Source organism: Anguilla rostrata, chromosome 8 (genome assembly GCF_018555375.3).
Source record: "Anguilla rostrata isolate EN2019 chromosome 8, ASM1855537v3, whole genome shotgun sequence".
Classification (NCBI taxonomy): Eukaryota; Metazoa; Chordata; class Actinopteri; order Anguilliformes; family Anguillidae; genus Anguilla; species Anguilla rostrata.
In genome coordinates, this window is record NC_057940.1 from 25,339,823 (window position 1) to 25,400,770 (window position 60,948).

Genomic DNA, 60,948 nt, shown 5'->3' on the forward strand with positions numbered 1-60,948 from the left:
AGAAATTCAGGAGCAGAAAATGTTGCTTTAATGTTGTGCATATTATTGTTTTATTATATATGTTTGTGCTGTTAACAGACTGTTAAACTGTTTTCTCTAAGTTACTTCCTTTCCCTCACATTCAGTCATTTATTCATTTCTGCCATCTTATGGAGGATCTTTATTCATTTATTGCCTTAATAAATATTATTGGTCTCAAAATTGTCAAATTTTCCTAGATAATTCATGCATTTGTGCATTGAATACATAAATATAGTTTTACACTGTATCTTTGCGCTCTTCGCCCATTGATTGGGCTCACATCCCAATACTGACATCACAATGTGGGACCTGAGACAGGTTGTTCTTGCCTCCGACATTGTGACTACCCATAGCTGCTTGCAGAAAAACAGACCTTGAAAAGCAGCATCCTCCTTTATGAATAAATACAGAAGGGAAAAAAATCCATCTGTCTTGCTTGCGTACTGCTTGCACATCACCATGCAGCGGACATCCTGGCAGACCAAATATGGTCAGTAGACAGAGAGGTGTGCAAAAAGTGACTCATCTGCCAGCCACCCACATACTCCTCTCCAACCATGTGCGAGAAAAAGGGAGAGGGGCCAGAGGAACCAGACAAAGAAAGGGAGAGGGAGAGAGAGAGAGAGATTGTTAGGTAGCTAGGATGCTAGACTGAGCCACAGGCAGATTTACTGTGCATGCAAGCTTGGGATGAATGTTGCTCGGCTTCTCACTGATGTTAGCATGCCCTTTTAGCCGGTATTTAGAGATCAGGCATCCATGTGCACACTCGTATTTTTGGTTCACATCAGAGCACTGAAAGAGCAGACTGTGACTGTTTCTGTGGCAATGTCTTTGCACGTGAGTTTGTGGTCAGACAGAGCAGAAAAGAATGATGTCAGCTTGCCGGCAAAGGGCTGCACTGTGCTGATTGGTCCAGTTATGAAACCAGGTTAAACCGTATAGCTCAGTGTGTGGAAAGCCACTCCAGCTAAACAAATGTAAGGTAAATAAATAATTACAATAAATGCAAGAAAGGAGAGTATCTCTTGTTGTATATAATATTGTAATCATAATTATGCATGATACACAATCACATTCAGTCTCTGCCCCATTTTCAATTGCTTATTTCTTAAGCAACACAAGGTTCAGAATAAGGGCCCTTCTCAAGTGTCCTTGACTGTCTGTGACCCTCTTTCCGCCCACCCAGATAACACGGTTGCTTTGTGCTAAAAACAATGGCTGGAAAATTCTGCACCTAGAGCCTGCTAGCCTAAGATCATGTAAAATCATCAAACCAACTAACCACAGTAACTATCACCTCAGCTTGACTGTTGTACAAATGATTGTAATCATCTGAAAAGAGAACTGGCACTAGAGGTGATTGATTATGTAGTACACTAATTCTTCGGTTTACATGTTGGGTTTACACTCACATTCACATTTTTCTGAAGTCCTTCTGGGAGGCTGAAGGCTACAGACAACTGCTGAGGGCAGTGTCAGCATTAACTAGGCAAATTAGAGGCTCTGCTTTTTTGAACCCCTCCCCTCATTAAGCTCAAGGAAAAGCTAGGCATGGTCTTCAAAAGCTCTGCGTCTCATGTTGTGTAATTGAGCTTCATAACCACAGGAGTATGAAGCCTTTGTTCCAGACCCCAGACCAAATAACCCCCCAAAATGAATTACTTAGCATGTGTACGTCTAGGACTGTGTGGTTGTGTGTGGGCCCCTGAGGTCATACAGGCCACCTTATCTCCCCTTTTGACCCCACCTCAGCTCCATTAAGCTCCATATAATTAGAGAAATGTCTGATCGCCTCGCATGTTAGAGTAAGCACACAATCAGAACAGTGCACCAGCACTTATGCTCTATTGACTCTCAATTTAGTTTTAATAGTCTTATTCTTTTCTACCCCTCAACATGCAATCTGTTATTGAGCTTAATTTACACTTTACAAAAAAAATTATAATTTAAAGTCAGATTATTGCCCGCTCTATTAAGTTTACATTGTACTTGTGTAATTGTTCAATTTCTTTAGGAGTGTGTATTTAACAACAGTATTATATTGCAACTACAAAACAAAGAGAAGTTGTGAGGAACATAGCTGTGTAATTTGTTAATGTTTTAAACAAACAGGGAACCATTCTTTGTTTACTACATGGTTGTTATGTAACAGTTCATGCATACACATTAACCCGTAGATGTTACAGGTACCATTATACGAATAGACGGCATACTTACAATCAAGTTTGACCAGCCCTGGTTTTCTGAACATTTTGGTCCGGGGGGCCTGTTTTGTGCAACAGTCCATTCATAGAAATTAATTTTCCAAATCACTTGCCTTTTATGATAAGCTCAACATTTGTCTAACTGTTATAAAACAATATATACGCTATATAAAACCAAGGACATTCCTTCACACACACAAACACTCCCGCTCACACGTGCACACGCACTAAACTGAAACAGGTGCTCAGGTTTCAGACATTTTAAAGGGCATACTCAGTAATGATGAACTCCGTGCAGCAACCAGGAATTATGGTTTTCACAATTGCCTTAGTCTCTTCATCTGTCTTTTGTTTTTCACATCAAAAAACAGTGCCCTCTTGAGGCCAGAAACCAGTACTTTCGGTTAGTCTGGAGAATGAACCGATTAGGCAGTGCTGCCAGGCCTGGCTATTACACTGGAATTAACATGGAAGCAACTAGCACTTGTTTATGGTCCCATTGTTAAAACAAAGCCTCACTCCAAAGTTGGACAGCTGGAAAGTTTTTTCACTCAGAAAAAACTGAGGATGTAATGCCATGAGATGAATGGCGGGTTCTTTGTGACCTTTAAAACACAGTTCTAATTTGGGCAGCTCTTCCTCTTGTCATGCTGAGTATTTACAAGCAGAACATAGCCATAGAAGTACAACATGAAAAATGAAAGCCTTCTGAAGGCTGCAATGCAGGCGCTGTATTGCATGGCTCTATTCATCTGTGCATCTAGAGCACAGTTAGTTTGGCAGTGGTGCGTATTTACGCTGTCGTGAGTGACGTCAATCCCTGAGACTTGAAAAGCAGTCCTTATAGTGCAGCATTGTGTGCAGGAAGATGGTTGTTTGATCCTTCTCACCAGGTCTTACATGAGCATCTCTCCCCGAACCGTCCTTCCAAAGCTCTGCATTAGTATGTTTCCTCCATTAGCTGTGGCATCTGTCGTGATACCATGAGGCTGAACATGGAACAGCTGGAAATCAGTGCACTGGAATGAAGCAGGGGGAGGACTGTGTGTTTACCAGGGCCAAGCTGTGGAGCACAGTCGAACCTGGAGGCTGTGATGCCACACCCCCGTCTGGGACCATGGTCAAACATCAAGCAATTGCCACTTAGTCAGTGCCCTGAACCTTGGAAAATAAAGTCCCCCACAGAGTTTAATGCTCTCAAATTCAATGTATCAGCTGAAAGAAAAACAACATTTCAGCCAGGGAAATATTACTTGTGGCATTGCAAACATGAACTGCAACACCAATATGCAGACACCTCATCCAATGGCATCAAATGTATGGAGAATTGATAATAAATAAAATCCTTCATATATGCATATTTCTGAGTGTGGCACAGTGTAGGTGCCACATATTCACTGGGTTGATTCCCCTCTTTTTCAGCATTGATGCTTTTTTTTGAATGTGCATATAATGTTACAGCATGCTACTGTTTCCTCTACATGTCCCTGCATGCCTAGACAAACTTCTGGAAACATTTACTTGCTTTACATAAACATTTGCCTGCTCATAAAAATGTCGGTGGTTTGAATATAGGCCTGGTCAATCAACATTTGTCTTTAACATTGACCTGATATATGTCAGTATTATTTTATTCTTCACTAAATTTTGGTGAGTTAGTTTTGCCAGTTGCAAAATTTTCTAAACTGCGTTCATGAAGAAAAAGAGCAATCGCAAAGTAATCTGTAGATACAGGTGCAGGACAATTTTTGTTTGCATCCAGGCTACAGTGTGGATTAATACAACCTTTCTTTCATAACTACTACTTTCTGACCAATGCACTTGTGAGTCTCCAGAGTGCAAATAGTTTTTACTATGATTGAAGGCCTTACTGTTGACTGGTTCACTCAATCAACCATGGCTTCCTTTATTATGACTGTCCCTATATGCAGAAGGGCAAACAGCTCCCGCAGGTGACACTGGAGTTCTGTGAACACAGTCCTCAGCATGGCAGCAGTGATTACAAGGAACGCTTGACATGATTAGAAAATGGAACACTTTTATTGATTACAAAAATAAATAAATAAATAAATAAATAAATCTGAGGAATTACAATTCACATGTTAGTAATAGATGGGACATTTTTTTTTTAATTAGGAACTTATGTCAGGCACCTGCAGAAGTATTTTAACAGCTGGGCAGGGAACAATCCTGGAGGCCCAAGAATAAAACTTATTAAAGTAATGACACTCTTTGGAAGTAGCCAGAAAAAAGTAAATCTCTCTTTCACAGGAAATATCCTCAGCACCACATAATCCAGACACAGGTTTTCCACCACCTTGCCCTGCTGCAGAACAAATTCTGTTGCCTGCCCCATGTACTGATGTCCATGCTTTCTTTTGGATTGTGTCCATTAAAAGCAGAGGAAAGTGGCACCAATTTGTCATACTATGTCGTTCTTGTGATCACAGCAGGATTATATGTATAATGATGCAAATGTTGGACATTATATGGGATTCCTCTTCAGTGTAACATCATTTTCATTAGAATGCCAGACCAAATTCACATTAGGGTGCTAAAAAAGCAATTTATAGGTAAGTGCCGTTCATCCATAAAAATCCTTGTTTCAAAATTGTTTTAAGTTCAATATTTTATGATGTCAACTAAGATTAATTTCAAACGTGCAATTCCTGTTTTACTTGTGCAACTAACACAGACTTAGTTGACACTGTTGTGATGACACTGTCCATAAATTAAAAATGGGTGTCTCTGCATGCACATTTTTAAATTTGAACAGTTGAACAGTAAGTGGCCAGCCATTAACTTTGATATTTAAATATATTCAAAGCTCTGTCTGTTAACTGCACAGAGAGAGAGAGAGAGAGAGAGAGAAATGTGTGTGCATGTGTGTAAACACTGTATTACACTGTAATCAAAGTGGCTGATGGTCCTAATTTTAATGAACAACACCAACCCATAACACATCTACTGTGTAGCACTCAATAGAGTATTGTCATCAGCTTCAAAACCTCCCAGTATAAAGACAACCTCTCTGTTCTGAGTCAGTTGCTCTCTCTTTCTCCCAGGATGGAGAGGGTACATAACGCTCCCTTCAGAATCTCTCCTGGCTTGACCATATGTAGAATTCATTCACTCTACAGATTCAGCACAACTTTCTGGACCCAGTGACCCTCAACTCTGTGGTCAAAGTCAACTCAAATCCATGTGATAGTGTGACAAGATGGGGAAATATGTAAAAAAAAGTCCAACAGCTGAATTAATCCAGATAACTGGGAAATCAACAGTGAATCAAAGAGTGAATGTGTTTAATGCTGTACATATATTAGCAAACTATTCACTGAACCATGGAATCAATATCTAGACTTGTCTTCATATTATAATACATATATTTTTCTCAGGTTGATGAGGTTGACATGTTACTTTATAGCAGGATACATAGCATACAGCATAGCCATAATTACCAGTAGGGTACCAACATTCATGTTTATCATATAATTACTGTCCTAATATTTAACCAGTAGTTGCTATGGCTACCATCATATAGTTATCAGCAGAATGTTTTTCAATAGAATACATATTTTTGTCAGTTAAGGTTATTGTTAAATCAACAGAAGTTCTGAAATAAATATACTTATAGTATTAAAGTGGATATGTGCTCATCAACACAACATCAACAGATTCACCCAAAACATAAACATGTATTTCAAGTTTTTAAAAAAAAATACCCCCACTCTCTACCCCCATCCCCGTCATATTTGTTCTCCCTTAACATAGAATACATGGCTACAGCCTTGCAACCTCTGCATCACTGAGCTACTGTACAAAAAAAAACTGCAAACTGCATCTGAATCCTGACGTAATGCATTCAGGAGCGTTTTGTTCGCTCGATTCTCTCCCTCCGATCGCGATGTGGATTTCCCTGTTTTTTTCCCTCACGTGATGTGGTGAGAGACCTCACAGAGGCGGCGAGTTGGTGGTACTTTTCTTGCAGAGAGAGATCTTCCTCTCTGAGAGATCTTCCGCTTACTGGTCTACCCGATTTGATTTTATCTGTATTGCTTATTGTTATTGCTAAACATCGGTCAGATTGTTTGCAGAACAGTAAATGTGCCTCAAACAAGCCGAAACATTTGAGCAGTAGTAGTTCTTTTAATGCCTTTGTTTTCTATGAGCTATTTAGATGCCAGGGATTTAGATGCCTGTTGGTAGGCCTACTCCCCCAAAAGTGGTGGAGTTTATGTGACTGGTTAACATCAGAGACTTTTTATATCATAGGCTAGCTATTTTTGGGGGAGTTTTAGAGAAAGATAATGGTGTTTATGAAACAAGGGAATACAAACTCGCTAAATACTCTTAAAATGAAAAATAAATTAAGTTTTAAAATACATTTAGCCAAACTGTAGCCTATATATGAACCAAAACGTTCACTTGCAGTAAACCAAGTGTGGGGACCTATGTCGACTAAAGTCATAGTGTGTTATTGGTGGATGCTCGGGCACGGGTCCTGCGATGTAAACTATGCCCACCGAATAATGTAGGCCCCTGCTTACAGTGAAAACCCCTTATCTTATATAATGTTGATTATTTTTGTCCGAGTCACAACGTCTCTCCCGTTGAGCTGCCTCCGCTACTCTGTACTTCTGCCAAGACATCCACCAACTCTCCGCCCCCACTGAAGCTCTCCCATCCAGCACACGGTGAGCGCACGCCGCAAGTTAAGGGCCACCCACGTTGGGAGAGGAGAGAGTGTGTAGAAGCTACGAGACGTTTCTTTCGTATCGATGAAAACAACCTGATGCATACGGCCTGTTCTCCAAAACTGCACCACATTCTCACCTTTTAAATGCGCAAATGCAGACGTTTGGTTGCAAACCAAAGCGCCCACCACACATCAACCCTTGTAAATGCCTTCGTAACGACAGCATACATAATATCACTTACTAATACAATTAAGACAGAGGATAAAATTTGCTATAGCTCAGCAGTGAAGACTGCTCCTCTGCTAAATCTCAGAAATGATTGTTTCACGTGTTCTGTTACAATCGCATACATTTTAAGGGAAAAAGCATTAGCTGACGGTAACCTTAATCGCATGAGTTAACGCGAATTTAATGCTTCGACCCAACCTGTTCCAATCACGCAAACCAGAAATAACTCATTTTCATTTTATTTTATCCATGGCATAGTTCCTTAAATCAATTCCACCCCTCTATCGTTCGGCATGATCTTCGGTATGCACTTATTGTACGTCGCTTTGGATAAAAGCGTCTGCTAACTAAATGTAATGTAACGTAAATATAATGCAAGTAGCCTACGGAAATAACGCGTTTGTCTATAATGACGAAGCATTTGTGAAGATCCGATAGCAACATCGTCTTTAATGAGTGTTGTGCAAGATATCAAATAGAAATATGAGGCAGAATAATGATCTATATAACTGAGAGATATACAAACTTTACGGAATAGACTTTTCGCTGTGTCTCATGAGATATAATTCCACGTTTCTGAATCACTATTCCATAGATCCCCTTTCCGGTCGTCTGCAACTGCGTCCATCTATGCGTAGTTCAGTACTTACATCGTCGTTCGCTCCCTCCCTCCCTCTCAGCCCTTCTCCGGTTTCTCTCTAGCTCTACACACGCACACGCACGCACGCACACACACACACTTCTCCTCCGCGCACCCCCTCTTTGATTTCTCATTCACTCCAATGTGTGATTCACGCAGTGCTCCGACTCAGTGTGGGAGGGGGGGGCTACTAGATATATGATTTTCTGAGGAGACCACTGCTCACAAAGACTGAATCCAGTTTCAGAGCAAAGACCTCAAGACTCGAAGCCGGGAGTAGAAGTACCAACAAGCGTTTAGAGGAAGAGATTTCTCGTCTGAACATTGGCGTCTTACAATATCACCAGAAGACGCATTTTGGTTATACCAGAAGAAAAGAATATAACACGCAACAAGTTGGTACAAAACTCTTTGGAGTTTGGGTCAGAGTCATTCATTGGCGAGCATTTGTGGATGTTGACGGACTGTTTCAGTTTGGGACTGGTCCGTTTCAACGGTCTTGACTTTGCCTGGTTTTTAAATGATTTTCCTTCTGCACATTATATTTAAAAAAAGTTAAAAAATATATGTTCTCTGCAGGCTATCGACTGCCACCGTTATTCCTTCAACCCTTTCTCGATGAAATTATGAAGACGGTGAACTTGAATCAAGTTTGAGGAGTCGATTCTCTTTCAACAACATTTGCAGGCAGCATATATGGACCTGAAAACGTTTTCAAGGTAAGTGCACGTGAATTATTTTATTAAGTTTCAGCTTTCGGTGAATGCATGCACTCTCAAGGCGTGTGGTATTATATGATAAGCTACTGCATAGAGAACAATGTTCACATAACGTTTGAATAACTAGCCTATAATGTATATCTAATTTAAAACTGAAGTGATAGTTGCAGGCACTTGCTAGGAGTTTACTTTCTCACAGCCACTTGGCACACAAGTGATCCAGTTCTGATGGCTGAGTTTAAGATTTGACAGATTAACTCACCACTCATGAAGATCATTGGTGTATGGCCTTTAATAGCCAAATACACACATTTAGTATTACATGGAAACATCTGATGTGCATGCATGCAAAATGATATTAACAACGTAAGCTTCACTTTAGATTGTTGTCGGAAAATGTTCAAATGCAAAAGAGAAGACTGTTCTACTCTTACAATGTTGACGCTATTAGGGCTGCTTTTATGGTAATGTGGTTGCTGTCCATGGTGCCACGCACAGGTCGAATATAGGCTACTAATATTGAAATGGAACACTAATGCAATTATTATGATTTTCACGTACAATGGGGACTCATAACTAGCCTACCTTAAAACTTTAAACTTTAACTAGCCTACTAACTTTAAAAATGAAACATTACTGTTTGTGAATCTCTGTAGGTAGGCTAACATACATTGAGTGCTGCGACTTCTGCCGCGCGCCACTCGCTACAAGCACTCACGTGTGGATCTACAACTGATTGCTTCTTATGGCTGCGGTGTTTGTTTTCATTATGTGTACTTGCGCTTGGGGTGGAAATGAGTGGGGCCAACATCGAAAGATGAATTTGGTCGTTCCCTAACGAACAATTTCAGCCGACCCTTTTTGTTTGGTTCTTTAAAGGTTCTCTTCGATTGTTCTCGAAAGTGCATCCACGACGACACTCTCCACACCGTTTCGATTGTGCAAGAATTCAGCCACACTTCAGCATCATTGCCGTTTCTTATATTCTCTTACATATTTCGTATGGTTTTTTTTAACACAAACGACCGAGATGAGGAACAAAAAATTCAAATAGCTAGCCTACCTCTAACTGAATACAACGCATGAGCCAATTTAAGCCTTCTACGGTAGTGTTTTTTAAAAAATATAAAAGTGGAAAATTATTGCATATAAAGTATTTGGGGCATATTTTACCTTGAACAGTTACATGTGCACAAAAACTGAAAATGTAGTCTTATTTTGTAACGGCTGAAATGCAAGACAAAAATGTATTATACGTATTATAATAATTAAAAAGTATTATAATTACGAGAACCTTTTGTGGAACAGGATTTTCCCTCCTAACGATGTCTTATGAATTCGCACCACACAGAACTGTTTTGGCGCAGCCGGTTAACTTTCCTCATCCCCTTAACGCTTCAACAGGTTGAGACAACAGCCTACGGTGCACTATTGCTTTAGACAGAACATTGTACCAAACAAAGCATATTAACATTTCACTTCACTGTTGTTTCTTGGATTCGTAACATATATTTCGACCTGCAACCAAGTCGGAATGCTAGATCACATCAATACCAAATCAATGCAAAATTACGTTTACCTTGCGTATGTACTCCCACACGGTGCAATTTCGTAGAAGAAGGCGTCTCTTTTGTTCACTGACGTCAGAGATTATGCACGAGTGTACACATTTAAAGGCACATACCTCAATATTGTCAACATTTATTTTAACGTTGGTTCGTAATATTTGCCTGTATTGTAATTTGGATTCAAAAACAGTTTGACGAATCAAATTTGGCGATTGCTAAACTGTGTTTATGACAGAAGAACCTAGGATTGCATCTAAGCCAAAGTTAAACAAAAATGATTGAAACCAAGACACGGGATCCATGCTGTGGGAACCTGATCGCCTCAGTGAGTAGCAAACAATTCTGGATTGCGAGATCATGACCGTGTTGGTACCCTCGGCTAATTGGGATCCACATGGGGCGTGCTGTTCTGTCAGTGTAATTAATGTAGGCTACTCAGTGCCGCACACAAGAACGATTGCTTCCAAAAAAAGGGGAAGGTTTGACGCAGAAAGTTTCCCATTTTGTCTCTGGTGAAATTAGCAATAGTTTTCATGCGTTTATTAGCCTACTGATTGTGATACACGTGTAAAGTATTCATATATATTTGCACATTTGCTCGATTTTCGGCAGAAGGTGCAACAATCTGGCACATGAAGCATATGGAGAAAGTTGGCTTGCTGATTGACGAGGTGACCGTGAAAGGGTGTCACTTGAGACTACAGTTTGAAATTAATTAACTGGCCTATTGTTGCACGGTGTAAAAACACTTTATTAGAACTCGAAACATATAGAATGGAATTAACCTACTCGTCGTTAATAGGATTCCCCTGGTGGGAAGAACAGGAGCATCAGGAGTTAATGGTAACACAAGTAATGTTAGAACTGTGTTGTTCACTCGGACTCTTCGGCTACTTTAGTCAGTCGGGCTTCTGCGTCGCCCGCCTTTGGTCAGTCAGCTCATTTGCTCCAAAAACAAGCACGAGCTAATATATGTGTTCTGCCTCGTGCTGTTTTATCGTTACGGCGGAGCACCGCAATCTCAGGATCAAACCTATCACATAGCTGCTCAGCATTTTCATTGCAGAGGTGTCTTCAGCACGTCTTTACCTCGGAGAAGTATCTCTTTAAAAACACGCAACGCAGCATAGAGGCTTGATATGGGAATTTTCCTTTTTCAGCAAAAAAAAATCTGTTTTCATAACTGCTGTCGCTCATTTTTAATCAGGCACTCTAAAAGTATCAACAAATTCTGAGGAAGTGAAGGTTTTCAATTCACAGAACACGTTGGATTCTTTTTATGCCGTTAGACACATGTAAAATAGGCAGAAAATGGTTTAATGTGCAGAGATGAAAGCTAAATGCTGCTATTTTCCCAGCACGTCCTAACGACGCTGTCTGTTCGAAGTAGGGAGAGAGACGAACCATTTCATAGATTTCAGGTCACAAAACCATATTTTTGGTTATGTCTGTATGTGGCTTGACCATCATCCAGAGAAGATTTACATGTAATACTTTGCAAACATACAGAGGGGTAGACATGCATTCATATGTCTCTGTTTCCCCTTTCATGCTTGGTGCAGCTGCCTGACTCGAAAGAGACCGGCCATTCACACTCGGGTGAATGAGTCTGTTGATAGTCTTGTTTTCTTACTGTTGTGCCAATGATGGGTGGGGAGGGGGGGGGGGGGGGGGGTGTCTTTTTAATGCCCTTTCCCTCTCCTCAACTCTCATCTTGCTCTCCTCTCTCTGGAAACATTGAGGGCAGTTTGAAGGATGACTCACACTGGTATTGGTGGCCAGTGTCATCAGTGATAAATCCCCCCACCTCACCCCCCGGTGATTTGGGCACTCATTCAGTTTGGCTTTCCCTCAATACCCCAAGCTCTACTTATGCTCACCAGGACATGGAAAGCATTTTGTCTTGGTGGATATCAATATACTCCATCATCATGCTGGACTCTCACTCAGTCAGTGTAACATGCTAAGCCTGCCGAGTGATCTGCCATGGCTTTCCACAGAGGGCGCTCAACCAGATTTTATCTTCCCAGTTAGCGTCTACATTTCTGGGGTCTTGACCAGCGAAGCTTTGGACTTGGTGACTCAGTGATGATAACTTATAAGGCATGCTTTCCTGAGGCACTGTGCGTCCTTGTAAACTAAATTAGAGATGTCTGTCAACGACACACACACACACACACACACACAGGCAAACACAAAGACATGGATACAGTCAGACACACGCACAGGCAAACACCATAATAACAATTTAATGATATGATTAATGATGTAATTATCAAACAAGGACCCAATCAAGCTTTTCACAGCATATGAAGTAATAAGAAATGTGGTTTATAATTTGAAGATGTGTGAGTTATGGAGAGTTATTCAATGCTGGACATACAGAGAGTTCCTGTGAGCAGCGGCCTTAACTGACTCATTATCTGGGATAGCCTGTGCATGCACCTGTGTCTGCTTTCCCTCAACTGTCCTTCAATTTTAGTCAGGTAGACTATTGCATAGAGGCTTCAGACAAATGCAATGAAGTGTGAACTACGTGAGCATTCATTTTGCACCCCATATAGGGTTTAATGAATCTCCATGGGAATCATGCAGCCTTCTAAGTCAAGCCAAGTGCATTAAGACAGAAAATTTACTATCACTGGAAGTTCCATGACATACCGAACTGCAAAATAATTTAACCGGGCACTTCCTCTTCAACTGAGATTTCAGACCAAGGGGCTGTGTTTTTGCAAGGAAATAATGCAACTGTTCAAGCTATAGCCTATTTGTTTGAATTCCATTTGTATGTTCAAGATATAACTCACACAAAACTTTTCTGGGCGTGCATTTATGATTATGGTTTTTGTTTTTTTCTCTGTTCTGTGTCCACAGAATCTTCTGAGTTTCAGAACTATCCTTCCAAGCAGCGCATAGAAAAGATCATTCTAATTAAGAAGAGGGAAAGGCAGAGAGAACCCAGTCTCACTGAGGAGCATCCCTCCTCCAGGCTTTCCACAATCTCTCTTAGGAGATTTCTCCTTCCAGGATCTCCAGTCATCTCTTATAGATCCCAGACCACCTCTCAAAATGACCACGAGTTCTCTTTTTGCGATGCCCTGGTTGGCCCTGCTCCTCGTGGGCCTGGCCACTAGCGACCCCTCCGGCCCGGCCTCCGACTCCTGCGCCACCCTGGTCCAGAACCGCTTCTTCGGCTCCTTCACCTCCACCTTGGTCTTCCCCTCCACGCCCTGCTCCTGGACCCTGCAGAACCCGGACCCGCGCCGCTACACCGTCTTCGTGAAGATCACCAAGCCCACCGAGGCCTGCCTGCCCCGCCAGCTCAAGACCTTCCAGTTCGACTCCTTCCTGGACACGTCCCGCACCTACCTGGGCATGGAGAGCTTCGACGAGGTGGTGAAGCTGTGCGACGCCTCCACCCAGGTGTCCTTCTTGCAGTCCAACAAGCAGTTCCTCCAGATGCGCATGGTCACCCCCCGGGAGGACCTGGAGGCCGAGGATGGAGACGGGGAGTTCAACACCGAGTACCTCGTGGTGGGAAACCGCAACCCCAGCATGCCTGCCTGCCAGATGCTGTGCCAGTGGCTCGAAGCCTGCCTGACCTCCAGCACCCACGGCCACCCATGCGGCATCATGCAGACCCCCTGCCAGTGCTGGGAGGCCCCCCAGCGCAAGCCTGGCGGCTGCTACAGAGCAGGAGTCTACCTGGAGAGATGCATTCCCAGCATCCCCCGGGACGCTGGCCGCGACGCTGAGATTGCAGGTGAGTCCTTCCTCTGACTGTCTCTAGTTGAGCCAAACTGTGTAGTGTCAAGGTGGGTCCCAGTTGGTGTCACTACCAAAAAAACTGATTGTCCAGTGTAAAGCACCACAACCTCATTCATTTTAAGCCATCACTGCACAAAGCACCATGACTTCATTAATCTAAAAAAATAAAAAATAAAAAAATCACAACACTGAGAACCACAATAGCCATCACAGTGCAAAGCACCACATCTTAATTAATCGGAAACTAGCACAACAGAAAACATCACAACATAAATAATCTTAAAGAAATGCAGAGCATCAGAGCTCTTTACACCACAGGCTCGCTGTGTATGCTTTCATAAGTATGTAAAGACATGATCTCATTCTTATCTCTGTGCAAAAAAGGTTTGAGTGTTCCAGTCAAGCATCTCTCTGCATCCAGTCTGATAAATTATTCATGCTTTTATCAAACCATTTAATTGCAGCCGTTTAATTGGGCATATCAAAAGACTACTTAGAGGCTGCTTGCGGAGGGATCTATTCATTTTGAGATCTAAAGACTTAGCAATAAAAAAACTACAATTTTTCTATTATTCTCCCTCTGCAGCTTGTCTCAGAATCTCAGTGCAGATGGTTTTTCAGATTTACTGGTAGCAATGACTGGTAATGCGTCGCTAGTACATTATGGTGCTCTGCTGCAACAGTGATTTGATGCAGCTATCTACAAAAGCTTGCTATTATGAATACAAGAACATGTGGTTCTTGTATTCATGTATCCAAAATTATTTTCTCCCTGGAGTGCAATAACACTAATACAACCATAGAAATGGGCACCATTTTACATAAAAGTAATAATTATGCAACATTTATATTATATACATAGTTATGCATATGACGCATTTATAAACACGTGTTATGTAAGTGGGTATTATACTGTACCAGAAGGGTGCTGGAGACGTTGGTGACCCTTGGTTGGGATTGTGTGGGCGTGGGTGAGTGGGATGGAAAGGGGCTGGTGTGGGAGGCAGGCACAGCCCTTACAATGCTGTCTCACAGCAGGCAGGGACCACAGATTGTATTAGAAAACGGAGCAGGGCTCTTGTGGTTACCATAGCAACTGTCTGAGTTTGCACACAGTCCCCACTGAACTCAGAAAAACAGGCAGCATAAAAATCTCCAGTCTTACAGACAGCAGGAACATAAGCTCTTTTATTGTGTGTGTGGGCGAGTGCATGTGTGTGTGTTTGGTGTTTATATGCATGCTTTAATTGTGAATTTATAATCAGCTAGTTAGAGCCCAGGGTGTGTCTATAACTATGATAATGAAAACGTTTATGAGCAATTTATTTTGACAATGATTAAACATGCATTAGAGAGGAACAATAGAATACTCCGTCTCAAATTGATGCAAAGGTCCTTTTTGTAAACAGTAGCACAAAAAATCTGTGCAGACAGAACTTGGTTTGGTTGTATACAACAATGCAGTTAATAGATTTGTCCTCTAGGTGCCAGCACTGATACATTATGGTGTATGTTTTGCACACTATAACTGCTGGAAGAATGCTCCTCAGCACAATTCTCCTTGTAATTGATTTCACGTACATGTTGTTCAGGACACAAAGGATCATGCAATGCTATTTGTTACAGTGTAATAATTGAACTCCTACTCCTGATGTCCCTCCAGTTTAAATAGCCTTATGTGAGCGGCTGCTTATTATACTGTGAATCCATTCTCGGCCTGCAGGGGGCTGGAGTGGGTGGGGCCGCTGGACGGAGTGCAGCAGTGACTGTGGCGGTGGAGTTCAGACGCGCAGCAGGACCTGTCTGCCTGACGAGAGCTTTCTGTGCGAGGGCGTGGTCGAGGAGGGGCGGCCCTGCAACCCCCAGCCATGCATCGGTGAGCCTGTCTGCCTGCAGTCAAAACTCCAAAACTTTATTGCACACAAACAAAACAGTTTCAATGTTTTCGGCGCCAATTGATTTGAGCACAAAAGAACACTAGTTTTGCATGCTAATCAGCGAAGTCAGTTTTTCTTTTTGAATGTCAGATCCACACAAAATGAGGGCCCATGTTTCCTGCCATGCTACTCGGCATCTAGGAGAGACCTGTGCATGAGCATGAGTCTTACCTCATGGCCACTCTAGATTACTGCGATCAGATCTCCCCCACTGTCTCACACAACCTCATGTAGCCTCAGGCTTGTCTGCCTTACGTTCAGTTACGGAGGCGTGGGAGAAAACACCCCAGTGCGCGCTGGAGCGTGATAGCTGATATCTGACTTTGACACCGCAGGCAAAGTGCGCTCCCGAAGCCAGGCTCTGCGTTCAATCAAGAGAGACAACGGTGAGGAACCTCGCTATGGAAACCTTGCACCCCAAACAGGTAAGTGGACAGCACAAAAAAATAGTAATAAAGCCGTTTTCACAATTTTCTTGAACTCTCCACTTTGCCGCAGCCATTTGCACATCTCTTTTCCACGCCCAGTAAGCTGGGTTTTTGGATGCAGCAGAGAATCCTGTGTTAAGGATTAAGAGATGAAAGTTTACACAGCATGCGGACAATGACTGGCTTTTAGAGCAAGCTATCTAACCCTCAAGTGCTGGTATGAGTAGCACACTGACTTTCATAGGCTTTTAAAGCAAAGCCTTTCATCTGCCATCACTGGTCCAGACCTCACATGGACACTAAATGGCTTTTGAGACAAAAGCTCTATTGGCACATACACTATCAGTCTGAAGAGCAGCAAGAAGAGGGACTTTAAGAACATGTTTTTTGAATTCCCTCTGCTGCACTGAGGACAGGGCGTTAGAAGTGGTCTGAAGTCCCATCTGCTCCTGTCTATAAAATTGGGACGCTCAAGTTCCACTAGAGCCGAGTATTGAAGATATCTGAACCAGTGTGCTAACCGCTAACCGCCCTCCCTGCAGTGGATGCCGGGTCAAACGACTGGTCCCCCTGGAGCGTGTGCTCGGCCACCTGCGGAGAGGGCTGGCAGAGCCGCAGCCGCTTCTGCGTGTCCTCCTCCCACAGCACCCAGTGCACCGGCCCGCTGCGCGAGCACCGCCCCTGCAACAACACGGCCGTCTGTCCGGGTGAGCTCCCCGTCCCGGCCCCGCGCCCTTTTAGGGCTCCTGTCTTACTGTAACTCTCAGCCACCACAGCTCTCCCAAAAATCTCTCTATCCTCCTCCACCCCTCATGTCTCCGTCTTGCCCAGCCCCGCCCCATTTTCCACCTCTACACTCTCAAAAGAAAGGGTTCTAAAAAGCTCCTCTGTCCCTCCATAGAGGAACCCTATCTAGTTCAAGGGTTGTTTGTTGGCCAAAGGGTTCGATCTGGGAGCTTTCACACTTTTAACATCTACCAGAGAGGGATCCAAAAAGAACTAAAAAAGGTTCCCTTTGAAGACAAGCCAAAGAACCCTTTTTTTCTGAGAGTGGAAATCCTCCCTTACTTGCTCCCCTTTCCTCTCTCCCTCTTCTCTCTATTTGCTGCCATACTCTGCATCCTGCTCCACTTTTCATTATTAGTTTTGAAGGCTATGGTTTCAAAAGCAACAGGGTGAGACATAGAAACCACCCGATTCAGTGACTAATTGCTGTAATTTGCCCAATTATCTACTTCTTCCTGTTTTGAAAGCCTGTGTATGGTGAAAGGCCCTCTGGATTATGTCTAGAACAAGGCTATTCTGATGGATACAAAAGCTGAAACCATGCACTGATTAGATTGAATTGAAAGCAAAAACTTGATAAGCATATTGCAATAAATGACATGCCTATTTGCAATTTGGCAGTCAAATTGCAGGCTATATATGCAGCGTGGGGCAGGTTGCAGAATGCGGACTCAGCATGTGTGGTGCGGTGTGGGTGTTTCTCTCTATAAATCACACTCTAGCTTCTCTGATTGCAGTGCATGGAGCCTGGGACGAGTGGTCGCCATGGAGCCTTTGCTCATCCACTTGCGGACGTGGTTACAGGGACCGTTCCCGCACCTGCAAGCAGCCCCAGTTTGGGGGTGACCCATGTGTTGGACCGACAAAGCAAACCAAGTTCTGTAACATTGCTGTCTGCCCAGGTGAGCCTAACCTCCTCAAAGATGTGTATATCACTGCCACACCCCTTTGAAGTTTTCCAGTCCCTGATTGGTCAAATTTACATTTCATTCTTTGGTTTTGTGAAACATCTCTGGCCCCTATAATAGACTGAGAATCCGTAGGGTCAAACAAATATAGGTCGAAAAACATTTTTTTTTCTAGTTTAAAATAGCTTTGAATTTCATTGAAAAACAAATGTGATAAAATTTGTAACAGATCTTGCTATTTTTTACTGCCATTATTTTTCCTTCTTATTTTAATAGCAATCCTATATCATAAATAATATGAAAAGGAAGTGAAAAAAGGAGCTTGCTTCAGCCTTTTAAAGCAATTCTCAGCAGTCTGAGACCAATCTCAGCCTGACAAAAGGCTGTGTTCAGCATTCAAAGACAAAGGCTGCCAATCACTCTCTCTAAAAGTGTTCATTTAATTGATGGAATTTGGTAGAGGCTGAATCCAGAGGACTGGCAGTTAGCACTGCTGTGCTTAGTACATAAAGACCTGTGTTGGCCCTTGAAAATCAGTGTGAATTCAGAGCTTTTCATACCTCCCCAAAGTGAAGGTCAGAGGCATGCTGTTGAGCTGAAGGCTTTTGTTCATAAGGAAGATGACTGCAGCTGAAAGGGAATGAGCAAACAAAGCATTAGTGTGAAGTTATGCAAAGTTATGTTGGAGCTCTGAATTTCCCTCCAAATTTCTCCCAGCAACTGTCTGTGACTTCGGCTTACCTGCTTACATTTTATGAGAATAATTTGTCCTAAAATAAACATGTATAACCTTATATTGGTATGAATTGTGGTGGAAAGTGTGGATCTTATATGTCTTTCTCTCTGGTTCCCCCTAGTGGACGGTGCATGGAATGAGTGGTCCAGCTGGAGTGCTTGCTCTGCCTCCTGCTCCAATGGAACCATGCAGCGCACTCGCGAGTGCAATGGCCCGTCATACGGAGGTTCAGAGTGCCGTGGGGAGTTTCTGGAGACTAAAAACTGTTTTCTGAAGGAATGCCCAGGTAAGAACCGCCCCATCAATCAGGAAAAACTGACCCATGGTATGAAAGTCTGGGAGGAAGGGAACAACATTAGTGCTATCACGCTAAAGATATAATTGTACATTTTTGGGAGTATTGAGACATACCCATGGAAACGACCTTCTATTTGAAAAAGATCAGCAGGGTCAGGGGTCATGTTTTTTGTTGCCTTCCCTCAGTCGATGGCCGCTGGCATGATTGGAGCATGTGGGGAAGCTGTTCAAGAACCTGCGGTGGAGGCAGCCAGCAGAGACAGAGGATATGCGAGGGCCCATTTTTTGGGGGAGAGCCTTGCCCTGGGAAAGGGCAGGAGACACAGCGCTGCAGTGAGAGGAGGTGCCCAGGTCAGTGAACTCACAGCAAACTCACATTCAGTAAGCTTACATTTCCAGCATGCATTGGGGGTGGCTTGGGAAACGAAATTCATCTAGCCTGCTCTTCATTTGGTCTCAGGAATCCATTTTATTTCACAAATTACTCATGCCCAAACTTTTCTTACATTATATTAGATAGGTATTAAGCAAACTTGAACACTTCTAGCATTTTTGCTTGCACAGAATCCATTTATGCAGTTTGATATATACTGAAAAAAGTCAAATTAAGTACCTTGTTTTCGGTTACGAGCATAGTTCCCTAACCATTATGCTACCCTGCCACCCCACGCTTATACTGCATTTCAGAAACACTGTAATTGCGATGAATCTAACAGGGAAAGAAAAACCACAACCGAAATTCATCTAATAGGCACATAATGTTCTGTGTGGGAAGTCAGTACCAAACCAGAGTGCAAGTGTCAATCTGCACCAGTGTTAGAGGTAACAGAACTGAAAGATTTTGAGGCATTGCAATATATGGCAGCGGTGATGTTTCGTAATCACTGTGGCCAGATTCATGGCAGCCTATGGCAATGAGAAAAACAATGCTGATTGATCTCTGTTCTCTCCAGAACCCCATGAGATCTGCGGTGAGGACAACTTTGCCGATGTCGTGTGGAAGAAGACGCAGGCAGGAGACATTGCAGCCGTACACTGCCCCCCCTCCGCCTCAGGTAAGCCATTTTCTGGAGAATGGGTGGGTGCAGCGGGTGCTGTCACAGTGGTGCCAGCATGGCCTGTTTAAGGTATTACGAGCATGCCAGTGGCGTTGTATAATCTTGTAAAGATTTATCCTGTCAGAGTTGTATTGACCCCCAGCCTTCTGCGTCAACACAGGGCTGATCCTTCGCCGATGCACCCTCAACGAAGCAGGCATTGCTTACTGGGAGAAACCAACCTACACTAAGTGCATTTCTAATGAGTACAGAGACATTCAGATGATGGTAAGCTTAGTGTGTTTCTAAGGATCTGTCAATTACCTTTTAAAATGATGTGATCTATACAAAATATGCTACCCCTGTATTAGTTTTGCATGCAACTATGGACATCTTTCAGACAGGACCATATTATACATTGTACCTGTAACATAACAGAAAGAAAGCTTTTAGCGTTGTGTGACAGAAAGAAACAATGAGAAACTCTTCTCCTGCAGACACGTGATCATCTGACAAAGGCACAGAAGGGGCTCGTGGGAGATGGAGTTTCTGAAGTCATCACCAAGCTGAAGACCACTTCTGATCAAGGGACAAACTACAGTGGAGACCTGTTGGCTATCATGGACATCCTGAGGAACATGACAGAGATTTTCAGGGGGTCCTACTACAACCCCAGCAACACAGATGTGCAGGTCAGTCAATATCTGGATGTTATTATTATTATTATTATTGTTATTATTATTATTATTATAATTATTATTATCATTATTATTATTATTATTATTGGTGGTGGTGTTGTTGCATTTGTTGTTGTTATTGAGTGTTTATCCTGAGCCATAATCCTCTTAGCTCAACTGCACTGCCATTCTCTTTCTCTGCTCTGCAGAACTTTGCTCACTCAGTCAGCAACTTGTTGCGGGAGGATAACCATGAGAAGTGGGAGGAGGCTCAGCTGGTGAGTAGTAACCGTGTGAACCATGTGCTTTCCAGACAACCACACAGCTCCATACTATCTGCATGGCAGCAAGCATAATTGCCCCAGTACTATCTGATAGGTCATTCACTCACAGTTAGAATAAAGCCCTGTGTCTCATTTGCTGCCCTTTCTGTCACACTGGTAAACTTATGCCTCAAACCGAGCTGCATACCCAAGTGGCAGTTAGCGTTGCATGCAATTCTAAATATCCTAAAAACACCAGGGATTTGATTTTCGTTTGCATAAAAAGAAAGGGAATTGTGTGCAAGTTAGCAATCTAGTTCAGCCATTGTGTTGCATCACGTTTAGTGGTGGGTGGTGGGTGAGGTGAGTACCCCTTCAATGTAAAGCACTTTGAGCATTTGGAAAAGTGCTATATAAATGTAAGGACCATGTTTAGACCAAGACTTTAAGATGTCCACTGATGTTAATGTGATTTACTGAGGCGCTGAACTGAATATGAGTTTCTGAGCAAAGGACATAGTTATGATTTGGAATTTCAGCTGTCAGTTAAGGAGCTGACCATGCAACCTGAATATTGTAATTTGATTTCCAAGTGGGAGCAAACACTGAGCGAAGGATTTATCCTAAATTGCTTCCATAAATACATCCCATTGTGTAGTATATGACACATGTAAGCTGTGAACATCTCCTGGGCAGCGGTGTTCTGCTAAGTGAACCATCGTTTGAATCACGCTGTTCGTGTGAATTAATCATGCTGGCATATTGCAGAATGCCATCAGAAACGGTCACTCCTGTGAAATCTGTAATTGTGCAATAGCCATTTCTGACGCTTACGGTTAGCTGCACCTGAGTGGAGTGCATCACGATGACAAATCTTGCAAGGTTAGAAATTGAGTGACAGGGGCCGCCTGGAACAGCTCTCGATCTGCCCGAACTGTGCTAGCAGACAATGTTGGAGGGAGCGAGAGAGAGAGTGCAAGAGTGCGAGAGAGAAATACTGTACGCCCACTCACCAATCTGTGCGGCTCCATAAAAACCAATCGAGCTGTCAATGGTGGGAGTAATAAACATTGCATTAGAGGCACACACACTCCACCCACAACCGCTCCGACCTGCGTCAGAGAGACGTCAGAGATTCGGCTCTAACTTTCTGAGAAAAATATCACTAAACACACTCTCCTGTTATGGAAGTTCCACGTCCGGTTCTGCACATTATATAAAAATCATTTGACAAGGAATGTTTCATGCAATTTAGTTTTCATTTCTTTTTAAGTTTATTGTCCAGTTATAAGAACAATCACAGAGCCAAGAAGATTACCTTAATTAAGATGATTTAGAGGGAGAAATTGACATTCTGGCATTTCTTTGACAAATGAAAAAATGGGAGAGGTGTCAATCATTGTCTTTGCACATGGATGTGACTGCCTCCCTTTTCCTCCAGATGGGGCCCAACATCAAAGAGCTCTTTCAGCTGATCGAGGACTTTGTTGAAGTGATTGGTTTGCAAATGAAAGACTTCCTGAACATTTATGAAGTCACAGAAAACCTTGGTGAGTCTCTGTCCAGTTTTAACTGATAAGCTTCATTGCAATATTTGCATTTTTTAGAAGTTATTCAGGAAATGAAAATTAAAACAAACGTGAACGCGTTTGGCTTAGCATAGTTTTTGGTGCTTTGATGTGGTCCTATGAACACTGAGGTGACAAGTTTTAATCCTTCAACCTCCCTCCCTCCACGCTTTAGTGCTCAGCATCCACAAGCGCCCAGCCGCTGCCACGTTTGACATCAGCTTCCCCATGAGAGGCTGGAGGGGGATGGCTGACTGGGTCAAGAACTCCGAGGACCGGGTGATGGTACCTCGAGAAGCCTTGTCACATGACGAGCCAGGTAAAACTCAGAAACACGGTCTCACAAACCTGCACACACATGCACACACACTCGCGCACACTCATACTCACACACTCACACATGCACACGCACGCACACACACGTACACACTTATGAACACAGTACAGAGTCTCGCTCTGATTTTTTTTTAACGATTGTGTGGGTTTGTTATGTGTTGTGTGTATTCCAGATGCAGATGATGACTCTGCAATTGTGACTGGGATTGTTCTCTATAGAAACCTTGGCAGCATTCTTTCTCTTCAGAGGTATGTCTGTCTTCTTTGTTCTTGCTATTCTTTTTATAGATATCTAGCTCAGGTAGCACTGCATTCTCTACAGGAGCACACCAATCTCTGTGAAGCTAACAGAGATAATGTTTCATTTACCGAAAGTTTGTAAATTGTATAAACCTAACACAGGTAAGATTGTGTTTTCTCTGGAGGCATGTTGGTGATTGTGCTGTCATTAAGGCATAATGCTCTACATTCAGTATCTCTATGCTGTCACAGCAGCAGAGTGCTGAGTTTCAGAATCTGACAAGGTTTAATCTGCTTCCAGAAGGGAGCTTCAGGCAATCCTCCACATTACAGCTCCACTGAATCCGCTGTGGATATGTGATCCTTAGTTCTTTGAGAACAGAATAAGCAGCTAATACTCAGTTTGGTTCAAGTTCAATTCTACCAGCTGAAAAACACCAAAGCTCAAATCAATCCCATGTAAATTCCTATTTAAGTGATGTAATTGTTCATATTTATTTTGGCGGTCAGTTCCTTAAGATGGTATTTAAGTGTGTGTGTAAGACGCACATATACAATGACACATGCAAATGTCTCCTGTCTTTTAGAAACAGCACTCTATTGGACTCCAAGGTGATCTCCGTTATCGTCAAACCTACTCCTAGCTTCCTGTCAACTCCCATCGAGATTGAATTTTCCCACCTCCACAACGTAAGTGTCAATGCATAGGAAACATAACTTCATGAAATTTAATTAAATCATGCTGTGCTCATGCTGACATTTTAAAGATAAATACCCTGTTATTAACTTGTACTTCCTCCACAGGACACCATCAACCAAACCTGCATCTCCTGGGATGAGAGTGAAACGTAAGTGGAGTCAATTTATAACCACTTAATACAGTACCAGTGATTTCCGTTCACTTTATTCTCAAGTGTTCCTCGTCACGTGCAATGATATGTGTGTGTGTCTGTGTGAGTGTGTGCGTGTGTGTGTGTGCATGCGTGTGTGCGTGCGTGCGTGCATGCGTGTGTGTGCGTGTGTGTGTGTGATGCTTACTTCAGAAACGTTTCAGCTTTCTTTCTTAAAACATGATCTGGGAAAAAAAATCCAAATATGATTATATTTGTTATTCTAATATATTCTTATAAATATTGGCACAATCCATTGGCCACTCTAAGAATGATTCACTGTTCCTGTGTCTGAGTCCCACAGAAGGGAAAGCCCTGTACGTCAAAGGCCCATTTCCATGGCAGAAAATACAGTTACTCGCCATTCATATTTTCAGTCAAATACTTTCATTATGTTTACAAACCTCTAGGGGAACTTAGAACAGGTTGTCAGTCTGGCTCCCTAATCCTTCCCTACCAATCCTACAGTTGGTTGGCTATGCAATTCCTTGCTTTGACAACAAACTGCCCTTCCCTATCTGTCACGGCAAATGAGAAATGACTAAATGAGTCCTCAGTTGACCGTCTTAGTAATATAAAGTATTTTCTTTCAACAATATTCGTTCTTATTACAGTAACTTAAGGTACATTTTATTCATTAGCCTTACCGCAAACACCTTTACATTTTCACGGAGCGCTTCTGTTTTAGTTGTTTTCTATAGAGGATGAATTGCCCATACCTGAATTGTGCTCTCTCATGTGCATATGATGAGCATGTGAGCATAATGATGTATAGACTGGAGTATAAGGGCCTTCAGGGCTTTTTGGTGTCACACTTTTGTGCGACATCAAAGAGAATAACAACGTTCCTCACTTTCTTGGCCTTTTGGGTTGGCCATTGTTGTCCTCTCAGACACTCCAGTTAAAGATGCCCAACCTCATTGTGGAGAGTCTTATGAGATGCCCCAGTAATGGGAAAACCTGTGAGGTGCCCGTGTTATTTTACTTGTAGTTCAAAGAGTTGCTCTTCACGGGCTTTGTGATGAAGCATGCTGGATGCTTCTCACTGCTTTGCACACAGCAGGGTAGGTGATCCTGTCCCTTTGCTTTTTGAAATTAGTTTTTCAGTCCTACCTCAGCACTGTAAAAATATCTGAGACCCATTGTACCTTTCTGAACTGCAAGCACAATAGGACCTGCAATATTAAGATGTTGACTGGGAATTCTATTCTGGGCTTTTGGTTCAATGTTGCATCAATTAAGTGCACTGTGGGTTTTTTCCCCCTCTTACCACATCCCCCAATATGGTTTACTAAGGCTCCTCTTCTACAAGTTATTTGTCTATAACTTCTTACACAGAAATCTTCTTACACTTACTGTCCATTTTAGAGTTCAATTGTTTAAAAAGTTGCAGGATTTTTAAGTTCTAAATATGCATTTTCAAAATACAAATACTTTCTTGAGTACACTTCATTTTATTTTTGTAAATGCTCTCCTATCAAAAACTGGCAACAATCAATTCAATCGGTATAAATGACAGAAAGTGCATAGAGAAATGAGTCTGAGGCAAAGGTTCCTAAGACTTTGTGGCCTTGGCACACAGATTGTACATGGTGGGAGAACATCTAATAAAGTGTCCTCTAGCTGATTATCTTGAAGTCTGGTGACGTCGTACAGGCCAGTGTGGGAGGAATCCTTGTACTTGCACCATTATTGCTTGTGCGTCATTCACGCCCGCCCACTCTCTGCAGCCTGAGCCCGTGTAAGTGTTGGGTCTGAGTAGCAGATCTGTGTGTGTGCGCGCTTTCTGTGTGGTTGCAAATACTAGAACTTGTGAACTGTTGCATGATGTGCCCGGTTGACTTGTGAGTCGCACTTGCTGCTTGCTAGATATACGAAAATAACGAATATTGCTTAATTGCAAGTGTTAATAATAAATCCAATGAGAGAAAATTCACCATCTGCCCTGCTGGCAGTGGCCCCTTTGCATTGAAAGTTCTGTTTATTCTAGGGCAGGAAAAGTAACTATAGTTCACTGTTAGATCCTTATCTATAAGAGTGGGTGAGAACTAATGTTTTTAATGTTATTGCAAAGTCAAATCCTAAACACTTCAACCCTAATCCTTAGAGTGAGCGTGTGAGGAATTTCAGTATGATGGAGGTTATTACAGTTTGAATTAATCTAAGCCTCAGAGAACAAACACTCAGGGAAGAACAAAAACAAATTCACTAATTGAAAGTCATGCAACAGATTTGTCATGATTTTAAATGCATTGACCCATTCTTATTCTTGTTTGCAGTATCATGAACAAACTTACTTAGCTGTCATCAGTTTATTCATAAAATGATTAGTTATATTGGTTATGTCTACACACTCAGGGCAATAACAGATTTGAACATTGCTCCTCTCTCAAACCCCTACTACTAATATGTCGTTATCAGAACATCTGCAAGCCACTATTCGTTCTTTAAGTATTAACATTGCAATATTACAGAATAATAGCAATACAGAATTTTCATTTGTTACCAATATAATTTTTATTTCAAATAATGCTAATTAATTTCAATTTATGAATAATAATAATAATAATAATAATAATAATAATAATAATAATAATAATAATAATAATAATAATAATAATAGAGTAATACAGACAGTAAAATCGTGGTACAAATATAGATTGCCTTGCATTGCAATAACCCGGCCCATGCTCAAACACCCTTAGTGTATGCCGTCTCAGATTGTACTGTCGGTCTGCCTTTCCCGAACGTTTGGCCATTTTCCTTACGCAGTGTAAGCGCAAAGGCTTAATCTGAAAGATCTAGTTAATTTGAGGGGTTCTGTCTAATGCCCCGCCGTTCGTTCTCCTTTCGCCCCGTGCAGTTCTTCGCTGCTTGGATCCTGGTCTGCGCGAGGCTGCAGAGCGGTGCCAGTCGATTCATTCAGAACCAAATGTGTGTGTGACAGACTCTCGTCCTTCGCCATTTTATCGCGGCAAAATCCCGACACGGTAAGTCAAAGACATGCATGTATTTCATTTTTCTAGAATTACGGTTTTTGTTTGTTTGATCTGAGGTGCAATCGCTTAGCCTGATTTTCGTACTGTAGCAACGGTCTTTTGTCATCCCGCCCTTCTCTCTCTTGATCGGTAATCGCGACCGCATGTACAAATGCATAGTGTTTTTGTCTTATGCCAGACACGTGTGTCGGCATTTTTCAGTCGAAACAGTAATTATTAATTAATTACAAAATGCGTACATTGATGATTGTTTTAATGTTCCGTCAAAAAGATGGTTCGTTAAGGCTATGGGGGCAACTTCGTTCTGACAGAGCTCTGATAAATATTAAATTAGCGTATATAGTACATTGTGTGCACACAGTTGAATGCAAATAGTATGTGCTCAACAAAATGATATTGAATTTAAATCAGTGTACGACACGGGCGTGTTGTGCAGTTATCGTGTGTAGTAAAGCATTTCTGCACATCATTTTGCTCAATATTTTATCATTGCAGTGCATTAATTGATATTACACGACTCAAGAGGGTTTCTATCGGGCTTTATGCATGCTGTAGCTACTTGGGAATGCAGATGAACAAACAAACCAACCCACTAACAAACATGCAACAATATCAAATGTATTGCATTCAGGTTAGTTATGCAGTAGTAATATAATAAAATGCATATATTGCATACATAGGACCATGGAACATATTTTAGACTAACAGGGGTAGGGGTGACTAATGAACAAATAATGTTTTTTTTTGGGGGGGGGGGGGGGTTTATCAGACAGGAAGCAGCCTCTAAAGAATTTTCTTCACTAGTTGCCGTGGCAACTGCATCTGCAGCACCCGCTGGCTGTAAAAGACCCTCTCTGTTAGACATGGGCTCTGATGCAGGGGCATACGATTACCACAAACCCCTCCAGACCACAGACAGCACCGTCTGCTCATTTCCTGGGCATTTCAGATTGTTTGAAAATTTTAGATTGTTGACAGAAGCAACACAGCTCCTCTGAGAAATGCACTGATCAATGACAGGATTTATCACAACAAATGACATACTGAGAATTTAACACTATGTCTTAGATATTCTGCCAGATATTCTGTCCTTTGCCCCCAGCTTGACTCCTGGGGAGGGTAGGAACCACTGCTTTTCTTGTATATATTCTCATGGGCAAAAACCTCCTTGTGCATTTTGATTGAATTAATTGTGTTCTAGTGCGCATTGCTGCAGCCCTTCCTGAATGGCTTTTAATTTGTTCCCCTTCCACAAAAGAGGCAATTTTTTTTTTATCAGGTTATCTCCATATTATCTTCTGGATCAGTTGATCAATCATACTCAAGTTAGAACTGGAAAATGTGGATGCGGTGGACTTTGACTTTGGCTTTGTTTTACCAGTTCAGATCTGGAGCTGATGGAGGCTGGTTTTCACCATTCCGTCAAGGCCCAGCATGTTTGTAGCTAATCATTTCGGTGTGTAGATGCTGTGGTCTTCTTGTCCGAGTGCTGCTCGCAGACTTTAGACTCCACTGATCAAGCCAGTGTAATTTAATGTGATGCAAATGAATTCTGACACGGTCAACAGGGAGTCATTTACATTGCAGTTCAAGAGGTTTTCTTGCTTTCATAACTGCAGTAAGTGCACCATTATAATTTAACAATGATGTGTCCTGTTCTAGTTTGTACCCTGGTCCAGAATCAGCAAAGATAGTAGTCAACGTGCACTGTTTTCTTGCTTTATAATATGGCAGTCGCTGAGCTCTTGTTCTGATTGGGGACATTCTTCCCTGCCTGTGCTCTGACTGGATGGTTTCCTGAATCACCTGGGAATGCCACCCTAATGTAGTGTAATTCTACTTCATAGCATTTCAGGTGCAGCTTTACCAAACAGCTGAACCTAGACTTCCGTTGCGGAGCTGGGACATGACCATAAATTCGACCAAATGGCAGCTCGGCGAGAGTGTGCGTCCAGGAGTCTTCCATTAGTCAGGGGATTTGTCGCGCCCCCTCCCTCGGTGACTCAGTAGCCAGAATAACGGGGACACACTGTGCTCTCCCCTGCATCCGAAAGCGCACAGTACGTGCTCGGATGGGGTGGGGGGCTGGGGGGCGTTTAGCGGCGAGGTTCTCTGTGAAGCAGCCGAGCGCTGGCGCCAGTCGAGTGACAGGGTTTAATTGCTGCTGGCGCGTGGGAGAGGCTGGTGATTAATGCCCACCTGTCTGCCCTCATGAGGCAGACGGTGGTGTTGCTGGGCACATGCTCACGTGCACCCGCTCGCACGGGCACAGCTCACTCAAAGCGGCAGGTTGGTGCTGCAGCTACTGCCGCTGCCATGGCAGCAAAAGCTCCATTACCATGGCAACAGAGAGAAAGGCAGCGGTAACATATATATGGTTGTTCCGTTTGGTCACTTGAAAGATGCAGACGTACAGCGCGGAGTGCTTGCGCACGTATGACGAATATGGTCTTTTGTGCCTCGTTTGATCTTATAATTTGCCTGCTGGAAACTATAAATTATAATTACAGTGTTCCTTCAGTAATTCATTTTTTCACAAGTCACCTTGAAGTCACCTTGCTTGATAACTGCAGCTATTGCGTCAGTAGAAGGCTGCATACCCACATACCTGTGTGTGTGGGCATGTGTGTGTGTGTGTGTGTGTGCATGTGTGTGTGCACCTAATCTAAAGAAATATCTTGTGTGCCTTTCTTTCTTCCAGAAAATGGACAAAAGTCTTCTCCCATCCGTGACTCTGATCGTGGGCTGTGGGGTCTCCTCTCTCACACTGCTCCTGCTCATCATCATTTACGTGTCCGTTTGGAAGTAAGAGACTTCTCTCACTTACATCAGTTGTGAGGTTTGATATATTTGTGAAAGGGGGAGTCTGCAATGGTAGCCTGCAAACGTGCCCCCACCCCCCCAAGCAGCACACAAGCATATGCTACTCCACCTCACTGCTGTGTTTCCCCCCTCAGGTACATCCGCTCCGAGCGCTCCGTCATTCTGATCAACTTCTGCCTGTCCATCATCTGCTCCAATGCCCTCATCCTGGTTGGCCAGACTCAAGCTCGCAACAAGGTACCTTGCAATAGTTCCGCCCTGCTCCTCTCCTCCTCTCCTCTCCTCCTTTTTCTGCACCCCGTCTCCTCCTCAAGGTTCTGCACTGGGTTGTGAAAAACAGTATCCTCACTTCTTCCTCCTCTTTCCCTCCTTCTCAGGTGGTGTGCATGCTGGTGGCTGCCTTCCTCCACTTCTTCTTCCTGTCCTCCTTCTGCTGGGTGCTGACTGAGGCGTGGCAGTCCTACATGGCGGTCACGGGCCGCCTGAGGAACCGCATCATCCGCAAGCGGTTTCTGTGTCTGGGCTGGGGTGAGCGTCCGCCCGGCCGCTTGTCTGTCTCAGTTTCAGTTATCCCGCAGTCTCTGTCTTTTCATTAACTCTCTTCTCTCTTTCTGTCCATTTACAGTCTCTCATGCTCTCCTCTCTTCTACTTCTTCATCACACTATCCCTCATTTTCTCCTTCTATCTCCTGTGTCCTTCATTACTCGGTCCTCCCTCCGTTCAGTGCTGACTCTCCTCTCTCTGTTCCAGGGCTCCCTGCGCTGGTTGTGGCTGTGTCTGTGGGCTTTACCAAGGCCAAGGGATATGGCACCGTCAACTAGTAAGTGTCCTTCTTGGATGACACACTCAAACAGGTTCACTACAGGTTCACAGTGTGAAAATCGGTCTGTTCTGCTCTGTGGTTGACCAGCGTGCTTGTGCTCTCTCCTCTCCTGTAGCTGTTGGCTCTCTCTGGAAGGTGGGCTCCTCTACTCGTTTGTGGGACCAGCAGCTGCCGTCGTTCTGGTATTTAAACCTTATTGCTAGCTACCAGCACTATAGCCCCAATAATACACATCTGTGTCAGCCACAGTACATTATCTAATGCTGAGAAACACATATTTTAGAGTCATAGCTGTGGCATTTGTGTTATAAAGTATGTAAAGTATTATTTGGTGCTCGGGTCATCACTTAAAACACTGAGTTACTGTACTTTTGCTAAACATTATGACTGAATACAAATACCATATATATTCCATGAACACGGTAATAAGGAAAGCAACCCAGCATTGTAATTCACTTTCGTTAGTTATTAATGGTACATTTTTAAGGCCAGACAGGCTTGTTTACTTCATCGTTGTGTTTGGGTCAGATTATTTTCCAGACTCTTCAGCACAGAGCTCAGTTCTGTGTGTAAAAGACACTCCTTCACTGGGTCTTTCTCTGCCTTTCACAGGTCAACATGATTATTGGGATTCTGGTCTTCAATAAACTTGTGTCCAAGGATGGCATCACAGATGTGAAACTGAAGGAGCGTGCTGGGTAGGCATTATCAGCACAGTACTGCAGTAACATTGATGGATCCACTGTGTCACTTTCATATTAAATCCTAATATACTCTTAAGTCTTAATATATAGGCATGTGCCAATATTAAAATTTGTATGATTATCTTGGCCAACATTTTCACAATATACAGTATTATAACAAATATTAAGTTGAAAGTCTTGAAACAGTATTAGAACGTACTACCTATCAAGTCAAGTCAAGTCAAATTTATTTATAAAGCACATTTAAAATCGACCACCAATGTGCTGTACAAACCAGACCATTCTGTGACTTAAAAAATACCAATAACAAACAGAAAACATCTGTTTCTAAAACATGTTTTATTATAAAACATTGAACTATTTTTAACAAAATAACAGAAGTAAATATAAACTTTTTTTTTCCACAAAATAGCAAAATAGAGTAAATCTAAACATTTTAGCCTGCTTTTAAACAACTCTGGAAAGGACAAATTCTGACACAGGTGGCCAACTGTACAACTATGTGTATTGCATCTTTCAGAATTGAATGAATTTTCTGATGTGCAAATTGTCCTGCAGAGCGTCGCTGTGGAGCTCGTGTGTGGTGCTGCCCCTGCTCGCCCTCACCTGGATGTCTGCTGTTCTGGCCATCACCGACCGCCGGTCCGCCCTCTTCCAGATCCTCTTCGCTGTCTTTGACTCGCTGGAGGGCTTCGTCATCGTCATGGTCCACTGTATTCTGCGTAGAGAGGTAAACTGGAAGTCACCTGGATTTGGGGACATCTAAGGTGTGATGGCCTGAGTGTGGAACCATTGTGTGTTGACCGTGTGCCGTGCTCTGTTTTAGGTTCAGGACGCGGTCAAGTGCCGAGTGGTTGACCGTAAGGATGACGGGAATGGTGATTCCAGCAGCTCTTTCCAAAACGGTCACACTCAGCTCATGGTAAGCCCTGAAACGAGCCTCATCAAACATGGACATCACTAAATAGTTAAATTCCAGCTTGGCTTATGCTGCTGTTTGTTCCTTTTTTTCAGTCAAATTTCGAGAAAGACGTTGATTCCTCCTGCAGACCAGGTGAGCTTCTTCAATAGTGTCACTGTCATGTACTCACCATCCACCAGGTTAAAGCAGCGTTTCTTTGTTTCTTTTTATCACACACACACACACACACACGCATGCGCACACACATAATAGTCCTTTAACAACTCATTGGATTTGGATAATGGCACTTTTGTGTAATTAAACTAATGAGGTTACACAGTATATGGCATAGGTTCAGAGGATACAGTATATAACCAAAGGATAGTACAATCTTGGTTCTGGTACTGAAGCAGTTTGGTATTGGAGGGACTGGACTCAGTCACAGTGTATTTGGTCACTATGGCTGTCTGAACTCATGCAGGCTTTAGGACTGAGCTGTAAGTCAATACACCTTGATGACCCAGGGCCCTTTCTGTCTTTAGGAACCCAGAAGCGCCCCTCCCTCACTCAGGGAGACGAGAAGGCGCCCCCCCAGCAGCTGACCATGCAGAAGGGTTCCAACTTCCACACCCTGCCCGCCAACATGAACAAGATGCACCTGCAAAGCGTTCCGGACTATGGCAGCCACACCCTCACGCTCAAGAGGGACAAGAGCCGGACGGGCGGAGAGCTGCCGGGCAGCAAGTCCATCTACATCTGCGAGGGGGAGCTCTTCAAGCAGCTGGACGCCGAGCTGGGCCGGGGCCCATCCGAGTCCGGCGCCGTGGACGGCAGCAGCTACGTGCTCCTGCCCAACAACACCTCCACACTGAAGCCCCGCCCCAAGGAGGAGCAGGCCCAGTACAACATCAGCATCGAGCAGCTGCCCCAGGCCCGGCTCATCCACCTCAGCAGCCCCACGGCGGAGCCCGGCTCCGGGTTCGGCCTCAAGAGCCTGCCGGCCGACCGGGTCAGCGTCTCCTGCTCCGAGAGGGACTCGCCCATTCAGAACCTGCACAACATCTCCAGCGAGTCCCACATCACCAGCAGCATGTGCGACGCCGGAGAGTCGTGGAACTCCATGTCCAAGAGCGAGACCGTGTCCACGCTCTCCATGAGCTCCTTAGAGGTGAGACTTTCTTGAGAGAGAGAGAGAGAGGGGGGGGCGTGGGGGGGGGGGCGGTTCGGGCTGTGGTGGCTTTTCAGAACTGTTGGTTCACATCTTTTGCTCCTGGGTTGAAATCTGGGCTCATGAGGCTTGTGAACTTCTCCCTCGTGACCTTTCAAAGTGTAAATGACGATTGAACCGGCTTAATTATGCAGCACAGCCTGTCAGATTGCTCATTAGCGCTTCTTAATAATGTTGACACCCCCGAAAGTGAGGCTGACATGAAGCCCTGAACGTCGGCGTTGAAGCTGAAACGCCATGCATCTCATCAAAAACTTGGCATCATTTATTTTGCCCTGGGGATATAAAATGCAGTCTTGTTCAAAAAATGGATGGTGCATTGCTTAGTCCGTCACCTGTATACTGGCAGGAATCACTTAAGGTACATTTTACCTGAGGATCCATGCATATTATACTGTTGTTTCTTTCGACCATGCCGCCATACACTACACCAGAGTAGTTTAGTTACCCACAAATGAACTCATCAAACCTTGTTGTGTTCTCACTGTGGGAATTTATTGAAATACCACCATTGCGTGTTTGTGTGTGGGGGGGGGGGCCATGATGAGAAGGCTGAATATCACTGTGCGCTGACCTTTCTTAATTAGGTGGTGGTGTCTGTTGAATTAGCTAACACTACGTGATCATTTTCCCGCTTAAGTGGGGGTCCATTAGGCTAGGCCAGTGGTAGATCAGAGTCTATTAGCCTAAGTGTTCTGTATGGAGGCGGAGGAGTGGGTGACATTATGCTTTTCCGTCCTGTCCTGTGAAGCTGTCGATGAGTCAAAACGCAATGCAAGCTATTCCCTCGCGGCACCTCCTCTACTTTTAGTCATATTTGTCATTTTTTATGTATCAATTTGCACAACTGTGCCTGTACATAACGCCCCTCAAATCACTCCCCTTCACGGTGTAATGGCTGCCGTGTCACCGTGTTATTAAAGATGTGCCCGAGCTTCTGGCCTTGCTCCCTATGACTGGCAATAACTCAAGGCTCGTCCAATAACTGGAGCTGATGTGCGACAGCCATTTTAGCGCTGAAGGATGAGGAGGAATCCACGTGCCACTGTGCTCCTTTCAGAAAATAAATAAAGCCATTTCTGTCATTTTTGTGCTTCAAAGTGGTATGCAGTCAGTGAGTGGTATGCAATCAAGGTGATATAGCTGAAGTGAAGTCTAGAGAACTCTGAAGGGCCAATCCTTTTTGTAGATAGCTTTAATGTTAGACAGCATTTACATTTATTTCACTGTGGGGGCATTTGATCAAAATCTAACTATGGCACTTTGAGAAATCGTTTAAAGCAAACATGGAATATTTCCTGGGCTTACACAATTTTTTTCTTTTTTATTTAAGAAATTTTCACGAATTATAATTTCTGTCCAAAACGAAATTGCTTAATTCGTAGCAGTTTACTGTGCTGTACTGTATGTTGCACTGAAAAACCTTTAGATATTTTCAGGGTTTTCCCATATGCATTTCACCATTGATAAATAAGCTATTATATTCCAATGTAAGGACATAATATTGAATGAATGTAACCATGCCCTTCGTTTCCTACACAGAGGCGAAAATCCCGCTACGCTGAACTGGACTTTGAGGTATTTAGTCTTCTTTTCTCATGATGTACTTTCTGCTTTAAAAGGAGCACTGGAGCGTGGGCCCAGCTCACATGACTTGCGTGTCAATACTTGCAATATTTGATGCAAATTACTGTAAAGGCAGATCTGTAATTTTCTTTGTGCCATAAATTTTCTTTTAACATAATTCCAGTTTGACTGAGTGCAGTTCATGCTAAACTAATTATGATTCGACCGTTAAAAGTAGAGTGTAATTGTTTTACAGTCACTTTTTTGGGTTGTGCAGTGGATGCAGTTTGCGTGATAAGAGGGACAAGGGGTTTGCTGACATAGTGTGTTCTCCTGTTTTCTGTGCCCTGAGCAGAAAGTGATGCACACACGGAAACGTCACCAGGACATGTTCCAAGACCTGAACCGGAAAGTGCAGCACTCCGAAAAGGACAGAGATTCCCCTCCCTCTGACTGCAAGGTGAGGGACGGACACACGGTCATCCTCCTTGCGATGCTGAACAAAAAACACACCCTTTTCTACCTATTATCAGCCCGCTTTGCATGACAACCAGCCTGCCAAGTGGTTTATTATTATTATTATTAATATTATTATTATTATTATAAGAACAATAATAATAATGACGATTTGTATAGCACATTTTCATACAAGGATTGCACCCCAAGGTGCTTGACATTGAAAGAACATGCACATATGTCATATAGAAGAGACACATGGCAAATTCCTTGCAGATAAAAGATGCAGAGCTAGAATCTTTAGCAGGGGCTGGGTTCAGGAGTTTGTTGATTGTAGAGAACAAAATCTTCAGGTTATCCTTATTATCAGTGACTCCCGTGAATTATGCCTTGATTTCCTTACAGCTATGTTGTACCTGTTGTAGTTGTATTCACTACAATTGAAATTATTTCATCAGAAGAGCACAAAATTGTTTTGGTAAAAACAGTTGACATTTCTAAAATGAAAAATGTTGGAGTTGCGATGGCTTACAGAACAGGCTGTATCTGTGTTCCCCCCAGCCGGTGCAGAGATGGAGTGTCTCTTCTGGAGGCAGTGACAAAACCAGCCTGAGTGTGAGTTCCTCTCATTTTATCCTTTCCCATTTTCGATCACAATATACGAGTATCTGCACCAGACAAAGAAAGATGGCGCGTACAACTGATGTTGAGGGGTTAACTCATTGGCTTCCGTGTGAGGACATGCCCCACAAATTGTGATTTATTTTAGCCTTTATTTTACCAGGCAGGTCAGTTAAGATTGGATTCTTATTTAGAGTGACGGCCTGGCCTGATCACACCAGCACTAACTGTGGTCGGCAGCCCTACTGGGCTGCAAATATGTCTGTAAAATATTCATAGGAGCTTCTGAGATTTAACCATAGAAACATGGCTATTAAAAAACAGGAAATGCAGCAGCCGGCATTTGTGTGACAGGGCGACTGCCACTGTAGTGTTTGTGCTCTGGGTCCACTTGCTAATATCGACTTCCCATTGACAGGACAAACCGCAGACACCTAGTGATCGGGCTTGGGAGGGGGTTCAGAAGACGCACTCGCCCCCATCCTGGGTGCGCAAAGACCTGGAGCCTCTCCCGTCCTCCCCTCTGCAGATCCAGGCAGTGGAGTGGGAGAAGACCAGCGCCACCATCCCACTGGTGGGACAGGAGATAATCGACCTGCAGACTGAGGTGTGAGGAGAACACCTGATTTCCCCAAGAGTCTTCTCGTCATTTTACATTCACAGGGAGCGGAAACGGAGTGATGGAGGGAGATAAAGGGCACAGAGCAGAACGGAGCGAACTCACATCGCATCTCGGGATGCGAGTCCATCGCAGCGTTTTGCGCTTACTTCCTTTTCCTGACACAGACAAAAAAAACAGAGAGGAACAGTGAAACCCCCTGGGTGGAGAATCTCATGCAGAGGGGGGAGAGGAGTCCAGTTCTGTTCTGATTATAGCTGCTAGGAGTTTCCTGCTCTCTTTTATCAGGGTTTGAGGAGGGTAAAATTAACAGGCTTGAAATTGTGTCGCTCCTTTGACTGACATGGAACCCCAGACGTGGGGAAGACTTGTCAAAGGACGGGCGCTCGAGCTTGCTGATGTGGCGTCTTCCAGCCATAGTAAAGCGCTGCTGAAGAAGGGCACACATCGTTCCCCCCCCCGCACGGGGACGGGAATGGTGGAACTGCGATGACTCTCCTTCTTTTTGGCTGTTTTTTTACAGTGGTGATAGATGGACACCTTCCGTGTTTTGTGTTGTGTTCGTTTCATATATTTGAGCAGAACTGCTGATGAACACGCACAAGATCCTGCTCAAATCGACCATGCCTTTAAACTCTACAATGAAGACCGTGGAAATCTGACTACAGAGCAGAACATAATATTTTATGATGATGGACATCATTACTGTTATGATTAGTATTATTAGTATTATTATTATTATTATTACTGTTATTACTGTCCTTTATTATTGTTATTATTTTAGTACAATTCACATCATAGCTACAAGCCCATAACATGTTGTTGCCATCTGTTGGTTTTTCAGATGTATTAATTACATTTATTTTATTTTTTATCTTAGAATATTTAATAGGAACCCCAAGAGATCACAAATCAAGTGCAGATAAAAGACAGGAGATCAGGATCAGAAAATTCAGTAAAGGAGGTTATACTACAAGCCTGTAGAGCTGGAGTTTCAAAGGCACATCTGAAAGGGAGAACAGTTGATCCTTCTCTGACTTTCTGGCATACATCAGTGTGGTCTTATTAAGGGTAGAGTAGACCCTAACCCAAAGCAGACCATAGGATAAAGCTCTGCCTCGTAGTGCTTCAGACTCTGGGCTGTTGTCCAATGGCATGCCAGGCTCTGGGCCTCCCTATGGCAATATTTCCAGCCAGGGTGCCTGCAGGGTTTCATACTGTGAATCCTCTTGGAAGTAAACCTTTTGTGTTTTAACGTAAGTGTTGAGAGAAGGTTTGAGATCTGATGGTGACTTAATGTACACGGAGAATAGCTACATCAGTTTTAGGACAAGCAGTGGTCATATCATATATCATGTCCTTGAAAAAGTGTACTTCAGATATCCAGAGTATATAAATGCTTCTATGAAAATAACAAAATATCTATTTATATAAGAGTATATGAGTATAAAAACTGTGATTCAGAGGAGACTTCTTTGTACATTTCTAGAAAGCACAAGGCTCCTGAGAGTCCTGTGATACAGTATTGTAATTCTGTAAACATATATGTACATGGGATGAGTTTCCACAAATGTCTTCTGTGCTTCAGGATATATATTTTTTCTAACTTCTTCACACTGTTGAGTCACTAAACTTTCAGTGTCCTGTAATAATGTAATGGTATGTGTAATAATATCACTGCCAATACCACACCATCCCCACACCCTGCCCCAATTCCCTGATCTCGTCTACCTTCCTGCAATCTCCTTTTCCCAGCCCTGAACTACCTCCACTTCCCTTTTCTGAGTGAGAGTTCTGTTTGTCTGAATCTCTTCTTCACATTTTTTCTAATCTGTTGCATTTTTCATTGTTAATGTACAGTTTTCAGAGCACAAGTTGAATATGTTATTTGTAATAATAAAAAATACCTAGAATATAAACAATGGCCTTGTTGTGGTACTGATTGAATGTTAAGTGACTTGAAGTTTGTTGACTTGTTTGGGATTTGCAAGTTGCATTGTGGCCATTCCCTAAATGATGGCAATATATTGATTGGAGTCTCCAAAGCATGTGGCAGGGCATGTTGATGTCCTTAGCCATTTAAGGAAGGGAACTCAAACTCCTGTTATGGAATGCTTCAGTTTCTGCTGATCTTTTGTGTGTGTTTCAGTATGTAAGATTTACTAACTGGCTAAATAGTCCGCACACCTTGTTCCTGATTGAAGGGAAACTAAAATGAAGTCTTGAAAACATCAGTGAGGGAACATGGGGGGGTTGAAACACCAAATTAAAAATGGTTAAAAACACAAAAAAGTTAATGAAAACTGTGTAGGTTCTTGTAATCACAGATCAAATTTAGATCTGTCAGAACAGCATATAGAGTAAAATGTATCATTTTAAGCATTGCAATGACAATTGTTTTCCTGTTGCTTCACAGGACACAGTTAGCATATTCCCATTTGCAGGTGATGCCTTGCATTGCTTTCTTAGTCACATTATCAGAACACACAAGCACATTGCCATCTCACTTCTCTGTGGTGTATTCACACCAAGCTGGCATTGGGGTCTGGGTCCTAAATAGCAGCATCAGGGAACAAGTGTTTTAAGAAAGGTGTGCTATAAAACATAGTTGATTTAATTATAGAAAGATTGTTGTCATAAATGAAAGATTGACTGTGGCAGTGCCAACTATGTCTGGTATCCACAGGCATTGCAAAACTGGCCATAGCCTTCTTCAAGGAATTTTAGTTCATTTGGTTGTATAATCCCCATCTTCTCACACACCAGTGACTCTTACTGCCAAACGATTACCTGCTGTCTACCCTTGGCTGGTGCATGTGACATAGACTTAACTGATACCATGACAACGCAGCAATTTCAAAATTTTGAACATGTGCACACAAATGAATGCAGCATAGACATCATTTGCCATGAGAGATTTGTGAATGGTAAAGATAGAATGGAAAGTAAGAATAGATCTGATCATAGGACAGTTGAGCGGTAGGCTAAAAACAAACTTTAGATCTGGGAAAATCAGGCATCATTTCAAAAGTGAGATATTTTGTGGAATTGTGGAATAAGAATGTCCTGAAACAACAAAGTAGGTCATAACTGCTGCCACCAAAAATTGGATTTCCAAGCACAATTTTTTTGATGTGTTGAAAAACATAGAGGAGTATCTGCTCATGGGTCATCACGTTTCAAATTTAGTTAATGGAGCATCAAGCCATTTACAGTGAAGTGATTTGAAATGCCAGCTGGTGTTTTGCTACACAAAATGTTCTGTGTGTAACAGAGTCATAGTTTATGTGTATACAATTACACTAAGTCAGTCATTGTTTGTTGCTGGCTGAATATTAGATCCAAGCTTGCCTGGTCCCCACGGTATGGCGGGTGAAAGGTATTAATCAGACATAGGATAGGTGATGTACTTTCTGACCACATATATATCAGATGTTAAAATAATAGCCACATATTCCTTCCATGCCATCACTGCCATGACACCGCCAGTCACTTATGCACATCCCATATTAATCCCATTCAAATTTTTACATGTACTGATGGTGACAAGAGGGTAGGCTGCACCTTATCCTTAGCCAGGGAATCCTATGACTGGCACCCACCATACCTGAGATTTGTCTGTTGTGTCTGGCTCTACCATTCTCCGCTGTTTCTCCAGCATCCAATTTGCTTCTCTCTGTCTGCACGTACAAATATATAGTAACAGCAGGATATTCTGTATGTGTGTGTGTGAGGTATTTTGTCAGATCACCACTGGAGACATTTGCCATACAATTTTAAGCCTCCATTGCTAAGCCCCTCTATGCCTTGACAGCATGACAAAAGAAGAAGGCTAAAAGCTGCAGTGGCTGCAGGAGAGCTGGAACTTTACATGACCTTGCCCCTGAGGACTGGGCCACTGCCTGTGAGAAGGCATTTGAAGACCTAAAGCAGTGTTAACCATAACTGTTCCAGGTGAATTACCGTCCGGTAGGTTTTCACTTCATCTGTAATTTGGCACACCTGATTGTACTCATTAGCAGCTCAACATGAATGCTTTGTTAGGGTTGGAGTAAAAAATTATAGGACTGTAGACCTCCAGGTCCTAAAGAGTGCTTTACTGAACTGTGTGGTGCTGGCTCACCCAGACTTTCACAGACCATTCATCCTATCCAGCAATGCTTCATCTATCCCACCCATTGACTGGAGTTCTTGGCTTTGAAATGGGCTGTATGTGATAAGTACAGTCACTGACTAAAGGCTCATAAATTCACAGTTTGGACTGATAACAGCCCTCTCAAATAATAAACTGAACAGACTGAAGCTAGATGCCAGTGAGTGCCATTACAGTAGGTCTTCCTTTGACATCAAATATGTTCCAGGCAGGCTGAATGTGGCGTGAATGAGTGAGAGTCATTCACCAGGATAGCAGGGGGTGCAGGTCGCCCTGCTGCGGTGGGATGGAGTGGTCGAGCTGGCGTGTAGCATTAAATCATGTCCTGCAAGTAGGCTGTCCTCTTAACTGCAGTGTAGGTGAGGGTCAGGACTTTGGACCTGATACTGGCAGCAACCGGTAGGCAGTGGGGTGACCTCAGCAGAAGAGTGTCGTGAGAGAACTTTGAGGAGGGTTGAAGACAAGTCGGGCGGCATCATTCCAAGGAGTTGACTGGTCAAATGGCGGTGCTATTGTATGTTCAGTTCGATAGCCTGAACATAACCTGTCCCGGGCCAGGCTAGCCATAAGTTACCATGGTGACTGTGGAGGGGTGATGTGGTTAGGGTGCCATCTGCGGGCAGAGAGGGAGCGATTTTGCTGGTGCTACAACCCCAGATGTGTGCAATCTGAAGTAATTGCTAATTGTTTATATGCTCTGTCTGCAGTGAGTCCGGGGCGCTGGAATGAGACGCACACGGGAGAAAGGCCGAGTGATTCCCTTATCATGTGTGTGTTTTGTTTTGGTTTTGTTTGGTTTGTTTCAGTTTGTGCTTGTGTATGTACGGCCTGAAACCAAGCGCAATAAAACCTGTGTGCGTCAGAGAACAGAGGATTGTGGGGTTTGTGGGGAGAAAGACTGCAACACTTGTTACAGTGACATACCCTGATTTAAAGTGAGTCAGCTTCATGATATGGAAAACCCTGGATTAAAGCTTAAATTAGCTCACTAACCCTGTAATCTCGCTTCAGTACATCCCTCTGGTCCCCCTACTGGAGGGATATGAACCCACATTTATTCTTGTGTAAGCACATATATCATTAACACATTATTATGAAAAATAATTACGAAACCATCCGGTTAAAATTCAGAAGGTCACAAAATTAATTGAATGTTGGTCTGGTCTCAAGTCCTTTTGTGAATATCATGATCTTTCCATGGTATTACATTCTGCTTCCTAATGCATAATGCATAATGTGTTTATAATATGTGGTGAATGTCTTGTTTCCAGAATTACAATTATAGCTGAATCTGAGGTTGCAATCAAATGTCTTACCAAGCCCAACAATTAAGGCGGGTACATGACCTTGAATGGGTGAGCCTTGATGACACACCTTAGCCATTTATTGTTCTACATTAACTGTGCAAATGGAACTAATCCATTGAACAAAGCCACCCAACAGGACACTTTTGTACATGAATAAGTAATGCCAAATATGTACTTGATTGCGTCAATGCTAAATAAAAAAGTCTCTTGAGTGTAATATACAGGAGGTATGGCTACTCCCCCTGCAGTGCATAATAGTACAGCCTGTGGGTGGTCCGGTGGCTGAGTGGTTGGCGTGCCACTGCTGGGTGGAATGAGCAATAAAGACATCATAAACCGAGACAGGTTTGCTGTATGGCATAGCGGCCAAAACACCGGACTCACAGCCACAAAATTACACTTCAAATTGTGCTAATGCGGATGTGGATAACTCTCACTAATGCAGTCAGCCCATGGCCGCAACCTGAATCATTTCAAGGCATACAGTGTGTGTTCATATTATGTGCTAACTTGAATTATGTCACTGTAGGTATTTATTGACATTCATAGATATGGTCTCTAAATAATGCGTTGTCACAATGGTAAAGGGTCCACACTTGGGACATGAACCAGGGAATGTATGGCATTCAGTTGTCTCAAAGTCCAGCAATGTTTCCATGGAAACATTTTCAGCATGGGCTTTCCTATTGCATCAATATTGCCATAGAAACCCACATAGCATCTACCATTCATTAAAATGCTGCTGACACAAAGCATGGACAGCAATACTGTGGCTCAGAACAATAATATGCACTACGGTACATAGGGGTTCCAATGTACAAAGGCAATTGAAGAGCTGCAGCAAGGCTCATTTTCCTCCACTGCTAGTTTAAGTGGAGCGATACACCCTGCAGTCTCGTACTGCATACAAGCTGTGCCAGTGCTGACTGTGATAGTGTTTGTTTTGACCCACAGGTCATTTGTAATGCTGCTTGAGAAAAGCACATACATGCATAAATTGAAATATCCAACTAATTATACAATAATTAACTGGCAAACATGGGCAAAGATGCAGCACTGCCATAAAATGAAATTTACAGTGCCATGAAAAGTATTTTCCCCTTCCTAATTTCCTCTGTCTCAGATCTTAAAATGTAATATTAGACAAAGAGACTAGTAAACACAAAACATTTGAATGATTTAATTTATTTAATGAAAAAAAGTTATCAAACACACATATCAGTAGTGCTGTCACGTACGGGAAGGTAGGACCCAGACGCGGAGTAAAAAAAAAACAAAAAAACACAGGAACTCAAAAGGAAAATTTAAACAAAGACGTTTACTACACAAAAAATGCAAAACAAACAAAAGGCCACACAGGGCAACTCTAAAAAAAAAAAACTCAAAAACCAAAAACAGAAGAAAATCCAAAAATCCAAAAAACATGTAGAACAGAACAGGCAGGCCAGACACAGACACAGACACAGACACAGACACAGACACAGACACAGACACAGACACAGACACAGACACAGACACAGACACAGACACAGACACAGACACAGACACAGACACAGACACAGACACAGACACAGACACAGACAGGCAGGCAGGCAGGCAAGCACAGGCAGCAACACAGGCAGAAACACATCAAGAAACTCAGGCAGAAACACGAGGTCAAAACACGGGCAGGCAGAAACAAACATGAAACGCAAGGAACCAGCACCCGAGATAGGAAACAAAGAACTTAAATGGACAGGGGTAACAAGACACAGGTGAACTCAAAGAACAATCAAACCAGAAAAGGAGGGGATAACAAGACAAAGGTGGGAACAATGATAGAATAATTAAAACCAATAATACAATTAACACAGGGAGGGAGAACGAACTGAAACACAAAACTGAAGTGCCGCCATCTGGTGGCCAAAAGGGGAAAAACAGAAACAGAAAATACAGAACCATGACAAGTGCCTAGTTACTCAATCGACCAATTAACTAAATTCAACTGACACTTGGATTCAGCTGATTGAACACAGCCAGGCTTGATTGCAGCCAGCCCTGTTGAATCTAAACCTCACTCACTGAACCTTCAGAGTGAAGCAGTCACCACAAAGCTTCTATCAACATACTATGCCGCGTGAGCTGAAACTGAAATGTAATTGGGTTATGGAGCAAGTCAATGGTCTAAAACATAAAGTCCACATTTGAATGGCTGAAGAGAAACAACCATGAATGTGCACATCATATTTTTAATTTGTTAATTATAAGACAAGAAATCAGTGAGAAGTGCTAACAATTGGGGTGGGTCCTAAAAAGCTGGTACAGCACATTGGATTTCTTAAGCATTTTCAGTGTTTCTTCTCATATTCTGCACAAATTTTAAGGAGGTCTCTCGAGCATCTAAGTGCGTGCCCTATGATCATGTGATTGGATGGGAATTTGAGACTTTTACATGACAAGTATACCTCCTAAAGCAAATATTATGGCATAAAAGCCAACAGAAGTACATAGTTCTTCCCCCAGTGTTACTCTTGTCCACAGTGTGCAGAACAATTGGCCCAAATGCTATGAGTGAGTCATCCCTTTGCGTCTCCATGCAGGAAGGCATGGCCTTAAATCTTGTTGCTAGGTTTTATGGTTGCTAGGATACCTTACTTCCGATGGCAACCACATGAACTTGAGAGCTTAACAATGAAAAAATGCTGTGATGCGACTCTGAGATTCCAAGATGGATTTTGATTTGTGGTAGTTAGCGGATCTAAAGCCAACATGACCAATCTCTATTCAAAAGGGAAAGGCACAAATGTGTCTAAAGCAACTGCAGGGCATCCCAACTTTCAAACCAGATGCCCCACAAGGCCTGTGAATGGGAGGTCTATATTTCATGCAGAAGAAATTTCTGACAGGAAGGAATCTAGTTGAACACTTTCAACTCATTAATTACAAACCTACTGAAAAGTTGATTGTGTGCAAAATGTATTGCTTAACAGAAGGTCCTCAGAAGGTCACTGAATGAATGGAATTTCACCAAATGAACTATAAACAGACAATGTGATGTCAGCATTGTTCATTTAATAATATATTATTATTACATATTAGCAAACTTTGGGTATGTATGTACATATATTTTAAAATACGTTTTTTTTATATACAGTGCATTGGTTTTTAAATTATTGATGAATTTGACATTGTGCTTGTGAGTCAGGAATAGGGATCTCTCCTGGCCGTAGCAATGAGACTTAAACACCCTGTTTGGTCATCAGTACCTAATAGGAAGATAAACTTCAGAAGAGGTGTGGATAGGGAGGAGAATGGGTTTTGCCAATGGATGATATAAGAAGGATTTACAGAGAAAACTAGTTTAACAGAAAGTTTCAATTTAAAATTACAATAATCTTGATCCATAAAATTACAAAACAGTAAGAGTTAAACGGAAACAACACTTTCCACATCTTCTCAATCATTGTCTTCAAAATTGAATGCAATGGTATGTTCTTGCCTCTATAATTGTATTTCAGCACAACAAAATAAATAAATAAATAAAAATAATAAAATAAAAATAAATAAATTACCTTTTTAACTGTTTGCAAGAATTTGGAATTAGGTCCTATGGGAATAACAAAAGACACTTCCAGCAAATTTGGCTATGGACTGGTATATCCATATATATTTCTTTAGCACCATGTCAAATGTTACACACGCCTCATCTTTCACTGATTCTGAACCACTTCCATCTTTTCTCCGATCCTAAGCCTATGTGCCCCTTTACATTAAAATGGGCCAGGGACAAATCTCTATGAAAGAGTTTCTGCTTTATCCTGCTGGTGTTTGTGTGAGTGGACTATTATTTCTTACAGCGCCATTTCTGCAAATCTCTTGGAAAACAGTGCCCCCTGTCAATAAAGAATTGCTACTACCGCAGCAAAACTCAATTTTTCATGGGAAGGTTTTAGGGGGAAAAGGAAGAAGAAAAACACAGCCCCAAACCTAACAAACATTATAAAGTTAATGATTGTACCATATCCACCGTATAAACATTCCTTACCTTGCCAAATAGTTATTGACACTATACCATACCACACTATAGCTTGACATATTAATCACACTGACATGAATAGTCCACAGCCACCATAAAACAATAATAGGTTTTTGACACAAATAAAAAACACACTCAAGGACTGCGTGCATCTGTTCATGGAAGACTCATGCAGGCTTTCCAGTTTCAACCCCCTCACTCCTTTTTGCTTTTTGGAAAACACACATGCATTCCCCTCACACAAAAGAACAGTAATTGATGGTGGAGAATGTCAAGGTCAATGGGTCCATCCGGAGCTTGTCATTCATTGCTTTGTCATCCAGGTGGTCTTTTTGAGTGCGTCTAACACATATTCAGTGGACACCCACTCCCTCTTCTATGAGACAGTCTCCTATTGTATGCTTCGTCCAACAGGCTTTGCTTAAGAGCAAACTCAGTGAGTTTTCCATGAGCACACATTTACCCTTGTCTGGCTGGTTTCAGCTGGACATTGGAATTACATTATCACTGTTGAATAAAATCCTTCTCACATCATTCTTTGGGAGTAGTATTGCACCATTGAAGGATCTTGATATTATTTAAATCGATCAATGCAATCCTGATTCTCAGAGGCAGCATGAGGGCTATGCATGCTGGGTTCTGTAACCTGGAGATGAAACAGAGGTCATTGTCACAATAAGTAAGCCATGCTTAATTGGATGTCATAAAATAAAAAGGCCCCCTTCTTTTGCTTGGCCCCATTTCCCCATTATTTGCAAATAAATACAATTAGCCCACCAGAAATGCATGAGTGATTTTCTTTTTTTCTTTCACCGTGGATTAGGGTTTTAAATGTATTTTCAAATACATTTTGTATTTTAAATACTCGGTATTTGTAAATGCTGTATTTCAAATATTTAAAAAAAAAAAAGTAATTAAAATACTTTAAATATGTATTTGACCCAGGTCTGGAAGCAATAGCCCAGGGAACCATTTGTTAAACATAAACAAAAAAGTCAGGATTTGAAAATTGAAAATTGCACAGTTGCACCAATAATTTTGCTGTAGTTCTCTTATTATGACAATTCATAAAATAAAGGTATACGTGCAGACATGTTCGTTAGCAAAGGAGTTTTATTTTGGTGATTGAGGGCACCAGTAACACCCTTATAAAGAGATCATTCAAAACTCACCAGTCTACTTTTGTATAAAACATTTAAATTAATAGAAATAAGTTAAGGCCTAGATCATGTTTCCTACCATTATATCAAAATTCATATGCTGTAGGCCTAATATGAAAAGTTAGGTTTTGATGCACACAGACTTAGAGAACTAACTGATTATAAACATACAGAAAATTAGGCTTTGGAGCTACTGAAGCACGGTCTCTTTAACAGCGGCAGCTCCTTGTGTTATTAATGAAGTAAAACAGTGTTAGTAATTCCAAAAGACATTATCTGGATTTTACTTATCCATTTAAACCATGCAGCTTGGTTTTTGTTCCATGTTTATTATTGATAGCTATGAGGACCCATCTAAGCCCTTCTATGTTTTTAGCTCTGTCTATTTTGATATTTAGTTATTCTCTTCTATCGCCTGTTTTTTAATAATGTGCAAATAAAACACGCACAGATAATACCTGCCACGCCTGTTATGTGTTTACAAGGAAGAAAGAAAAATATTATTTAGAACAAATAGGTTGGATGGGAGTTTTATATGTAGCTTAGTCCCTGCGGTTCGTTATTTTCGGGAAATTGTAAGGATACTTTTTGGACTCACAGGGTCAAACTTTCCAGATAAAGTGGGCAAATAGCTAAATAGCCACTTCAGCTTTCCCAATAGAGTTTCCTGAAGAACACACACACTCTTATTATGTCGTGTAGGGTTGTCTGATGTTACATTTCTTTAAAACAACACATGTCAGTTGACCTGCGCACTTATCTTTCAAACTGTGCTAATGAACAAATCATTCTCATTTTCAAATCATTAATTGCCCAAACAGCCACCGATAAAGATACGCAAAATGAAATATATATCATCCTTCGAACTGAAGACAAAGCTTAAAGCATAACTTCTTGCAACAGCTTCAAAAGATAGTATACGCTATTCGGTGCGCCTAAACAAATCAAAGACGGGAAAAACCCAACGTCAATGGTTCTGAAGGAAGTTACACTGTGAACTCCGAGTAAAACACTGGTTGGCCCTCATTCCCGTATTATTGGAAGGAACTAAGGAAGCACAAGGGCACAGTTGACAGTGATTATTTTGAGCTGAGGGATTAGATATGTCTCGGCTGCTTAAATCAAATTTGAGGGGTTTCCTAATTACCCAAATCAGGATGTCATCCGACCAGGTCAGAAAGTAATGTTTAGGTATCCGTATTTGACTGTATTACATGTTTTTGGTGAAAACTATGACTCAGTTTTTGTTGTCTAGCGAGCTGGCAGTATTTACCTAGGCCTCTGAGCCCAATTTTAGTTGACACGCCTAGATCTTATTGCAGTTTATCAACGAGAAAAATTATTTAACCTTTTTATTGCAGTTTTGTGTTATATTTGTTGAAAGTTGCTATGTATGTGATCGTGCACTTTTGCAGTATCGCCAGCAACATGGTAGCTAGATGCCTAGCTAGCCGGATAATTTAGCTAGCTACATACAATTTAAATATGTCTAGCTGCCAACATTATGGATTATTTTGGTACATTTGTTAAAGGGTGCAATTACTTGGTGGCAAAACTTGAGTGAATTTTAATACAGTTATTATTCACTATATGCTTAGCTATGTCAAGAATCTCTTTAGACTCAATAGCATGTATATGGTTTCTTTATCCATATTGTGTGTATTGAGTTGCTAAATTCATTTGATTATGTGGTCTTGCCAGCAGTAGACCTATACATACAAACAGGTCATTAGCAATCAACATTATTGTGTTGTAATCATTAAAAGGCTTATTGATGATGGATTTACCATGATGGATTGATCAACAAATTCAGCAGGGTAGAATTACAGACTATAGGCTAAATGCTTGTTGCCAAAAACTTGCTTATCAAGTTGTGACATGCCTAAGACCATTGTCACATATTTTGTGAATGCTTCCAGACAAATGTATTTTCTGTGACAGAATGGTATGCTGCAATATTTTCTGCCAGTCGTGTGCTGACCCAAGGTTTTCTTTCTCCTATGATTTAGCTGGGTGAGCTGGGTAAAGGAGCTGGAAAGGGAGGTGGTGGTGGAGGTTCAGTCCGGGAGGCTGGAGGAGCCTTAGGCAAGAGGCAGGCAGCTGAAGAAGAGAGATACTTCAAGTAAGTAAATTTCTAGTTTCCTCCATTTCACAGCAACATCTGAAAAGCAGGTTTTGTGCAACTAAAGAAGTAATTATGGGATGAAACGCATAGAAACACTTGAATAATACAGGGTTCTCACACATTTCATCTTGAAAGAAATCACTAGATTAAGACTTTTTGACTGTAACATGAACAAATGCATCTAAATTAAGTTTTGGCATGCAATTTACGTGCATTTGTGAATACATGTAAATTAGCATTATAATTGTAGCTATATCCTACTTTTTTGTGAAATAATGTGTCAGTAGCAAGCATGACATGTTTTAAATAAATCTTTCACTTTCACTTGAGACTTGTTTTTTGCAATACTTTTATGAGTAGCACTGAATACCAGTGGCTTTGTTTTTGTCCGGTGTATTTGAGCTTACTCCTCTCAGTGAGTATAGAAAAACAGTGCTAGATCAGAGTCCCGTATGTGCAGCGATTTTTTGTGCCACAACTTTCCCATCAGGTCCTCTGCAGAAGGTTATATAGTGTTCTGTCATTTCACAGTGTAAGCAGCTGAGTTCCGAAGCTTTGTCTCAGGCTTTTCTGTCTGGTTGTGTCCTCTCATTGTGCTCCCTTCTATTGCCTCCTGCAGGCGTAAGGAACAGGAGCAGCTGGCTGCACTGAGAAGACATCATGAGGAGGAGATTGACCACCACAAGAAGGAAATTGAGCGTCTGCAGCGAGAAATCGATCGCCACAAGGGCAAGATCAGGAAACTGAAGCATGACGACTAAGTTCTGATAACACTCCTGCACGGGCCAGTTCATGCCAAACTTCACTTATTCCCCAAGCTGCCATCTTGGCCAGCTTTGTTCATGTTTGACTGTTCATTGATGGATTATGGATTAATAAAATACTGAGCGCATATACTTTTTCCAGAAGGATGATTTTTTTCCTGACAAATATGAAGCAGTTGATTGGTTGAAGTAACTGGGTCATTGATAACCTGATAGCTCCATCCATTGTCCATCCATCCATCATTCATTGATTGTAGGGTTTAAAAACCTCAGTCCTACTGAATTGCTACTGAAAACAAGTGAAGTACTGTAGTAGACACAGTTACTAGTAGGGTAAGTGGCAAACAGTGTCAAACAACTTTCAGCTCTCTTTTGTGGCATACTATGTAGGATTTCACCTTGAAAATAGTATAAAATAACCAAGCTAAGGCATATCTATGGTGCACTGGAAATATCACCTGGTTTGTGCACCTTTACCTGTATTTGTTAATCTAAAATGTGTTTGGGATGTTTCTGGTTGTGGTACTCTTTTGGGGAGGGGTGAGTGTAGCTACAGTGCCCGAAATTTGAGATCAGATTTCAACAGAGTGTTTGTTGCTAGCTAGCTAATCGCTGTAATGGCCCAGATACAGCAAAGAAAAAAGACATGCTGACAAGGCCTATTATGCATAATCCTGACTGATTTTCATCAGTAATTGAATTCAAAACCATATTCAATCTTCCAGCAAATACTAAAGCTAACAATTTATAGTCAATATTAAGCAAGCTTATTGGTCTCCAATTATAAATGAAGATCAGATTCTTCTTAGGTTTAGTTATCACAATGATTAACACCTGTGTCATAGTAGGAGGAAGCCTGACATTCTCTAGACCAGTGGTCTCCAACCCTGGTCCTGGAGTGCTACAGGGTCTGCTGGTTTTTGTTTTCACCTTAAAATCAGTGCCCAATTGAGACCCAAGACACCAGGTGAGTTGAGTTAACTGTGTAATCAACTGCTCTAATTGATTCATGAAGTGCAGAGTCACTATGAAAACCAGCAGACCCTGTAGCTCTCCAGGACCAGGGTTAGAGACCACTGCTCTAGACCATTGACAGTATATAAATGGACAACGGGATGCTGCAATTTTCAATGGGCGAGATCAGTGATCGATTGTATCACTTCCTGATCGGCCTCTTGTGCAATGGCTACTGGGAACACACAAGATTGTGCAGGTCCCAAGGGTCTGGTTTATGATGCAAAAAGATGTTTTCTTGCACTACATGTATGTAAAGTGGTTGTGTCCTGGGCGACATTGTTCACATACTCGTCTGCTTACTTTTTGTCTGACTGGAGGTTTAAAAGGTAGGGGGTAGATCAGGGCATCTCATCAAATTATTCCGCCATCCTTCCTGGCTTCCTAGCATCTGTTGAATCACTAGGCATAAAATGTGCACTGCCACCACAGTTTACTTGGGAATTGCACCTTGCAGATGTGTAGTGTTAATGTTTAAGGACGTGCACAAGGAACACTCAATGACCGCAGGATACGCATGACAGAAATCCTGTGTACACGTAATTTAAATCAAGTATGTTTCCAGCCTTACGTAGCAGCTAGCTACAGACATGGTCCTATGACTTAGGTAACTTCTGTGGCTTTTAACATACCATAAACTAGGGCTTCAACAGGGACTTTAAGATTACTTCAATTAATTGCAATTTTATATTTTTCTCAATATCGTCATAATTTTAGACATTTTAACTATCTTAGCAGAGTGGCAAGCCAACATAGTATTGTTTTTAATCAAATAGTGTAAGTAAACTGGCCACAGAAAATTCATTATCACATGATTTTAAAATAAATTATTACATTATATTACATTTTATTTTACAGACGCTTTTATCGAAAGCGATGTACAATAAGTACATACCCGAAGGTCACTGAACAACTACAAAACACAGGTAAAGCGCTAAATTTGGCAATCATAAGGTACAAAATTATATTATCACTCTACCTGGCAAATTATCAGTTTGTCTGTGTATTTATTGTAACTTTCATTTCCACAAGGTAGGACGACTAAGCACACATGCCAACAGCCAATGCCCCGATAGCACCCTGCGCCCCCCTCCCCCATTCGGTTGTGAGAGGAAACCGGAGTAGCCTGGGGAAGACACCCAAAATGAATGAATTTCAATGGACAGCTTCTCTCAACTGATCCTCTCATGTTGAGAACATAGACATGTTCTTGTAGTGAAAAAGCATAACATGCTTATTCATAAAGGTTCAGGACAAATGTCGATGAATCCCACCCACTGTCTTTTTGAACAGTAATTGGGTAACCAATTAGTCAAATTATAATTGTTTAACAACTTAATCAATCCATTGATTGACAAACAAGTTACTCAGGTTTGGGAAGACAAAATATTATCGCAGGAACAGCTGTATGCACTGCATATGTTCACCATACTCTCAACAGCATGCTGACCATAAGCAGGGTCCAAGCAGCCTCAAAGATAAATCTATTTATATCTAGTTATATTGTTCTCATTAATAACGGCTTTTGATTCGCTTGTATTGTGCGTGTATCCACTCACATCAACTGCTTCACATTAATTTATTTCTGCCCATTAGTTGATGCTTGACTAAAGCCTTTTCTTCATCCATTCCAAATTGTATGTGTAGTACTTCATTTACTTATAAATGCATCCTCATTCCCATCTATATCTTCACTGTAAATTTCGAATCCGTTCGATTATGTGCTTTAAAAAAGTAAGTTGCTAGCAAGTTGCCTATTGAAACTACAACGGCTGTCTCGTGCTGGCAGGCTAGTATGGAAACCTGAGTGGCGGTTGCCAGAATGCGACTTCTGTTATAGTTTCAATGTAGCAACTGGGTGTAATTAATTGGCGTAATTTATCAAGTAGAACAAGACCTGTCATAAAAAGGGTTTAGTTTGCCAGTCAAAATTATGAAAAAAAAAAAAAATACAAGTGGGCGTGGCAAACAGGTACGGCACTCTTGATGGTAAAGTTAATAGGCTAGTTATTCAGGGTGAAGGTTGTGTTAGGCCGCAACGCGTAGGTCCAGCACGTTTTAATTTTTCTTGCCCTGTTTCAAGAAAGGCTTTTAAATTTACTATCAATAATGCCTTGGATCCCTACCTGTTTGCCAATTGTATTTTTTCATTTTGACTGACAAACTAAATTGATATTTCCTTCTTTTTCCAAAGAGCACCCTTTTGGCCATTATCTTTGTTCGTGTATCGCTCCTTCTCTAACCTTTTTTTAGTTTCTGCATTAAACGAAATCCCTATGGGGGAAAAAGAATTGGAAATCTGCCGCGGGAACACGTGGCTCAAAAATGCGAACTCAACTGTGTTTTAGAACTACAACATGTAACCCTCTATAACTTAACGAGAACAGCAACAAAAAATACATATTTACGGGTCGCTAACCACTTAGTCGTTAGCTATTTGTTTTTTAAATAATTTTAGATTCCAAAAAAATAAGTGAAAATCATTCTTTTTTCATATACAAACAAACGTCCAAATGTCGTAAATTATTTTTGAAGGAATTAGGAAAACGCCATTCATTTCCCCGTTTTGATCCGGAAGTCTCGAAAATGCTAACGAAATGGTTTACATAGGAATATATGCACCTCTATGACGAACCCGAAAGCAATGACGACACTACTTCGGAGGCCCATTGTTCCTGCTGCGCAGCTACGTGCGCGCACCTAAGGACGGCCATGTTCGCCGCGAGAAAGCTTTGTGAACGCGCTGTGACAGTTTTTACTGTACTGCCGCGAACAAATCTGAATAAATAATCTTTGTATCATATTCACCTCGTTGGATTGCTTCTTGCGAGACATTGTGAACTGACAAATAACTACATCAAATAATACTTTGCTGGAAAAGGTTGGTAAGCTTTACGCCACTATTTAATTATTTAAACCGTTTGGTGGATGGTTTGTTTGGTCTCAAAACGGTTGTCTTTGCTAACTAGGCCTTACCAATACTCTACAAAATGGCTAGCTAGCTAGCGACACTGAGTCAAAAAATTTCACGCAGAAAGTTTTTTATTGGTGTTTACCTTTAGTATAATTTCGATTTTCAATGTGTGTGTTGTAGCAATAGTTTGCTCGCTAACGCTGGGTTGTCTAATTAACCAGCTAACGTTAGCTAGTCTATGTTAGCGAACATTAGCTAGGCAGGCCGGCAAGGGAGTGGATCGATCTTCACGTGCATTGTTTCAATATAATAATACTGTTGGTTGGCTAATTTGATGTCGTCGAGCAAACCGACTGTTGGTTCGGTAATTAAGGTTGTGTGTCGGCTAATTCGCACATTTTGGGTTAGAAGTTGAAGTCCCTGGCGCAACGTTTGGCGCGGAAACCGGTCAGTTCTTGGCTAGCTAATGTTTCCGAATTGAGCAGGAGTAAATCCGCTGGCTAGCTCGTTGGCTAACTTGGCTAAATAGCTACAATGTCTAGAACTAACGCTAGTTTTGTGAAATTGGAAGCTTGTTCAATGGCTAAATACCTACATTTCTTTTGCCGATGTCATGTTGTTGAACAGTTCGACTTTGAAAAGGAGATTAACACATTAATGTTGGTGAGATAAAACCAGGTGCAAATATTTACGATGAAGCCCAAGCACTTTAGCGAGTCACACACCCCTTCACGTTCACTAACGTTAGCTCACGTAACATAGTATATTCAGTCTGACGGACAAATTGTATTCATGACCATTCGGCATTAGTCCGCGCTTATGAAGCGTAATGCTAGCTAGCTATCTAGCTAGTGATCGATAGCAGACAGTGTTAACGAGATTCCATTTCAGTGACGTTACGACTAACCTGTCCAGAGCTAAGCAATGTTAGGTATCATAACCCCGATCTGATCCTTGTGACCAACAGAGAGCAAACAAAATAAAAATAAAAAATCGCACAATTGTTTCACGAAATATTACATACGTTTCTGCTGGCCAACAATTTGAATTATATACACGAGAATATGTAATTTAGATAATGTACTTTGTACTTTTTTTGTAATTTCAGGTGTTACTCAAAATGCTGCGCTCCACCTCGTTTGGTTTAGTGTATTTTACTTCTTACAGTATTTGAATGCCTTCCTTCACCCAGCTACTTTTGGTTAAGTTCTTAAGTTGTTCTGAATCTCTGTGTAAACTTATCAAGGAGCTGTTTATCTCAGTGCAAGTTAGTGTCTGTTCTGCTTTTTGTCACAATCTACTTCTTAAAATAAATAATAATTGACTCAGCTATTGGCTGGATAGTTAGTTTGGCACGTCTAAAATGCTTCATTGGTGCAGTTGTTATTACTAATGAGTGAAAGAATTACTATTATTTGCAAAAGTGAGACCACACCCAGAAATGTTTTGCACCTGGGTAGTGAGAATTGTTGCCACTACAATCATTGTTTTTAATGATAATTAAATGTTAATATAGAAAATGGAAAACGTCATCGCTGTGCTCTGATTTCAGCTGGAGAATGGCCGCCGAGGTGAACGGCAGCTCTGCACAAGTGAAGGAGGAGGTGAAGGAAGAGGAGGAGGTGAAGGAGGAGGAGGAGCCCATGGACATCGGTGTTACGCACACTGAGAACTACCAAACACTCATCGATGCTGGTCTTCCGCAGAAAGTAGCTGAGAGGCTGGACAACATCTTTCAGACAGGTGATGCTTCACAGCTTCTGTGTTTTTAATGGGCTGTTCTTGCTGTTCTATTTAGTATTTTTATAAAATACAATTTTTTAAAAATAAAATACTGTTTTGAGACTGGCTAATGTATTTGGATACCAGTTTGCTGTGTCAACTAAAAATTTTAGCTTCAGAAACTTATGCCAGCACAAAATGTAAATGCATTGTTAGAATGTAAATTGAGCAACAGTTTGTTTTAAATTGAGAGCATTTGACTGATGGAATTGAAGGCCAGTGTGTTTGGGCGCAGCAGGGCATCTGGACTGGAAAGAGCATGTAACCTCACTTTCTACTGTGACGCATGTCTGACCTCCAGGGCTTGTGGCGTATGCTGACCTGGATGAGCGGGCCATTGATGCCCTGCGGGAGTTCAACGAGGAGGGAGCACTCTCCGTGCTGCAGCAGTTCAAGGAGAGCGACTTGTCTCATGTGCAGGTGAGGCACCCCCTCCGCCAAATGTGAATGAAATGGTCCTATTTAATCACACGCCTCTCTGTAATCTCCCCATTTTCTCACTCGCCCATGTTATAGGTCTGCAGTCAACTTGTGTATTGTGAATGCATTGACAATGTCTGGTGTGTTGTAGCTAACGGTACCGTTTGATTCAGAATAAAAGTGCGTTCCTGTGTGGCGTCATGAAGACCTACAGACAGAGAGAAAAGCAAGGGAACAAAGTGCAAGAATCCACCAAGGGGCCCGATGAGTCTAAGATAAAGGTGAGATGCTCTGGGCTCTGCAGGCATGTTGAAGTGCAGTGGTCAGTCCACTTCTGACAATCGAGCAGGGGACTGCAGTGTACTACAGTCGCACATCTGTATAAATGGATGCATTGTAAATGCTATGTAAAAGTTGTGTCGCTCGGGATAAGAGCATCTGCTAAATGCCTGTAATGTAATCCATATTACATGCTCTGCTCCTCTCAAATAGTGACAAAGACACTGTTTCCTACAGGCCCTCCTAGAGAGGACAGGGTACACCCTGGACGTCACCACAGGACAGAGGAAGTATGGGGGACCCCCACCCGAGGGGGTGTTTTCAGGAACGCAGCCTGGGGTCGGAACAGAGGCAAGGCCAGAAAACACATAAATCCAACCTTTTTTGTCTTCTGCTTTTTTCTTGTGCAGTAAGCACTCTACCAGTACAAAGGCCACATATGTGTGTGATTTGCGATTGTGTGTGTGTGTGTGTGTGTGTGTGTGTGTGTGTGTGCGCGCGCGCGCGCACCAGGAGCTTATTCAGTCTTTTCTGCAGGTTTTTGTAGGAAAGATTCCAAGAGACCTATACGAAGATGAGCTGGTCCCCCTGTTTGAGAAGGCCGGTCCCATCTGGGACCTGCGGCTGATGATGGATCCACTGTCGGGTCAGAACCGAGGCTACGCCTTCATCACCTTTTGCAACAAGGAGGCGGCGCAAGAGGCAGTCAAACTGGTATTGAAACGCTTTTGCCTTACAGAGCTGGCCGTCTTCTACTCTGCATGAGACCGCCGTGTACTGCTCTTCCCAGCAGTCCAAGTACCTCGCTGGGTAACTTGAGCATTTACTTGGTTTACGATTCTGATTTAACAAAAGGTTTATTCCCCCCCCCCCCACTCTTTTTGCCTTTAGTGTGATAACTATGAAATCCGGTCAGGAAAATACCTGGGTGTGTGCGTCTCCGTTGCAAACAACCGCTTGTTTGTGGGATCAATTCCGAAAAACAAGACCAGAGAAAGCATTTTGGAAGATTTCAGCAAAGTTACAGGTCAGTCTTTCTGTCTTTGCATTTAACGTAGTTGGGGAGTGAAATTGTCACTGTCCTTAATCGGAGGTGTACATTGACATCAAGTTGCATGTTGGGATCCACGTGTCTGTGTGAACACCTGGCTTTTTCATTCACGTCTTTGTGTGCTGCTTCCAGAGGGCCTCATGGAGGTCATCCTGTACCACCAGCCGGACGACAAGAAGAAGAACCGCGGCTTCTGCTTCCTGGAGTACGAGGACCACAAGTCTGCCGCACAGGCCCGCCGCCGGCTCATGAGCGGCAAAGTGAAGGTGTGGGGGAACCCGGTCACGGTGGAGTGGGCTGACCCGGTAGAGGAACCCGACCCAGAGATCATGGCAAAGGTGGGTTGCTGCGCTTTTGTAACTCTTCGTATCCAGGCACCTGTGAGGTGTGGTAAGGACATTGTAAGGAACCCATTTTAAAGGCGTCAGTGCATTCTTTGAAAGGCAAATGCTTGAAACATTGTAGGTCTAAACAAATGCATGTTAACTGGGCTTTGCTGGCTGTTTTCCCAGGTGAAGGTGCTGTTTGTGAGGAAGCTGGCCACGGCTGTCACAGAGGAGCTCTTGGAGAAGACTTTCTCTCAGTTCGGGAAGCTGGAGCGCGTGAAGAAGCTGAAAGATTACGCCTTTGTTCACTTCCAGGACAGAGACGCGGCTGTTAAGGTCAGTGTGCCGAGCTCTCCACTAACACCCTCAACCCTGTTTCCAACGGGCCATTGCGTCTCCTCCAGGGCCTAAATGAACAGTGACTGCTTTTCAGGCAATGGAAGAGATGAACGGGAAGGAGCTAGAGGGAGAGCAGATTGAGATCGTTCTGGCCAAACCTCCAGACAAAAAGAGGAAAGACAGACAGGCGGCACGGCAGACGTCCAGAAACGTGGGGTGAGGATTGGGCTTTATCCTGTAACAGCCAGCGGAGCACGGTCACAGAATCAGTTCAATTTAACATAGGCTTTGTGTGGTAACTCAGTTAAAAAAAAAATCTCCATTGTCCTCTCTGCGCAGGTACGATGATTATTATTACTATCCTCCACCACGCATGCCGCCCCCCATGAGAGGCAGGGGCCGTGGGGCTAGGGGGGGCTATGCTTACCCTCCAGACTACTACAGCCACGAGGAGTACTATGACGATTACTACGGCTATGACTATCACGACTACCGGGGCGGATACGAAGACCCCTACTACGGCTACGACGACGTCTACCCCCCCAGAGGGAGGGGAGGCCGGGTGAGCAGGGGCGCGCCCCCTCCCCCTCGCGCCCGGGGTGCACCGCTCCCCCGCGGGAGAGGAGGCTACCCCCAGAGGGGGGTGCCTCTGGGCGCGCCAAGGGGCGGCCGGGGAGGCCGGGGAGGCCCGTCCCAGCAGCAGAGGGGCCGCGGCGCTCGGGGCTCCAGGGGAAACCGCGGGGGCAACGTGGGCGGGAAGAGGAAGGCCGACGTGTACAACCAGCCTGACTCCAAGCGGCGCCAGACCAACAACCAGCAGAACTGGGGGTCCCAGCCCATCGCCCAGCAACCCCTGCAGCAAGGTGCCGACTATTCCGGTAACTATGGTTACAGTAATGACACCCTGGAGTTTTCTCAGGATTCTTATGGGCAACAGTGGAAGTAGATTCAAGTAAGGCTATTGGGCAAAAAAAAAAGGAAATTGGCTGCAACCTTTTGATTGGCTTTTTATCTTTCATCCTTCACCTCCTTAATTGAAATGTATAAAAAAAAGACATGCCACAAAAGAATTGGCTTTACTTCCTCCATGATGAAGTGTTGATTGGCTGGAAATGGGACACTTTTGGGCTTTAAACGGAAACAAATTTTATTGCATTTTTTCCTTTGAGTTTTTTCTTTTAAGTCAACATTAAATATTTCGGTGGACCCTTATTTTCCAAAGTTTGAGAAGAGAAAATCATGAGTGTGTCCTGCTGGAAGCAAAAGGGTTTTTCCCCCTGGACTTTTTCCCTTTCAGGTTTCTAATAGAGTGGCATAGGGATTTGCGTGTATATAAAAAGCTTAAAGCTCAAGCTTGATTTTCGGTTGTTTTGCTGAAATGGGGAAAATAATCCATAGAAAAAGGAAACCTTTCCAATTTTGTATTCAGAAATAACATGTACTCTTAGCATTTTGTAGAAGTAGATTGTGTTTTTTTTTTTGTTTGCTTGTTTTTTTTTTAACTGTTATGACTTCAGACATTTTTCTCAAGAATTTGCCCAAATTTGGTTTGGCTCCAGAGCCACTACAGTTTGTTCTGATGTTTGTATTTAAATCTTTTGATTGTTACATTTCAATAAAACTCAACTGAATACCATTCAGGTACCAGCCATCTCAAATTCAGTTGTGTCAGAATATTTGATCCAAATGTGACTTCTCTACAGACTGTCTAGAAAAGGACAACTTACATAATGTGAGTTGTCCTATTTCAAGTATTGTTCTATAGAAACAAAATCATTCATTGAAGACTTAAAGACTCATCAAACCTGTTAATTTACTCAAAAAATGTATTCATTTAAAAATAATCAAGAGACTCCTTCTTTTGAAATCCTCTAAAACAGACCAAGAATATTATGCTTCAATATGCTGCATTGTTGTGGGTCAAAGAAAGGATTTTAACCCTTTGCTTTCCAGAATTTATTATTCACTTCAATTGGTGTTCTTGTCATTTTGGGACATTTTGATTTCCATGTGAAAGTGTTTCCCAGAATGGGGGCAAAAAAGCCAGAATATTGACACTGATTGTTCTGCAGAAAATTTTGCTTTGCTACCAGCAGCCAGAATCAGAATGTCATCCGAGCTCAAAATCTGCCTATTCCCATGGAGGAACGGTACAGAGATGTCTCTAATCCTGAAGTTAAAGAAAAGAAAGAAGAATGGGGGCCTGGTCAGTCTGTCTTCTAGCAATAGTTTTACAAAACGTACAAAAGGTCTGATTGGGTTCTCCCTCTATCACATCTACTGGAATTACTCAATTACATTCAGTTATTTGACTTGAAACACCATCAGGGATCATCTCCCATGTAAAACAAACCAATATCGGAATTTGAAACGATACCTTTGTATGAATCGCTGCCTGAAATCTACGCACATTTGAAAGGGTTAAACTTCTTACTGCAGAGAGCTTTTTCTTTCTTTCTGATTAACGGTTTTGGTTTTGTTTAAGATTGTCCTTTTATTCCGACTCAACCAGGTGGCGAATCGAGAGCGGGCGCGCTAGCATGAAGAACACATCTCAGCTGTGTTCTTCTCAAAGGGTGAGCTGGTTTGCCTCTTCACCGCTGA

General features: G+C 42.4%; 3 protein-coding genes across 7 annotated transcripts; all 3 read left to right on the top strand.

Moving 5' to 3' along the window:
* The first annotated feature begins 7,924 nt into the window (after window positions 1–7,924).
* Window positions 7,925–38,617, top strand: LOC135261230 (adhesion G protein-coupled receptor B1-like). Of its 4 annotated transcripts, XM_064347309.1 has the most exons (33): window positions 7,925–8,191; window positions 8,376–8,515; window positions 12,958–13,846; window positions 15,575–15,727; window positions 16,124–16,213; window positions 16,759–16,923; window positions 17,725–17,904; window positions 18,768–18,932; window positions 19,130–19,294; window positions 19,897–19,998; window positions 20,162–20,268; window positions 20,478–20,672; window positions 20,867–20,935; window positions 22,362–22,470; window positions 22,664–22,807; window positions 22,998–23,073; window positions 23,652–23,754; window positions 23,869–23,912; window positions 26,818–26,944; window positions 29,655–29,758; window positions 29,911–30,013; window positions 30,154–30,304; window positions 30,528–30,597; window positions 30,716–30,782; window positions 31,213–31,298; window positions 31,863–32,034; window positions 32,131–32,226; window positions 32,319–32,358; window positions 32,748–33,373; window positions 34,976–35,011; window positions 35,355–35,459; window positions 36,017–36,070; window positions 36,495–38,617. In XM_064347309.1, exons 3-33 carry the CDS (start codon window positions 13,153–13,155, stop codon window positions 36,687–36,689), a joined length of 4,593 nt encoding a protein of 1,530 aa, XP_064203379.1. In that variant the 5' UTR covers window positions 7,925–8,191; window positions 8,376–8,515; window positions 12,958–13,152; the 3' UTR covers window positions 36,690–38,617. The 4 variants fall into 4 exon arrangements, with proteins under 4 accessions (XP_064203379.1, XP_064203378.1, XP_064203381.1 ...); XM_064347308.1 differs by having other exon boundaries at window positions 7,925–8,515; XM_064347311.1 differs by having other exon boundaries at window positions 7,925–8,515; window positions 17,740–17,904.
* Window positions 38,618–48,343: 9,726 nt separating this feature from the next.
* On the top strand, window positions 48,344–50,349 carry LOC135261232 (ATPase inhibitor B, mitochondrial). Its single transcript, XM_064347315.1, has 3 exons — window positions 48,344–48,502; window positions 49,340–49,452; window positions 50,075–50,349. Exons 1-3 carry the CDS (start codon window positions 48,434–48,436, stop codon window positions 50,214–50,216), a joined length of 324 nt encoding a protein of 107 aa, XP_064203385.1. The 5' UTR covers window positions 48,344–48,433; the 3' UTR covers window positions 50,217–50,349.
* A 3,551-nt stretch (window positions 50,350–53,900) lies between these two features.
* Window positions 53,901–59,980, top strand: LOC135261231 (heterogeneous nuclear ribonucleoprotein R-like). Of its 2 annotated transcripts, none has more exons than XM_064347313.1 (11): window positions 53,901–54,118; window positions 55,700–55,890; window positions 56,231–56,349; window positions 56,523–56,630; window positions 56,866–56,979; window positions 57,166–57,342; window positions 57,520–57,655; window positions 57,812–58,017; window positions 58,192–58,341; window positions 58,439–58,560; window positions 58,684–59,980. In XM_064347313.1, the coding sequence occupies exons 2-11, from the start codon at window positions 55,707–55,709 to the stop codon at window positions 59,288–59,290; spliced, it is 1,923 nt and encodes a 640-aa protein (XP_064203383.1). In that variant the 5' UTR covers window positions 53,901–54,118; window positions 55,700–55,706; the 3' UTR covers window positions 59,291–59,980. The 2 variants fall into 2 exon arrangements, with proteins under 2 accessions (XP_064203383.1, XP_064203384.1); XM_064347314.1 differs by having other exon boundaries at window positions 53,901–54,114.
* The last annotated feature ends 968 nt before the right edge of the window (window positions 59,981–60,948 follow it).

What these genes read in the sequence shown, in the direction of transcription:
- LOC135261230 (XM_064347308.1), top strand. Translation starts at nt 13,153, where the DNA reads ATGACCACGAGTTCTCTTTTTGCGATGCCCTGGTTGGCCCTGCTCCTC. An exon ending in CTGCCCCCCCTCCGCCTCAG is followed by an intron (nt 19,999 to 20,161) that starts GTAAGCCATTTT and finishes GCGTCAACACAG; the next exon opens with GGCTGATCCTTCGCCGATGC. An exon ending in AGTGGGAGGAGGCTCAGCTG is followed by an intron (nt 20,936 to 22,361) that starts GTGAGTAGTAAC and finishes CTTTTCCTCCAG; the next exon opens with ATGGGGCCCAACATCAAAGA.
- LOC135261232 (XM_064347315.1), top strand. Translation starts at nt 48,434, where the DNA reads ATGTCTCGGCTGCTTAAATCAAATTTGAGGGGTTTCCTAATTACCCAA. An exon ending in TCAGGATGTCATCCGACCAG is followed by an intron (nt 48,503 to 49,339) that starts GTCAGAAAGTAA and finishes CCTATGATTTAG; the next exon opens with CTGGGTGAGCTGGGTAAAGG. An exon ending in GAAGAAGAGAGATACTTCAA is followed by an intron (nt 49,453 to 50,074) that starts GTAAGTAAATTT and finishes TGCCTCCTGCAG; the next exon opens with GCGTAAGGAACAGGAGCAGC.
- LOC135261231 (XM_064347313.1), top strand. Translation starts at nt 55,707, where the DNA reads ATGGCCGCCGAGGTGAACGGCAGCTCTGCACAAGTGAAGGAGGAGGTG. An exon ending in CCGATGAGTCTAAGATAAAG is followed by an intron (nt 56,631 to 56,865) that starts GTGAGATGCTCT and finishes TGTTTCCTACAG; the next exon opens with GCCCTCCTAGAGAGGACAGG. An exon ending in CAGACGTCCAGAAACGTGGG is followed by an intron (nt 58,561 to 58,683) that starts GTGAGGATTGGG and finishes CTCTCTGCGCAG; the next exon opens with GTACGATGATTATTATTACT.